This window comes from Phragmites australis, chromosome 12 (assembly GCF_958298935.1).
Source record: "Phragmites australis chromosome 12, lpPhrAust1.1, whole genome shotgun sequence".
Classification (NCBI taxonomy): Eukaryota; Viridiplantae; Streptophyta; class Magnoliopsida; order Poales; family Poaceae; genus Phragmites; species Phragmites australis.
The window spans coordinates 264,276-334,094 of NC_084932.1; the positions used below are offsets into that span (position 1 = coordinate 264,276).

General features: G+C 42.3%; 6 protein-coding genes and 1 pseudogene across 13 annotated transcripts; 3 read left to right on the top strand and 4 right to left on the bottom strand.

The window, feature by feature from the left end:
* Positions 1–370: 370 nt before the first annotated feature.
* LOC133887079 (kinesin-like protein KIN-5A) lies at positions 371–6,498 on the bottom strand. Of its 2 annotated transcripts, XM_062326993.1 has the most exons (9): positions 6,235–6,498; positions 2,693–2,840; positions 2,486–2,592; positions 2,235–2,393; positions 2,053–2,136; positions 1,613–1,818; positions 1,443–1,544; positions 1,237–1,346; positions 371–1,142 (listed from the first exon to the last, which is right to left on the bottom strand). In XM_062326993.1, exons 4-9 carry the CDS (start codon positions 2,277–2,279, stop codon positions 769–771), a joined length of 921 nt encoding a protein of 306 aa, XP_062182977.1. In that variant the 5' UTR covers positions 2,280–2,393; positions 2,486–2,592; positions 2,693–2,840; positions 6,235–6,498; the 3' UTR covers positions 371–768. The 2 variants fall into 2 exon arrangements, with proteins under 2 accessions (XP_062182977.1, XP_062182978.1); XM_062326994.1 differs by lacking the exon at positions 2,693–2,840.
* LOC133887077 (phototropin-1A) lies at positions 5,391–16,483 on the top strand. 6 transcript variants are annotated; one of them, XM_062326990.1, is made up of 25 exons: positions 5,391–5,461; positions 5,572–5,680; positions 5,805–6,081; positions 8,963–9,443; positions 9,709–9,891; positions 10,031–10,122; positions 10,227–10,500; positions 10,623–10,836; positions 10,942–11,012; positions 11,305–11,411; positions 11,618–11,667; positions 11,760–11,843; positions 12,290–12,349; positions 12,431–12,520; positions 12,770–12,846; positions 12,993–13,077; positions 13,166–13,246; positions 13,773–13,876; positions 14,152–14,201; positions 14,609–14,715; positions 15,095–15,217; positions 15,311–15,362; positions 15,499–15,611; positions 15,729–15,869; positions 16,016–16,483. In XM_062326990.1, the coding sequence occupies exons 3-25, from the start codon at positions 6,069–6,071 to the stop codon at positions 16,136–16,138; spliced, it is 2,775 nt and encodes a 924-aa protein (XP_062182974.1). In that variant the 5' UTR covers positions 5,391–5,461; positions 5,572–5,680; positions 5,805–6,068; the 3' UTR covers positions 16,139–16,483. The 6 variants fall into 6 exon arrangements, with proteins under 6 accessions (XP_062182974.1, XP_062182975.1, XP_062182972.1 ...); XM_062326991.1 differs by having other exon boundaries at positions 5,393–5,461; positions 5,572–5,616; XM_062326988.1 differs by having other exon boundaries at positions 5,401–5,680.
* A 9,430-nt stretch (positions 16,484–25,913) lies between these two features.
* LOC133886722 (protein TONNEAU 1a-like) lies at positions 25,914–29,275 on the top strand. The gene is made up of 8 exons (XM_062326516.1): positions 25,914–26,165; positions 26,960–27,092; positions 27,539–27,627; positions 27,716–27,838; positions 28,488–28,618; positions 28,718–28,743; positions 28,830–28,986; positions 29,072–29,275. The coding sequence occupies exons 1-8, from the start codon at positions 26,079–26,081 to the stop codon at positions 29,094–29,096; spliced, it is 771 nt and encodes a 256-aa protein (XP_062182500.1). The 5' UTR covers positions 25,914–26,078; the 3' UTR covers positions 29,097–29,275.
* A 270-nt stretch (positions 29,276–29,545) lies between these two features.
* On the bottom strand, positions 29,546–37,023 carry LOC133887217 (WRKY transcription factor 44-like; annotated as a pseudogene).
* On the bottom strand, positions 35,870–37,836 carry LOC133886723 (NEDD8-specific protease 1-like). Its single transcript, XM_062326517.1, has 2 exons — positions 36,997–37,836; positions 35,870–36,010 (listed from the first exon to the last, which is right to left on the bottom strand). Exon 1 carries the CDS (start codon positions 37,752–37,754, stop codon positions 37,029–37,031), a length of 726 nt encoding a protein of 241 aa, XP_062182501.1. The 5' UTR covers positions 37,755–37,836; the 3' UTR covers positions 35,870–36,010; positions 36,997–37,028.
* Positions 37,837–38,816: 980 nt separating this feature from the next.
* On the top strand, positions 38,817–46,581 carry LOC133886231 (uncharacterized). Of its 2 annotated transcripts, none has more exons than XM_062325967.1 (14): positions 38,817–39,299; positions 39,582–39,681; positions 39,771–39,898; positions 40,111–40,279; positions 40,380–40,492; positions 41,762–41,845; positions 41,921–41,969; positions 42,056–42,147; positions 42,575–42,704; positions 42,859–42,935; positions 43,011–44,644; positions 44,882–45,298; positions 45,378–46,116; positions 46,246–46,581. In XM_062325967.1, exons 2-13 carry the CDS (start codon positions 39,589–39,591, stop codon positions 45,917–45,919), a joined length of 3,528 nt encoding a protein of 1,175 aa, XP_062181951.1. In that variant the 5' UTR covers positions 38,817–39,299; positions 39,582–39,588; the 3' UTR covers positions 45,920–46,116; positions 46,246–46,581. The 2 variants fall into 2 exon arrangements, with proteins under 2 accessions (XP_062181951.1, XP_062181950.1); XM_062325966.1 differs by having other exon boundaries at positions 38,818–39,179.
* A 411-nt stretch (positions 46,582–46,992) lies between these two features.
* Positions 46,993–53,294, bottom strand: LOC133886646 (probable LRR receptor-like serine/threonine-protein kinase At1g67720). The gene is made up of 15 exons (XM_062326383.1): positions 52,902–53,294; positions 52,063–52,597; positions 51,206–51,711; positions 50,949–51,081; positions 50,793–50,864; positions 50,644–50,712; positions 50,496–50,567; positions 50,177–50,245; positions 49,849–50,003; positions 49,533–49,774; positions 48,965–49,091; positions 48,423–48,488; positions 48,140–48,323; positions 47,916–48,051; positions 46,993–47,842 (listed from the first exon to the last, which is right to left on the bottom strand). The coding sequence occupies exons 1-15, from the start codon at positions 52,987–52,989 to the stop codon at positions 47,567–47,569; spliced, it is 2,730 nt and encodes a 909-aa protein (XP_062182367.1). The 5' UTR covers positions 52,990–53,294; the 3' UTR covers positions 46,993–47,566.
* Between the last annotated feature and the right edge of the window lie 16,525 nt (positions 53,295–69,819).

Consider the following 69,819-nt stretch of genomic DNA (forward strand, 5'->3'; position numbering starts at 1 on the left):
ATATATGATATTGTGGAGGGCTTTAGCTTCATCAACGGCAAGGACACCATGACGAGTTCTTCTAATCATTATTATTCATTTATTTGAATCGGTTGTCGACCATACATGCGAGCCTTCTATTTCCTCACACCAGCTGCCACGATACAACAATGATCGATCTTCTATGGAGACGTCCAATCAACATGTAGCTCATATGTAGCACCATCCGTCCGGTCCCAAGATAGTATACTTGATGTTTTGCCACAAATTTTGGGCATTAACTATATAGCTCATATGTAGTCTGATTAAGTGCGTTAGATTTTGATTTCAGAAAAAAATTCATCATGTTTTCGTAATTAACGAGTCTGAGGAATCAAAGAAGCCAGATATATAGCGCCGAAACAGAGACACTAATGGCATTCATTTAGCTCCGAATTCGAAATCAGAAATTACAGAGTCATTACCAGTGTTGTAGTGCCTACTATTGTGTAAAAAAGGTTCATAATGAAAAGGAATAATCAATTATGCTCCGTGAAAATTCCAACAACAAATTATAGGGATAACTAGCTGCGCAATTGCGTGGGCACTCGGCTAGTTATATTAATTCATCTTCTCTCATTCTAGCTAACAATGCAGTCTCGATCGTAGCAAAAAGATGAAGTAACTAAAAGATTTAGTGCGGTATTCATCTTCCAACAATGCACTCCCGATCGATTTTATCCCCCAGACCACCACTTGAACATCCACTAAACATATGTATCCTCTATACAGTAATAATATTTCTTCTAGTTAATTAATTGTAGCCAGAGGAGCTCTCTGGGACTGGGTTTCCAGAGTCGAAGCTGCTCGGTGCTGCTTCCCATTTCCATTTCCAACAAGTTTCGTCGGTGTCGTGCTGTCCCAGAATGACTTCACAACATCTTCAACACGAGTTACCAAATCCCCCATTGATTGCCTGCTCGGAATGTTAATCTCACGCCTTCTCGGTGTTGAACAGGTCGCTTCATCCACCTTATAATAATCTCCCAGAGACCTGTCGGCATTCCCTGAGATTTCTGTCGTCTTTTCATGGTGCCCATGTTGTAAGTGTTGGAGTTCCGCTCTCGATGCGATGATCATAGATTTCACATTCTCGCAATTGCCATGGTCTAACTTCAATGAATCTGCCAAACAAAGCAGTTTTGGAAATTTCAGACTACCAAAAATGCATACATAATAATATGCAGAAAAGGAGGCAACACTAGGCAGAACTAGTACCTTCCATAGAACAAAGAAGAGATTTGCATGAAACATCATTATCTTCAAATCCAGCGGTGGCAGCAGATGAAAATCTTGTATGAAGTTGGTTGTTTGCCTTGTTTCCGTCACTTCATTCAGGGAACAGGAATATTTTGCACATAGAACAAGTTGCTTCTCCTCTTCAAACTATTTATCCAACAAAACTATCTTAAAATTATCATTACCTTATGACTGAAGCCATGGCTTCTGCATTGCTTCTTCCAAGCGCCAGTACTGAATTCTGAGCAGCAATCCATTGTTCTGAGCACGAGTCTGCCCTTGTCTTGCTGTAGAATAAATCATGTGTGTTAGTTACTGTGTTTCAACAAATAACTGTGGAAACAGACGCACTTACCATTGCTGAAGATTCTCCGCCAAGAAGCATCTCTTCTGTTCAATAGATGATACGTTTTGGCGGAATGCCTCTTCACTTCTCTCCATGCAGGATTCCCATTGCTCTCTCATAGAAGATGTAAAATCATGAAGCTTGCTGGTTTCAGCTTGTAAATTGTTGGAACGCTCAAAAGCAGTCTCGTCAAGGCTGCATATATCATCTCGAACCTAGTGAAATGACCACATATGGAACTCAGATCAGTAGTGGTTTTCAGCTATTCACAGGTAGAATTGCTTCTCTTTGAAGAGAAATTGACTAGTATAATACAATAATAATATGCATTGGATTACAACCACAAGTATATCATTTGGTTTGGCATCGTCCAGATATTGAAGTGAATGAGAAGGAATTGAACTCATGAAGAAAAAGCACAGCAGTACTATGGACTAGAATATGCATACCATATTTTTCTTTCTAGCATTTGATTCTGCCAGTAACCCTGCTACCTTCTCCATCAAGTACTTCTCTTCATCAGCTGCAAAGACCTGAATCCATTTTGTGTCATCAGATTCTGAATCGTCCAAACAGATTTTTCCAGACCAATGCGGAATTTACAAAATATGTGACTGCAACAGAAGATTACCTCAAACTTCTTCTGAAGCTGGAAGAGTAGCTTTTGATGTGCCATCTGTGATTCTTCCAAGATCTTTGTCAGCTCCAATGCATGAGCATCTATAGTTAGGAAGAAGTTCACTGTAGTTGCAGAAACGGACTTTGTTCTCTCTAAATTTCTAGAGAGTCCCTGTATGAATGCAAGTTTTTATTAAACTACCATGATCAACAATATGAGAATAATCAATAAGTAAAAATTTAGCATTGTGATAAAAAAAGAACCTCATGCTGCTGCTCAATAAATGTACAAAGTTCACTTCTTGCTGAGAAAGCCCATTTTGTAATTCAATGAGTAATTGGTCAGCATCAACCAACAAGCCCTTCAAGCACTGCGCCGACCAAAGAAAATTCAATATGTGTTTAAGGGAATAATTGATCAAGATGGTCAGCATATTATAAGAGAATGATAGGATAATTAGGTACACTTACATCCTCAAGACCAGATGTGTGTGTGATAACTTGCGAATTAAGCTTTTCAAAGCTCGGTGTACTGTTTTCTTGAACCACAGCTAATAATATCGTTATGAATTTATTTTGTACTAGTATATATCATGATCTTGAAATTTAGTACCTCCGTCTGCATGTAAAAAAAAGTAATGTTAATGTCCAACTTTGAAATATGAGGTCTGAATGAAGGAGCTGGATGTGCAGCTGTATAGATGCAGAGGATGATAACATTTATTTGCGTTCATACAAGTTCTTAGTGCACATTAATTGCATCAAAATATACATCCATTGTAGTGTAGCTGGTTATTAAAACTAGGCTCTCACCCAGAGCTCTTTTACGATACCCTTAACCGAATGTGAGCCCTTGGTTCTTATATTGATCTATCTAATAGCCTAGATCAGCTAAGATTTCCATCCTAGAATGACCGGCCGGGAGTATCACTCCACCCGCTTAAGGGTAATATATAGTGTAATAATTTTGCATACTTGTTAGGACGGATACTTGTGGACATTTCTAATAGTCTCTTCTTTTTATTTACGAGTCTTACGTAAAATTTTAGTTCCTTAGTGAGTGTCTATGTGTATTTTAATAATGTAGAGATCGAAGATAAATCCTTGTACGGTTATAATAGCTTTAAAAAAAGGCCAATCGATCCATCCAACTGCATGCTCTGGTGACGTTGCTCGGCTGCAGCATCAACCGATCGATCGATTGGAGAAGATGGGCGAATTCATCAATCGTTGGTATGTCTGTTGAGAATATATTTAACGTGGTGTAGTGTTGATCTACTTGCTTGTACCATCCTTGGCTATCACATCGAAACTCCTCGTTCTTGCTTTCCTCTCCTCTGTTTGTTCTCCGATGAGCGTGCGGTGGTCGGCCATACGCCGGCCGGACATGTGGACACGTGATTTGACGAATGATGTGCTAAATTAGGTTTAGGCATAAAATGTCCATGGCGCCCCTAAGCAAAATTATTAAAACAGACTTAAAAGTCTGCATTACCCCTTTAAACAAACGGTTAGACATACATCCACCCTTTGTTGACAGTAGAAGGTACAGTAAAAAAATTCCTCGTCCAAAAGATCGTTCTCTCCTGGAGCGCTTATTTTGCTGCAGCACTTAATGTTGATGACTACATGTGTTGTTAACTTAAGTGCTTCTGGAGTATTTGTGCAACAGCTCTTGCAGATGTAAAGCGTGGATCGATACATGTGATGAATGCATGTGTTGTTAACTTGTTATTTCCGAGGGCACAACTAGCCATTTCCCGAGGCTAGCTCGAATTGTAGATTTTTGTGATGCTTATAAAATAAGTCACAGAACGGCCGTTTAAGCTAAGAACTTACTATGATAATAATATTATGGCAGTCGATTGTGTGCTACAACCGGCTATAATGATCTAGACCCAACTATTATAACTTTTGATTGTCACATTCACTTGTTTAGCAGACACAGCGTCGCACAGGATTACTTAAAAATCATCACTGATAAGTCCTGTACAGATGATTGACGTGAAAAAATGTTTATGATATTCTCAATGGTGAATACACAGACGGTTTTACTAAAATATTATCTGTGTGTTGACAGCTCTCAGATACCAACGATTTTATTGAAAAATCATATGTGTATTGTTGAACGACGCATACACCGTATGAAAAATCATATATGTCTAATAGCCGTCTACACACATACGATATTTTAATAAAACCGTTTGTGTATTTTCGCTTTATACACATACGATATTTTTTATAAATATTCGTCTATGTCTAAATGATCAACACTGACATATTTTATAAATATCTATTTGTAGTATATATTTAAAAATTCATAAATATTCATACGAAGTCAGATGAAGAAACTTTTATATGAAAATTATAGGTTTTGATAAAATCTACAACTTTGTAGTTTATAAACTTTTTTATTTAAAGTTATTTAGATACTAAATAATTATTTAAACTTTTGGATAACAAAGGTCAATTGGATAAAATATCGTAATACTATTAGCAATGATGTATAGGTGAGATGGTACGAAAGCTGCGTGCGAGACTTAAGTTCACGAGTTCAATGCCTACAAACTAGACACGTACGTATTTTATACGAAAAATTGTATGACTTGCGACGCACCACCCTACCCTTACGGGTGGCTCAGGTGTAAAATTATATTTTTTATTTTTTCTATATTGAAAATATTTTTTTCTATTATTACATACCGTTCTTTTTAAGATTTGTCGGTGCTATATTATATTACAAACGGACGATTAACCGTCTATAATAAATACAATATCACATATACTTTCATACAGATGACTTTATTTTCTGTGATATACGTTAAAAATCCTGTGCGATAACGTGATTTGTGGTAGAGATAGTGGTTCCGAACCGACTGTTGGACTGATTGTAGTATTGAGCTAATGAATTACATTCAAGAAAGATAGACAGCTTAAGTAGCAGTGCGGTTACATGGACATGGACATGGACATGGACACTGACACTAGTGAGAGCAGACAGCGCGTCATGGGCGACTTGGATGGATGGCGATCGATGCATCCATCCATACTCCACTAGTCCACTTGCTTGGCTTTGCTCTTGCATGGCTGGACAACGACGCAAGTAGCTAGCTAGCCCATACAAGTACTACTACTGTAGTACTAGTATACAGTGTCAGTAGAGCACAAGAGCTCCCAATGCAATGCAATGCAATGCAATTCCTGATGGACACTATCGACAGACTGCATGTACTCCTATAGGTCGCTGCTTTGTCTTCATCGATCTGTCTGTATGTTCTCTCACTCCATCTCTGATCTCTCTCTTTCTCGTGTGCTGTGGCCTGTGGGCGTGCCTTGCTTGCATCCATCAGTTTCAGGTGATCAGTAGCCTCCCTCCATCTCCATGCCGCCATACGGTACGGTTCCCTCTCTCCAGCACTCACTAGTCATCACCTAGCGATAGATATGGATCTACTATACGTACGTACGCGCCTTGTCCTCATGTATATTTGTACATGTACTAATTGTTATATATCATATACCTATATATATTTAATTCCTTTCCGTCTTAATTAATTTCCTTAGCTAGCTTGTTGGATTTCAGATGCATGAATGCGCTATATATCATGTGATATATACGATGGCCAAATCCCAATACCAATCTCAATAAAGAAGAAGAAGAAGAAGAAAGGCAAGCTAGCCACCGGAGTACAGCCACCGGAGAAGAGAGGAGGAAGAAGAACGACACACCACATCGAGGAGCGAGGTGCTTGGATTGCGCTGTTGCATCATCCTCCAGCTGCTAGCTGCTCATACCCATAGCTGGCTCGCTCAGAATTATATATATTTCTGATCGAGTCAGATCGAAATGGCTTCCAAAGGTACGGTATGCATGCACGTATCTGAAATAGTTTGAATTCTTGATCGATTTTGCATATATAATCCGGACACACACAACACACTGCACATATACATAATTAAGCGCGCGTGCAGTGCATGCAGCATGGATCGATGAATTACTAGCTAATACTTACTGCTTGATTGTTAGGCCACCAGTTTGCATCTCATCTCTTCCTCTTCTGAGCTAGCTCTAGCTAGCTGGTTTCAATTGGATCAGCCTGCAGCTAGCCATGCAGTTAGTTAATCTTTTTTTTAGATAATGGCAGTTAGTAAATCTGATACGAGCAGACTAGCCTATACGTTAACTCCATATATGCCTTCACAATTCTATCCCATTTGGAATTTAGTTTTCAGTTGCTGTCGCCTTACATATATAATATAATTGATCTATCCCTGAAAAATTGCTGAAATTGGTGATTTGATCTCCCCCTGCCTGCCTGCCTGCGCGCCTAGCTAGATTTTTAGTTCTCTGCACTGCGTCACGATCGATCGGAAGGAGATTCAGATGCCCTCCCCTCAGGTCGAGCTGAGGAAGACGTCGATAGATAGGGATAGCTGCAAAGCTGCTTGCAAATTGATCTAGCTACGACCTTATCCGATCGATAGCCCAAGCCGCCAGTCGTCAATCATTCATTGGCTAGCTCCATTTTGATTTAGATATATAGATAGATAGATTCCTGTATTTCTGCAGTGGATATATACATCTCTTTCAACTCCTTCAATTTGCTTGCTACTCAGCTGATAGCGATCGAGACATGACTTATTTTTCTTTGTATGTGTAGAGCTAGCTGCTAGTAGTTTTACTGCTGCATTTGCACTGCGAGTTGCAGCTGGACGAAGCCGACATGAATATTACCAGTGTTACTACTAGTAGCAGGTCTTTCTTCATTGTGATTGTAGTAGTAACCTGCAACGCAACACAGAGTATATATATCTCTATCTGTTATACTATATATAATAGTAGATCCCATGCATATGCATGGCCTGCCCGTGAACGAAGTGAAAAATGACTAGTATCTTTAAAGATCGATAAAAGTAGCTAGGCACAAATTAAAGTGAATCACATTCCATGCATGTCTTTTGTTCTGTCTCACAAGCATATATCCATATCTCCTTTCTTTTTAAAATCTTTTAAAAAGAAAAGAATAAAGAGAGAAGAATTTCTTTTACCTTCTTCAACAAACTTTTTGAGTTAAGAATCCATATATAGCCACCAGTTCTTTTTCCCCATCATTTTTTTTTTCAAAAAGACAGCATCAGATATAACGATGTTATTATAAAAGAAGAGAGTTGATCTAGTTTATAAGAAAAAATTAGACTTAAAAATCTTAACAACTACATAATTGATTTAGGGTCCGAAAACCTTAACAAATGACTATTTTCTTTTCCCCTATCGTTTTCACTCAACAATATTAATGGATTGCAACCAGCTAGCTACTATGACCGTACTAAAACTTTGAAATCTTGTATCATAATTCGTACGCAAGTCCTCCAACTTCTTTACATGTGTGAAACTTTTCCGAGCCTCATTTCCCAGCAACTCTCAACAAGTTCCTAGTTTTGATTTTTAGATCTAAGTTCCATGCAAAATTCAAAAAGCTCGATTTTCATATTTAAGTAAGTTCCTTGCAAGTATCACCTATACTTGAAGCAAAATAACACAAGTTTTGATATAAAAAAACTCAGGAAAATAGCAAGTTTGATAAAAAAAAATCAGCATGCTCAGGAATAAAGAGAAAGAGAGAGTATTGCAAATAAAGCTGTCCAACCTGCCCGTGCACCAGCCATAAATAGACCATATTTGGTAGACCTTTGTCTTTCATCCTCACGTCAGATTTTAAGATTATAGATTAAAATAAGATAGTTTAAATATTAGTTTATAGTTTAAAATAAAAATAAGATGTATCATCTAAATATTTTTAATATACCTACAGCTCTAACTCCATAAATTTCAGTAGCTAGTAATATCCGGTTTCAAGAATTTTTAAAACTAGAGCTCTACCAAATAAAATCATAGTATCATTAAAACTCGCTTGACAACCACACTAGACATGAGCTCTCGTTGATACAGTAAGGGTATGTTTGGTTCCTCGCGTCTCCCCATCTTGATCAAATGGATGCGTAGAATCTCGAAAAAAACATTCATTTAGTTGCCTGTAGCCACTTTTGCAGCCTAGCCCAATGAATACAAATTTACAGGTTTATCCTAGCCCAGGAGTGAAGCTCGATTCGAGCTTTACTCCGCAGCCTGACTCGACAGATATAGGTTTTGCATCCACTTATATAGTTAGAATCACTTATAGTCGGATTCACTTATTAGTGTCACAAAATTTTCTTCATGCAATTAAGTAATCACAATCTATATTAGTGTCAAAAAATCTTATTCATGCAATTAAGCAATCATAATCTTATATTCACTCATACGACTTTAGATTAACCAATCGAATAAAAATTTAGATCAAACTACCTAAACAGATACAACTAACTAAATACTTTTATTTTTAATAAATATAGATTCACATAACCTACAACATATCTCTACAAAACATCCTCCGGAGAACCAAACGGACATCATGGCTATGGATGTAACTCGAGCTCGGTGCTAGAGAAAAGTGGGAGAGATGGAGTTGGAAACTTTACACAGGAAAAGGAAAGGACAGGCAAGCGTGGAGAGGGGAGACGCGCAAAAGCATTAGATATAATTTGAAGGGCGTTGAGATCTCTTCATGCGCGTAAATTTTACAAACAATTTGTAGAAAGTAATTCAATTTCATAGAACGGGTTGTGAATTTTTTTGGTATAATCAATCCATTGGTGAGTGACAGAGTAGAATGATGGATGAATGTGGTGATTACGATGCAGGTCTTCCGCGCGACTCCCGGGGTTCCCTCGAAGTCTTCAACCCCAACTCCGGCGCTTCTTCTTCCTCCTTCCTCCGCCCACCAGCAAAGCCGTCCACTTCCCCATTCTCCAGTCTTGCCGGGGATGTGCAGCAGCAGGAGGAGGATAAGGAGGACGTGGTGGGCAGGGCCGCGCAGAGGGCCGCCGAGTGGGGCCTCGTGCTCCACACCGACGAGCACACCGGCCGCCCCCAGGGCGTCGCCGCCCGCCCCTCCGGTTCCTCCCGCAGCAGCGGCAGCATCGACGAGAGGACCAGCGGCGGGGACGGCGGCGGCAGAGCGCTCCCCCGGGTGTCGGAGGAGCTCCGCGCCGCGCTGTCGGCGTTCCAGCAGACGTTCGTGGTGTCGGACGCCACCCGCCCCGACCACCCCATCCTCTACGCCAGCGCAGGCTTCTTCAACATGACCGGCTACTCCTCCAAGGAGGTCGTCGGAAGGAACTGGTTCGTACGCTTACTTCTACACTGCCACTGCCAGTACCACTACCACTACACTACGGTTGTCGTTTGGACATACTCATATTTCAGTACCACGTACTCCATCATTTTGTTTCACTGTCAACTTTCAGAGTTTCAGTTCATCAACCCTCAAATTACACCTCTACATGAATGAATGAATGAATGATAAACAATATATTGCCTCCACATTACCATCGTTTTAATTACAGTATGTCTACTGACACTAACAGACACACTCTTGGTCTTGCAGCCGCTTCCTTCAAGGCTCCGGGACCGACCCAGCAGAAATTGCAAAGATCAGACAAGCTCTTGCAGCTGGATCCAACTACTGCGGTCGCGTTCTTAATTACAAGAAGGATGGTACGCCATTCTGGAACCTCTTAACCATTGCCCCCATCAAGGATGAGGATGGCAGGGTCCTCAAGTTCATCGGGTGAGCTTTCTCATCGCATTAGCAGATTCTTATCTTTCACTTCATCTCACAAACCGCCTTCTGTTTTAACCCGTTGTGCATGTATTAGGGAGATGGTCGTGTCACAATTCTAATTTCGCCGTTTCTGTTGCTGTCCCAGGATGCAAGTGGAAGTGAGTAAATACACTGAAGGGAACAAGGACATGGTTGTTCGTCCAAATGGATTGCCAGAATCACTCATCAAATATGATGGTACTACTACTAATTTAGCCTATGCTTCGCAAAGGTTTTAAACACAAAGTCTTTGGATTTTTAGAAAGTAGGTTTCAAACTGAAAATAATACTATGCACTGCAGCAAGACAGAAGGATCAGGCCCGTAGCTCGGTGTCTGAGCTTTTGCTGGCTCTCAAGAATCCACGGTCACTGTCAGAATCAAGAAATAGCACCTTCAAAAGAAAATCTCAGGAATCAGAAGGTGTGTTTCCGAGTGATGGTCCTGGCAAAAGAAGCTCTGAAAGTGGGTCTCATCGTAACTCTCGCAGTGGAATTAGAAGCTCTCTGCAGAAAATCAGTGAAATACCCGAAGGAGGGAATAAAACTAGAAAATCTGGTTTGCGTTCATTTATAGGGTACGCTATGGTCATTGTCCATACAAGTCAAATGATAATATCACAGCATCTGCTTTCTTAATTTCCTTGCAGAATCCCTGTCCCGTCATTTTATTTTTGTCACATTTAACTCGTGTGTGCAGTTTTCTTGGTATGGGCCATGGAAATGTAGAGAAGAATATGCTGAAACCAAGAGAAGAAGATCCACTACTTGACAGTGATGATGAAAGACCTGAGAGCTTTGATGATGAGCTTAGGAGAAAAGAAATGAGAAGGGGTATAGACTTGGCTACTACACTTGAACGTATTGAAAAGAATTTTGTCATCACCGATCCAAGATTACCTGATAATCCAATTGTAAGACAAAACTGTGATTTCTCCTGCCTTTGAAAACTCTCTTCTTTTTATTGATAGACATGGACTTTTCATCAAACTATATTTATTATTTGGGCAATATTACAGATATTTGCATCGGATAGCTTTCTGCAATTGACAGAATATAGCCGTGAAGAGATATTGGGAAGAAATTGCAGGTAAATGACGATCTCACTTTACCTTCTTCTTGATTAACACAATTTCACTGCAATCAGTTAAGTTTTAGTAATTTCAGCTGTTAATAAACTAACTATTAGAAGGGAGGATGCCTGCATGCTACCTCCCTCCCCTTGTAATTTTCATGCGCTATTCAATCATAATTAGACAGCGTGGCAAAATCTTCAAACTGCACCTTTATTGTTCTGTATGCTCTAGACTGCTCTAAGTTGGCGTCTCGTGTAAATGGCTAATGTATCACTTTACCAATGTTTCCCTTTCTCTAACTTGCAGGTTTCTTCAAGGCCCTGAAACTGACCGTGGGACAGTTAAGAAAATAAGAGATGCCATAGATAACCAAACAGAGGTCACAGTTCAGCTGATAAATTATACAAAGAGCGGTACGTTACTCTTCACATGCTTGCATCTTCTTGTAAGATCATGATGCAATTTCTGCTCACGATTTGTTCCCCAAACATCTACAAGTACATAGATCCAGTGTCTTACTGCTGATTGATGACAAAAGGAGTCTGATTATGTGTAAATATCTTTTCCCATGGTGATGAATCTAACTAAAACTACTTGCGGGACTTATTCAATTGGGCAGGTAAAAAGTTCTGGAACCTCTTTCACTTGCAACCGATGCGTGATCAGAAGGTACTATAATAAAGGACATGGGAAATGTTTGCTCCGGATTTTGGTTTGCAACTATTTCGCATGTAATTTGAGATGCAAAAAATTTGAACCAGGGTGATGTTCAGTACTTCATTGGGGTTCAATTAGATGGAACTGAGCGTGTTCCTGATGCTGCTGCAAAAGATGGTGCCATGCTGGTTTGTAACTACTTTACTCAATAGTAGCCTATCTGTGCATGCTATCACAAGTACCAAAAAATGGCAGATATATCTGCACTACATACTATATTATCAGTGAAGGCTTCAGTAGTGCTAATGTTTGCAAAGTTTTATAAGCACCGACTAGCGTTTACCAAAAAATTGGATCTCTTAAATCCTGCTGGTCAACATTACTACTAGCAGAACTATGGTATGTATGATATTCTAAAATTTCCAATTCTCCATAGCTAACGGTCTATTTGGTCAGTTCATCAATTCTGTGAATGTTCTGATGACTTCCCTCCTTAAAGGACTTGTTTTTGTTTTGGTCTGCATAAAGCCATAAACTATTTTTGACCACTAAATTTTGGGTACCTTAATCTCTAAATTTCCCTTCTCAGAAATAACAGCTTGTTGAACATTAACCCGAATTATTCATCTACCAGGTTAAGAAAACTGCAGACAATATTGACGAGGCGGCAAAGGAACTTCCAGATGCCAATTTGGTTAGACTAAAGCATTACTCATTTAGTCCATAAAACTAGTATGTGTGGGCACTTCTAACAGAAATCTGTGGTCATATTCAGAGACCAGAGGATCTATGGGCAAATCACTCAAAACTAGTCTTGCCAAAGCCACATATGAAGGATACTGCATCATGGAGAGCCATCCAAAAGGTATTCTAATGCTATACATAGTTTACCAAACAGCTACTTACATGCCATTTCAAGGCTACTGGATGAACATGGTATCATCATGGAGACACTTGAAAGAGTGATTGACAGCATTCTGCTGTAGAATACAGTAGTCTTAGCAGAATACTGATTATATGCCTATTGGGAGATCATTGTGGACAACTGGACAAGTACATATTATACAACATTTTCTGAAACCTCCCATAAGAATCGTGCTATTTTTCTTGGCAGGTTCTTGAGAGTGGTGAAAGCATCGACTTGAAACATTTCAGGCCAGTAAAACCTTTAGGGTCTGGTGACACTGGCAGGTAAGAACTCCTATTTTTAGTTTTAAATGGTAATAATAGCTTAGTTTAAATACAAGCATTGCTAATACATTAGAGTCCTTTTGATTTTTCATTTTGCATTCACAATTTTAAACAGTAAATTATGTGCATTATTGTTGGAATTGCAGTGTGCACTTGGTGGAGTTGCTAGGCACAGGTGAATACTTTGCCATGAAAGCTATGGACAAAAGTGTCATGCTTAACCGAAACAAGGTTTGAGTAGCAAATTTCATCACACAAAATTTCCATTACTTCTACCTTCGATTCTTGCTTTCTGTCCCTGACTTTCTAGTGTATGTAGGTCCATAGAGCTACTGCTGAACGACAAATCCTTGATATGCTGGACCACCCGTTCCTTCCGACATTATATGCATCATTTCAGGTGTGTTATGTTGATAAAGGCTAGTATATTATTAAAATATGATGCTCGGCTCATTAATGTTTAAACTTCTCTATATTAATCTGCTCTTCTGATTTCTAACATCTGAACATGTCAACCGAAGTCCTTTGAGATCCCTCCCAGCTTGCATAACGCCTTTTTGTTATGTGTTAGAATTTTATTGTATTTTCATTAGACCCTGCTCTGATGTTATGCTAAATTTTGTACTTAGGCCAGGTTTTAAGGGTTTGAGATTATGCATAGGCACGAAAGTTTTAAGTTTCTAACTTCTGAATTTAAGCTTATATAAGAAGACACTCCAACGACACATAAGCCTTCAGATTAAACCAGTTTAATGTTTTGTTCAAACCAGCCCTTAGTTGTAATCTGGTAGGCTGTCTACATTATGTTTTGTATTTTCTTTAGGAGGGATGAGTTCTATTGTTTTATGACAAACTGCTGCGTCACAGCTCATGTTTTTTTTTTTAAAAAAAAAGTTTGGCATTATATTTTGTGCTGAATGTTGCAGACAAAGACACATATATGTCTCATTACTGACTACTGCTCTGGTGGGGAGCTCTTTATGCTACTTGATAGGCAACCTTTGAAGGTTCTAAAGGAAGATGCGGTCAGGTGATCAGTGAGCTATTTCTTTTGCTTAGAATGGTGGGATTATGTGCATTACATTTTTTGCACCCAAAAATAAAAAAGTGTCATTTGTGTGTGTGTGTTTTGGGGGGGGGGGGGGGGGTAGGTCACATGTGGAGAAAACTTGAAATCAAAGAAAACCAAACTAGTAAGGGGCCAGTAACGGACCCATTACCGAGTGGCGGGGGTCCATGAATTTCGTAAATCTGGAATTTTTCATCCACTTGAAAGGAACACAACGTGTTTCATGATTTGTGCAGGTTCTATGCTGCAGAAGTGGTCGTTGCACTGGAATACCTGCATTGCCAAGGTAGACACATACACAGATACACCACACCATACTGTTTACTTATTGTATACATGAAACTCTCTCATTTTTAAAAATAAAAAATAAAAAAGACCTCTCCCATCGGTGGTCTATAATGCCATTCCTCTCGGCACTGATTCATATTCAATAACCATACTTGCATAGTTGCATCCGCTTATGTTTTACTCGACCAACAGTAATTATTTATCCACCTTTTGAGTACATGTTTTCAGTAAAGATATAACTATTCAAGAAAGTGGTAGGCTTCCTTACCAGATAAAAAAAAAGTCTGGCACTTACTTTATGATAACCCATCACAATGCTTTTTTTAGATGTCCATCACAATACTTGAAAAGGTTGAGTTCTGAACTGCTTATAAGTGTCTATTGTTTCCTTTTCTTTTGTCATAGGTATAATCTACCGAGACTTAAAACCGGAGAATATTTTACTTCATAGAGATGGGCACATTTCCTTGACAGACTTTGATTTGTCTTGCTTGACATCATGCAAACCACAGGTAATAACTTAATAGATCTCATCAGACAGTTCACAGTTGTTATTTTAATTCCTTAACCTCTTTCTCTTTCAAGCAATTCGTAGATCATTTATGTGGTAATCTTTAAAGTGAGGAAAAGAAGGCTCTTTGATCGAAATGTGTGGTATTCCATTTTACTTCTATGTTTTTGAAAAGACATTTATATTGATACTACTTGGCAATTTACTGGTATTAAGCGTGAAAATTTCTCGTGCTCCGGAATAAGCTTGTTGATGCATTTTATTGGTAATGAACTAATAGCATGATAGGAATCTTCAAGTGACAGTACGTAGCAGCAACATATCACTTCTACTTCTTGCACAGTATGATATGTAGATGAATGACTTGTGTTGTTTGATAGGTGTTTCTTCCGGAAGGTGCCGATAAGAAAAAAAGGAGGAAGAGCAGGAGTTGTCCCATATTTTTTGCTGAACCTATGCGAGCATCCAATTCGTTTGTTGGTACAGAAGAGTACATTGCACCTGTATGTATATGCTCCTTTCATTCTGCGATGTTTTCCCAACATCTCCAATGCTTGTCTGTCTGTGATATATATATAGTTAGCTATCTCTTGCAGGAGATTATTACTGGAGCAGGTCATACAAGTGCTGTTGATTGGTGGGCGCTAGGTAACTCGTCCACTAACGAAACAGTTACCTCTTTGACAAACAGCTAGCTAGGGAAATAGAATAAAATAACAATGAGTTATACATGGTAATAACAATGAGCATGCATGCATGCATGCATGCATGTTTGTTGATGCAGGAATTCTTCTGTATGAAATGCTGTATGGTTATACGCCCTTCAGAGGAAAGACGAGACAAAGGACCTTTGCTAATATTCTGCATAAGGACATCAGATTTCCTGCGAGTATATCGGTAATTAATTAAGCACATATATATGCATTCCAGCTGTTTGGAATGAGTTAATTATATTTACATTGTGGGGGAGGTATAGGTATAGGTATATAATATATCATATATGCATGCATGCAGGTGAGCCTGGCGGGGAGGCAGCTGATGTACCGGCTGTTGCACCGGGACCCTGCAAACAGGCTGGGCTCATACGAGGGAGCTAACGAGATAAAGCAGCACCCCTTCTTCCGCGGCATCAACTGGGCGCTTGTTCGCGCCACGGTAATCTTATCCTAATTTTGTTTAGTCATCAGCTAAGCTAGTTAATGGACGATGGATTCCACTCCAGCTCTTTTTTGGAGTAATATAACTAACTGTTTAATTTGTTTTGCCTGTAATGTATGTATGTATGTATGTACGAATTGAAGGCTCCCCCGAAGCTGGAGGTTCCCCTGTTTTCGTCGGATGGCGGCGGCATGGGAGCTCAGACTGACACTGAGAAGCAGGAGGGGCCAGCAATGATGAGCGACGCTGCTGCTGATGTCTTCTGAACGAAGATGAAGATGCATGCATGATAATATATCAAGCTACTCTAGATGGAGACGATAAGATGCCTTATGCCTCGATCGTGTACCATGGATGATCCTCTGCTCAGTGCAAGGATCGATGCCTTGCCTACAATATAATAATGTCGTCGATCGTAACTGCCGTTTTTAGTCATATCATATACTTATATATGTATGTATGTACATGCAGAAGGTATATATGATATGAGCGAGAATAACAATTAAGGATCATATCGAGCTAGAGTTGTTCAGTCGGTCGCTCCTGTAAAACTATCCCTCCGTTTAAAAATACAGGGAATAAAACAAAATGAAACGGGATGGTTTTGCTTACCCCAGAGACTGCAGGATGTTGCGGCCAGAGTCGGTCGCTCACCTCTGTGAAGCCTTCGTGGGTGGTGAAGTTGTTGGTCCTTTTTTGCTATTTCTACCGGTTGAAACATCTTTTAACTTGTGGAGTAGTGGGTTCTACCAGTTTTCGTCTATGTGAAGGTCTCGTTAACTAATACATTGACATCACGATAAAGTCGTCGTGGTTAGGATGGCACAAGCGGTGGTTTTACTATGAGTGCTTTGTGCCTCAGGCACCCTCGAGTATAGAGGCGTCCGGACGAATCCGAGTTCATGCTGACAATCAGGCCCATCGATCAGCATGTTCGAAATGGACGACGGAACAGGACCCTCACCGGTTTTGGGCCCTCGATTTTCTGGCTAGCTCAGTAGTACTAAGTTAATCTATGCAGTTAGTAGAAGCTAATCAAGTTCACACTCCATTACTTAGTGAGCCAACCGTTAGCACGCTATTCTTGAAAACTGCACAAGTCTCTCTCTCTGCCCTGCCTAGTGCATTCCTGCTTAAACACTTGAATAATAATATTGTTGATGACTGATGAACCATCGATCCGTTGAATTTGTAAGAGAGATGGGGAATATTTTGAGTAGACGAATTAAAGGAGTACACATGAGGTTTTTAGACAGGTTCGAACATCCCTCAGGATAATAGACATACGTCATGTTTGTCTTGTATTGATTTTGAAATTGTTACAAAGGGGAGCGTGACTAGTCTAGATAGATCCAACCTAGTTGACGGATTCTTTGTGTGTACTCGAAGAAAATCAAGCTGTGAAAGGCTTCTAATGTCTTATAGCTTGTGCGACTTGTCCTACGTAGGGTCTCCAGGCTCCGTATATATAGGGAGAGCATCGTATCTCCTGTGAAGTCTTCATTTTTATTTTTGGAGATAAACTTCCCTATTTATGAGATATCGTGGATGCCTACGGATAGTTCATTCATCTAGGGATTCCCTTCCTGGAGATAGAGGTATGCTCCAAAAATATCGGGTAATCTAGGGTATCCGGATATGTCAATTACGTGATAGTCATCGTCAAGTGTCTAATAGAAACTAATTATATATCAAAATATAGTAGCAAACTATATTTTAAATAATGCCAAAAGAATGCAACTAAAGAATTTTAATTAATAGTGTCGAGTAGGGCATTATTAGATATTAGAGCTAAAGAAATATAAAATCGATGCAACTAAAGTTTCTTTTACCAGTTCAATTGGACATGTCAACCTAAATAATAGGATAAAGTAAAGTTTTTTTTTGTCAGTTCAATGTGACAACAAGTGAACATAGCATGGCATAGAAAAAAATTATATGTTTAGGCTGCATTATTGTACCAATATTATTTAATGGTTGTAGTTTAATTGTAATTTATTTCTACCAAATTGAGGGCTGCACGTTATTTCATTTTTAGGAATTTCTCAAATATTCCTCTTACATCTAGAGACAAACATTAATTTCAAATGAAAGTAAACGATATTATGATTGTATCCAACAAAAATAGTTTGCACTTTTTCATATAGAGGGCACAATTCCAGTTTGGCACAAGCCCCCCATACTTAGCGATACGGTCCTGCCGGCAAGAGGCTCTGGAGATGAGCCAACAACTTGAGGCGTCGCCCGTGCAAAGGCAAGCGCACCCTCTGCATTGGTGGTGATTGGGTATTATAGGAGATTGAGGGAACATAGGGTGTAATTTTAGGGGGTAAAAACGATTGACGGATAGGATCAAAATGTTTATGTTAAGGATGGACGAACGAGATCAAATTTTCCTACTAAACTCGTGTTTTTATATATTATTAGTAAATATAAATAGATATAGATATAGATTCTTCATCAACAATATAACCACTCACCTCCAGCACTATAGACAAGGATATATTAGCCACTGTCACATTACTTCTCATCATACATGAGATGAGAGCTACGCGCGCTTATAGAGGGATGAGAGCAAAGGTTGTCAGGATCACCACTTGCTCTTCGATTGATAAAATCGGAATGTAGAATCATGATTCTAGTAGATTTTAAAATTTACATACCTTTCATATGAAAAATGAACTATGTTCTTGAGCGGAGTATCTAATGTTTATTTTGGTATATTTAATTAAATATTGTAAATTTGAGTGCACTTATCCACATCAACTTCAATTAAACTTAATTATAAATTCCTTTTATTTCATTCTTTTGTTCAATCAATCATCTAAATATCTTGTTTTTTGGAGATCATTGCCATGGAATTCTTCTTCAAACATGAGTGGAGATTTAGTAATAGGCTTCTTTTGTGTTGAACCAATGTAATAAGGGATAGATTGTGTGCATCAAAAGATGTAGGGACCGAAACTATTTTTTAATTATCTAAAAAGATTTAAAGGCCTCATACGTGAATTATAATATTATTTAATAGAGAACAACCGGTAAGGATAAACCATGGCAAACTAAATTAATAAAATCTAGAGTAGTGATAGATACTGTTAAATTTTAAATGTTAACTCTATGCTCAATAGAATCGTAATATTTTGATAGCCTTGGATGAGAGGGTGCCAAAAGCGTAAAGTCAAATCTCTGGAAGAGCATAGAAAAACTTCAGAAATAACCGTTTGAATGGAGCATAGAAAAACTTTAGAAATAACCGTTTGAATGGAGCATAAAAAATACAAAAATTAGATAAGATAGATAGATAAAGGATTTCTTTTTACATGAAGTTGGACCTCATCCCTGTGGATAAGCCATTTCATAGGAATTGCATAGGAGTTTGGGAAGCTCGATCCTTGGTTCCAAAGGGTCGATAGGAAATTTTTCAATAGAAATTGAATTATCCAAAGTTCCTATAATTTTCTTCCATTCAAAAGAGACTTCAAAATGCATTTTACTATGCTTCTCAAGATATTCTCTCAATTGGCATACGGAGTATTTCATAGTGGAATACGTATATTTTACAAGGGTCATCTTATTCTAGCAAAGAGAAAAGGCCCACCTGTCATCCGTTCATCGGAAAGCACTGCTGGTATTTATCTTGGAATTTTTTTTATTTTAACCTTTTTAAACTAATATTTTAATAACAATATGTAGGATACTAAATTTCTAGAAACTAGCTATTTTTATCACGTCAAAGAAAATGATGTGACTCGCCAACTTGGTCACGTCAATGTATTTGACGTGACCACTTTGTGTTCGTCCCGACACCTTTACACATGGGGCCGACATAGCACCCCTGAGTCACGCCAGAGAGATTGACGCGACCTCCTGTAATGCCACCCCCTTTAGCGTGACCCAGCTCCATACAGAGGGCAACGCTGGCACTTCTCTCCCACACCTCTTCTTCGACCTCCAGCCGCGCGCGAGCAAAGGCGACGGTCCGCGGCGACACTGACGAATCCCCTCATTTCTCCACCAATCGGACCCGATTCGAAGGGGATTTCGTGGAGATGTGTCCTAGGAAGGTAGTTCCTCCATTCCCTCTAAGTATTTTTGGTGTTTTTAGCTTGCATTCTTAGTTCAAGAGTAGTTAGTGTTTAGGATTTTATTGATGATGATCTATGAAATTTGTACGTTTTGGATTAGATCGGAGGTCAAATATCATGGTATAGATGTATTATTACGCATGTGTAATGTGTAGATTTTGTTGCATGAAATATATTTGGAGTAGGAAATGAAATTATATATGGTTAGTCTAAATGTATATGAGAAATGCATGTTTTTCTATATATATGAGTAATTTTGAATTGTTGTGATGAAATGATGAGGCGTAGGGATTGAAATGGATTATGTATAGGCTTTGCATTTGGTATAGCGATGGATATTTTTGCATATGTGAAATATTTGGATGGTTTGTGTAGATGGACCGGATTGTTTGTGTATTTTGTGGTGGCACGGTTAATGCAATAGGGTATTTGTAGTGTTGAATGTAAAAGTGTTAGGTGCATGTAAATTTCATAATAAATTGGTATTCGTGTAGTTGTATGGTATGACTTTCAATTTGTGGCGTAAGTAAAAGTGGGTACACACATCGCCCAGAAGTATCCCGATGTCAGTTGCAAGGATTCCCCCGTTCCTCCTGCTCTCCCTGTCCCAACTTATTACTATGGTAAGGCTATCGTGCTCCTTTAGTCGCTACATGAAGATACTGCTGCCCGCGCTTACTACATGTGCAAGGATTATCATATAAGTGTATATTTGTTATGTGTTAGGGTAAAAGTATATGGTATTACTTTTGCTGACATGATGTTTTAATAATGTGCAGGAGTGGGAGATGTGCTACTTCTTCTAATGGATTGATGGGTCTGAGATGTACGACCCTAGGGTTCTGAAGATGAAACGGTTTAGTCAGTATCTAAAGCCATATGACAAGTTTATTCGTTGGGTTCCTCTTCCACCAAAATTGACGGGTAAAGAGAAGTGATAAGTGAGCAGAGGACATGTAGCGGATCCTCCGTTGTGCAACTGTGAAAAGGGAAGCGTGCTTTGTGAACCTTCTAGGGGATCTCCTTACTTCTATTGTGAAGAGATGACAAAGGTAAAAACTGAGCATGATTGTTTGCTTACAATTTGAATGTGGTAGAATTAGATGTTATGTAACTTGTATCATGAATTGAATGTAGCGCTATGGTGCTACTTGTACTTTCAGGATTTATTGTATGGTCCCGATGGTGAATAGATAGAGGAGGAAGAGGATCAAGTGAAGTGGAATAGGGTGATAGAATCATGTTGTCCAAGGAAGTGCACTTGTTGTGTGACTTCTCGATACAGGATAGTGCCCTCCGAACTTGGTGTGGGGCACTACTGCGGGCATATGGTTGGCAAGGACATGGCTAGTTTTATGCATATTATCTATATTTTTTGTTTTGATATCCTATGTTGATTGTACCTTATTAATGGGAGTTCATATGAATTTGTTTTTAGGAATAGAGTACGCGGAGATGTTCTTGGGAGGAGTACCTTGATAAAGATAAGGTGGATTATGAGTTGCATGGTGGAGTAAGCGTCATCCGATGGTGCTATCAAACTATCTAGAGCACCGTAAGAAGGCAACTCGTGATTTTTGTCGAGCTATGTATCCCCACCACAAGAGAAGAGTCATAGATAGTCAAGAGGCAGCGGCTAAGGTGGTTTAAATGGAGGCAATGAAGACTCTTGTTGCTAATTTGCCTATGTTTGTCCCGGACGATGATGATGATGATGAGTTGCTCTATAATAGGTCGGATGATTAACATTAGGGGTTAGTTCGATGGGTATATGGTTAGTATCATATATTCGCGTACTATGTTATGTCCTATGTGGTTAGTGTCGATTGTACTATGTGAACCATATGAACTGTTTTATTTGTGTGTTTGGTATGTTTGTGTGAACCATATGAACTATGTGAATGGAGCATAATAGATGGATGCCGAGAACAGTTCATTAGAAAATGATTATAATATGTTATGATGGCGAAACTCGTCTACTGCTACGATAAATATGTGTACCGCCTTTGGTGGGATTATAAACAAAGTACTCTAAAAATAAAACATCATGTCAGCCAATACTATTAAACCAATTTAAATTATATATTGGTGAGAAACAACTTCAAATATTATTTAATAAATTCACAAAGGGGCTTGGCGTGACGCTTTGTGCTGCCACGCCAAAGGAACCCCATTTGCAGGGGCTCACTGGGAGTGAGGGAAGGGCCGACGTGATACCATATTGGGGTACTTGGTATAACTAACATCGCAGCCATGCCAGCCCCTATCTATTTGCAGGGGCTCACTTGGAGCCGGGGATAGAGGGCCGGCGTGACAACATGTTGGGTCACGCCAAGGGTCTTGGTGTGATGAACCGATGATAGGTTTGTCACGCCGGATGATCTAGTGCAAACACAACTGAGGGCCGGAGATCACATCGAACAAAAGTCCAGGAGGATGGGGAATTTGCCGATTTCAGAAGAGATCGCTGGAAGGTATGGTAACAAACTGATAAACACGCTATTTAGAAATTATATGTAGCAGTTACGGACAAGTCATACCTCATTGTTGTCGACCATGAGGTGAGCGCAGTGGTCCCTGTCATAGTACGTTTCAAGGAGCGGGTACTCAGGGTGTGACATCACCCTGAAATATGAAATGTCACATAGTCGTTAGATAATGATAAAAAAACAACATTGTCGTAATACATTTAAATTTTCGACATGGAACAAAATAAAATATTTAATAGTTCACCTCTACCAAATTGCCATTTACTGCCCCCTTCTAGAATTCTCCTATTTCTATGAATTGCATGATTCTCCTTGTGTTGTTCCATCTTGTGGCCAAACCGGTAGCATATGGAGCAACATATTTTAATAGACGCCTCATCAAAGTAACCAGCTCCGTACATGTCATCACTGTAACTATTATTGGAATCATCCATCTCGTTCCAGAGTTGTTTTCTCTTCTTTCTCCCTGGTTTTTGTTTCAGTAGATCACAGTCTAGGACATATTCATCACCACTGTACTCTGGCCATTGCGAAGGATCAAGTGTAGGCTCGAAGGTGGACTCCTAAGTCTTCAAAGTCATTCTTTTATAATACACTAGGGACAAGTAGTCGCGTGATTTGTGGTCTACTTTTCTCATTTGGTATGCTGTGATGACATGAGAGCACAGGATTTCTGCACGTGCACTCAACTGTAGTTAAGTTGACTCTACAGATCCTGCCGCCAGAGCTCTCACCCCCTACACTAGTCCGAAATGTTGATGTAATGCTATAGACATAACTCCTTGGATCAAAGTCCGAAATGTTGATGTAATGCTATAGACATAACTCCTTGGATCAAAGAGCTATGCATCTTGGGTAGCAGATATTTTTCCCTGCTTCGTTGAGGCGCTTAGTGATAGCTTTTCCCCACACCTCACCAGCATCAAGTCCACTGCATGCTTTCTTCCACCGATCGACAAAATAAAAGTTGTATTTGTGGAAGGTGTACTCCATAATGGCAGACACAGGTATTGAACGGATGCCTTTAAGGACGTTTTTGAATACCTCCGAGATATTTGTGGTTATTGTTCCATACCTATAGCCACCCTCATCATACACTAGCGCTCATTTGCACTTATTAGCCATTTTGCCCTTCAACCACTCTGTCGTAGGCTCGTTCAAAACCTTCTTCAATTCAGCAAGCCTTTTGTTGCACTGTTTCTCCTCTTTAACTTTGCAAAGTATCTTCAGTTCCTTAATTACCTTCTTGCTTTTCTGTCTTCTCCAAATGTTTGCAGAAAAATGACACATGCACCACCGGTACACAAGAGGAGGGTAACCCTCCATTTGTTCTCTACCTGCATTAAGGAGACCCTGGTGTCGATCTGATATCATACAGACTTTGCATGTTGCTCCAATTATGTGATGGCGAACCAAGTACAAGAATCAAGACTAACCGTTGTTCCTCTCACCCATTGTCAACGTAAATGCTAGAGGGGGGGGGGCAACTGATCCTCCGCATCAATGCCAATAACAATCATCAGTGCACTCTTGACGTAAATGCTAAAGGGGGGGGGGGCAACTGATCCTCCGCATCAATGCCAATAAAAATTATCAGTGCACTCTTGTACTTTTTCAACAAAAAAGTTGCGTCGACGCTAATCATGGACCTACAATGTTTGAAGGCCTCCACGCATTGAGTGAAGCACCAAAACACACACTGCATGATGGGCTTCATGACATCACTATCGCTGCCCATCATACAACCAATGAAATGAACCATTTAGTCCCGGGGTTGAAATGTGAAATTGCATCTAAGATCCTACAGACCCTCGTGCATGCCTCCTTCCAATCTCCCTATAGTAATCATCGCATGTTGCTTCGCCCTCCATGCCTTGCTATACAACACTCTGTAATTGATAAACCCAATTATGGACTCAATTAGAGAGGCTACAGTCGTGTCCGAGTCTGCCCAAATGATGGGGACAATGCGCCGACCAAGATACCTAGCCGTGCACTGGGAATGCACTTGTTCTGGCACATGTTCTACTTCTTTTACCTCATCACCTTCATCTTCGGCCTCATTGTCCGACGAAAAGATTAGAATTTCCTCAACGTTTGCTTGTGCCTCCTCATCCTAAAAAATCATCGTCGAAGTCGTTCCTTACTACAGCCAAATCAAAGTTATTGGAATCATCGGCAGCTATCTCCTGCACAGAGGCATGAGGTTCTTCCGGAACCATAACATCGGCAAGTTCGAATACACCAGACACCTCTGTGACAATGGCGGTAACTTCCTGAGTCAAATGCTTAGCAAGCTCTATTTTCTAACTAATACAACCCAACACATCTTGAACCGATGGCATCGAGCTTCCCCCCATAGCCACATCAACTACAACCTCCGTGCAACAAACTTGAGAACCATTCACACAATCCTTGTACAACTTCAAATCATTCTCCAACGCCAACTCCATGACAACATAATGAGCTCTCCACCCCGATCGGCATTAAATCTTTCAAGTACGGTTACATCACATGCATCCACATCAACATTCATAATTGACGTAACCCGAACAATAATTTCATCAAAGCAAGGCGGGTTCCCAAATTTCAACACTTACTCCCTCATCTTATCAAACTCCCAATTTGCATTAACTGTGCCACCACAAAACATTTCACATATACTTTCCAAATTATTCATATACGTAAAAAAATTTCACCCCTTATAGCCCTAAACATATAACATTTCAATCCCTACACCTATCTATTTTGTCACAACAATCCATACACCATGTCAAAACGTAGTGTTATACAACAACATGCTTCCATCATACACATTTAGAATAACCATATATAATTTCATTTCCTACTCCAAATATATTGCATGCAATAAAATCTACATGTTACACATGCGTAATAATATATCTATAGCACGATATTTGACCTTCGATATACTCCGAAACGTACTAATTTCATAGATCATTAACTCCAAATTTCTAAACCCTAACCACTATTTAACTACAAATGTAAATCAAAATAAACGAAGAAAGTTGGAGAGAATAGAGGAATTACCTTTCTAGGGCAGTTCCCCATGAAATCCTCTTCGATTTGAACCCAAAAACGATAAATTTGGTGAAGGAATGAGGTGGGGGAGAGAGGCGGCGGGCTATTGCTCAGGCTCGAGGAAGAAGAAAGGGAAAAGAAGAGGAGGACGGGTGGCACGGCGTTCTATATGCTCCTAAGTCGCACCAAAGAAGTTGGCGCGATAGGCATCCACGTCAAACTCTCTAACGCGACTCAAATGTGCCATGTCGGCCTCACATGTAAATGTGTTGGTACGGATACTAGCGTAATCATCTTAGCCACACCAAATTTATTAGCATGAGTCACGTTATTTGCTTTGACGTGACAAAAAATTAGTTCTAAAAAATGTAATGTCTCACCTATTGTTATTAAAATATTAGTTAAAAAAAGTTAAAATTAAAACAAATTCACTTGTCTTCGTCTTCGATCTCTCTCTCCACCGGAACGAAGCCGCCTGCACTCGGAGTCTCGGACCACAGCGCAGCTTTTCAGAAGCTTCGAGAAGGGCGATTCTTTCAGGGGAGCAAGTGCAAGGGGATTGCTTTCAGGGAACAAAGGGCAGTGCAGAGATGGACGACTACGCGCGGGAGATGATGGAGCTCAAGACGCTCGTCACCCGCACCCTAGAGAAGAAGGGTGTCCTCGCCAAGATTAGGGTTCGTCCAGTCCTTCCCCGCCTCACTTCTCTTGATCCACTCACTAGGATAGGGTTTCCTTCCCAACAGTTGCCCCGCCCTGCGGATCTAGCTTCCCCTCCCGTCTGCTTTTGGGGATCTGGACGTCCGGCTACGCGATTTCCTTCACAAACTTGCAAATTAGTATTTTTTTTGCAACCTAAACGTGTGAACAATCCCCCCCCCCCCCCCCAAAAGCCAGATTCGGTCCTGAGGCAGGGGCCTATTCCGTTAGATTCACTCCATTTCAAATTGTAATGAGCGCATTTTGAGCGTCTTGGTGTTGTTGATTCTTATTTAGGATATGAGAATGCTCACTCCTTGCTGAAGAAAAATTTCACCTTGCATAATTTTGTTGGTCTAGTTGCAATTGCAGTATGAATTGGTGTGCGCATTGTTGGCACACTTGCTAGGAATAAATATGTCATGTTGCTAGGAAAAGTTTTTGTTTTGTGTGGCGATTAGTGCGTCTACATTACTTGATGGTGGTTTTCATCCCAATGGTATGATCTGAGCGAATCTTTGTTTGGACTGTAAGCAAAAAATTGTTTCTCTAGTTTCTTTGAAAGAATGCTCCTTTGGCTATCTTGCGAATACCTCAGTGACTTGGTGTTTATTCAGTTAAATCTATGTCAAACTTAGAGAAATTTAATTATTGATGAAAGAAGTGGGTTTATATCTTTTAGTTCTTCCTTATCTGTTGAAGCCAGGTTATGCTCAATCAAATCTACATAATATCATTAGTTTTCTCATGATGTGTCTCACTGCATGACTAGGCTGAGCTGAGAGCAAGTGTGTTTGAGGCCATAGAGGAGGAGGATCGTGTGGTAGAGAATGACGATGGTGGAAATCCAGCTTTGCTTGGTAGCTGCAATGACAGAGCTAAGCAATTGCATGCTTCACCTTCAGGTTTGCACTTTTAATGTGGTAGTCAATTAATCATTTCAAATATCTCTGTTAATCAGAACTTGTTTCGGGTGATGCTACATATATGCGTCTTTCTGTCTGATATATAAACCTATGTAGAAACTTTTTATGCTACTTTTCTTGAAATATTCCTGAAGTATTGAAGGTTGCTCATCTGTTGCATGATAATTTTTACGCTGCTAGAAATTTTGGCATATTCTAATTTTTTAGCTTGCAATACTATTCCTGAAAGATATTTCTTTGTTCCACCTAGTCGATGACTAGTGTGAATCTTTGTCTTCGTATGCTTCTGCACTGATGTTAGTTAAAAAAACAATTATACAGATATCTTGTATGCTTTAATGTGTCCATGCTAATTTTAGCCATGTGTTTTGCAAGCTGCACGTAACATCAAATGGTTTACAGTCTAGAATTTCTGTTGCTTGCAGGTAGGTTATTAACAGCACTTGTATGTGAATACTTGGAGTGGGCCCAGCTAAGTCATACAATGAAAGTTTACTTGCCAGAATGTAATCTGGTAACCATTCCTTATATTTGGTGTATCTTATTTGTGCATTTGTAAAATCAACATCCACTAATTTGTGTCTGTTGCATTTGCAAATCAGCCCAAGGATTTTTGGAAGAATGAACTGAAGGATTTTTCTAACAAAAGTGGAGCTGAAGGGAGCAGGAGTGCTGAAAGTGGTCCCATGCTTTTAGATGTTCTCGAAGGATATCTGAAATATGAGGTTTATCTCTTGTGAACTCAGAAAGATAATCTTTAATATAGATGAATATGGAGTTGATGAACGGCCACTTCTTTATTTTTGTTGTTATCTGGAGTAGTGAAGCTGACAGAAAGTGCATGAATTGTGACCATTATGATACTCAGCAAGCCATAAAAGAAATTGGGTGTGGTTATTCTGTATCTTCAGCATAAGAAGATAAATATCACCAAAATCAAGAACATCTTCTCTATTTAATCAGTCAGTTGTCTTACAGTGCAATGGCTGCAATGGCATTCATATCAGTTATTTACAGTGCACTATCGCTACTCATCTCTGTTCACATGTGATTTGTCAAACCTCAACATATTTATATAAAGATCTGTAGTCAAGGTCTACTTTTGATGGGCATGTCGTGCTTGGGGTGTGAGCCATGTGCAATGTTGCTTTCTGCGTATGAACATCAATTCATTGCAGCTAACCAATTTAATATTTTCACGCTGGCTTTTACTGTTCTTGAGCACATATGGTAGCTTTGCACTCTTTTGTTAATAAGGTTTCTGTAATTAGCCTCCAAATATAGTCAACAAACTATTGTCTCCTTACATTGAGCTTAAAAAAATGTATGTTTCCATTGCGTAGTTTGGTTCTCTAAATTTGTTCTGTTGATCAGAATTTGTCTCAAACAAGGATGGGTGGTAGGAGAATGATCTCTTCTGAGTCTGATCCAGCACTAAATGCTGAACATCGGAACATGAGGAGGCCACCATCATCTTCAGTTGGGAGTCTGCCTCCTATGGGAAGGTAACCGTGATGCCAGATTGTTCTGCCACTGTAATTATGCGCCAGTTATTTGATTTTGCTATCAAATGTGAGGGTAACATTTTACTTTGAATTTGCCAGGCCAATCTCATCATCTCAGACATCAGGTGCCTGCTGTGACATGTAATCCTTTCGGTTTGTCATATGTAGTTGTGTTGTTCTAAATTCTGAATCAAGGTCTTCCTACGTTCAGACCGAAGAGGGGGATCGTCAGCTTCAAATATGAGGAAAGATGAGTACAACTGGAGATATGATGCCGATGATATATCTGAAGAGGTACTCCGGGCATCAACTGCTCTAGAAAACATCCAACTAGATCGGAAATCTCGCAATCTGCCAACGTCCTGGAGGTGGGATTGATTGGTCCTTATAATGTCTGTGATATCGCTTTTGGTCCTGAACGCTGTGTAAATTGTGTATGGTGTACTTTTGCAGGCATTCAGGAGATGGTGCCGAGTAACAACGAGGTGACGGTGCGGCTGAGTTGGTTGTAGGCTTGGTTCATTGACCTTGTATTCTTTGTACCATTTGCAGTGCTACGATGTCACGCGAGTGGTATTAGAGATGCTAGATTATGCATGGTTTGTAACAAACAAATATTGCTGTTTAAGGCCAGGGTATTCGATTTCATAAGATTGACATGACAACCTCTTCATTTTCTTGAGTATAAAATAGCTTCTTGTTGTAGAGAAGATTCCCGACGAACAATTCTACATCACAAACGTATAGGAACACCATTCTTCCACTCTTGACGACTCTAATCAGTTTCTTCCCTCTGATGAAACACAACCCCTATACATACATACCAGAACTCGGAGGAATGCTGTGATTGTGCCTTTCCTCGGGTTTGGTCATTGATGATGATGACCTCCCCAACGACAACGAATCTCGGTGCACTGCATCTCTAGTATCTCCTGCACACCACACCACCCACAGGTCAGGTATCTATTAGTTAGCATGCATCTACTTCTTCAGTTAAAAAAAGAGCACGCACTTGTCCAAAACACAAATCCAGCTAACCACCAATTCAATTAATAAGGTTAAGCTTTGCTCTACGCTTCAGAATTATTAATTCGCATTGAGCTGATATTATAACACCGACTCATGTCTAAATTTATACATTAATTGTTTCAGCCCTACCAAGTGCCATCTGGGTGATGTGTGCAGTTCCAACTGCTCAATTGAAAAACTCGAGCCAAAAAGGATCTACAATGCTACCTAAATATTTTCTTCTCCCGGGAAACCGAAAAGGGATATGACACCTCCGGATAATAGGGGTTAGCAATTAATGTACTGCATAAAGTTGTGGAGATGGTTGAATCCAAAAGTAGCAATTAGGCTCAGGGTTTCAGACGCACAAACTTTTCCCTGACCATTATGGCACACTAGCAAGTCTGCAGAGAAATATTTTACTACCTTGGAAACGAATTTCCCTTCACAACCTTCTGACCATACTTGCGCCAACGGAATGCATGCCCGGATAACTCGCAGTCTGTTGAAGCAAGAGTAGGCTCATACTCAATATAAGCTGTCAGGCTTAGGCCTGGCAACGGGTCGGGTCGGGTCGGGGCCCCGCGGGTTTTAGACCCGGCGGGTGCGGGGGCGGGTGCGAAAGTGTACCCGCGGGGGTCGCGGGTCGGGTCCCCGCAGCGGGTCGGGTCGGGTTCGGGGAGACAAGTTCACCCGTGGGGTATTCACGGGGGCCCGCACCCCGCAGCCGCCAGGCAGCCCGCACTCCCGCAGCGCTCAGCTCAGTAGCCCACGAAGGCACCACTCGTAACCCTAGCCGGCCCGTTCGCCCGTGACCCCATCCGGCCATCCGTTCCGTCCGCATTGCAGTTGCAGCACAGCAGCAAGCCAGCAATTCCCCAATCCGCAATCCCCAGCCGCCACTGCTAGAGTCCAGACCGCCGCCCGCCGGCGCCGCAGCCCCCAGGCGCCCGCACCTCCATGCCGTCCTGACTCCTGCCCGGCTGCGCCTGCCCCTGCCCGTAGCCCGTCCCGCCGAGCCGTCCGCCCGTCCCGCCGAGCCGTCCGCCCGTCCGCGCTAGCTGCCGCCAGCCACCAGGATCCCGCCGGCCGCCGGAGCTCGACCAGTCGACCTGCAGCGGGCCAGCGGTGGTGGTGTGCTGCCTGCCTCGGGCTGGTTCGGATCCAATAGCTGGGAGACGGCGGCCGCCCGTGCAGCGTCCTTTTCCTCTCCCTCCCGCGTGACCGCGTCCTGGCCTCTTCGTCCGTTCGTCGCCTCCTCTGCCCTCACCGCCCGAGTGCCTGCGGCCTGCTTGCCTCTGCATTCTCTCAAGTTCCCGAGTGCCTTCGCCTGACTGAGGTAGTGAGGTTCGACTTCTCTCAAGTTTGCCATACCAGTTCCAGTTGCCTTTTTATCTTCTTGCAGTGCCAGTGAGAGAGAGGACTAAGGCTACAAAAGTACAAAGCGAGAATTTCAAATAGAAACCGACGGTCTGATCTGAGAAAGATATTATTTTGTATATGGTTACATGTTGTGTAGCGATATTATTTTGTATATGGTTACATGTTGTGTAGCGATGTAGATGACTAGATGTTATAGATGACTATACAACATTTGATATCCTGAAATTTCTTGCACATAAAGTCATAAATTGTATAATCCAGTGATCTGTTACCTCCTTGTGCATTGATAGAAGTTGTACAAATTGTCATAGTGCTGTTATGCTGTAATTTATTGTTCAGGTATTTGCAAAATTGGGGATGAATGGATGTCATCTTAGTTCTGTAGCATGTACCAGTACATTCTGATATCTTATCTCTAGGTTACACTTGTGCTTGAAAGATAATATTTGATTGATGATAGAAAGAGTAAATATGATAATTCATTACTATTCATATTGCGTACGTTGGTTCTCAGTGACCTGTTAGTTGTCATGGTCTTTGATCAGCTTATATATTTTTTCCAGGTATGCAGAACATGTCAAATCCTAGTACTAGTGGATCTTGTGCTGGTGGGGCAACTGGTGGTCATGCTGTTGCACAACCATCTAGCTCAGCAGCACAATTGGAATCTCAAGGTACTCGTACTGATGATGTGTTTGAGGTAGAGGATGATGTTACTGTTGGTAGTAAGAGGAAACTAAAATCTTTTGTCTGGCAAGAGTTTGATAGAATTAAAATAAATAATGCATGGAAAGCTAAATGCACATGGTGTAAGAAACTTCTAGGAGGAGAGACAAGAAATGGTACCAAACACTTGCATGGGCACCTTGAGATTTGTCCAGATCGAGCAGTTAGAAAGGGCTTAAAACAGTCTAGTCTTAAGTTAACAACAAACCCACAAGACGGGACAATTACCTTAGAGAAACATGTGTTTGATCAAGATGTGGCTAGGAAAGAACTTGCACTTATGATATGTATCCATGAGTACCCTCTATCTATTGTGGACCATGTTGGCTTTAGAAAGTTTTGTGGTGCATTGCAACCTGCATTCAAAGTGGTGTCTAGAAACACAATTAGGAAGGACATACTGGATATGTATGAAGTGCAAAAGCATTCTATGGTCAAGTACTTTCATCAATGTCAATCTCGTGTTGCCATCACCACGGACATGTGGACAGCAAATCATCAAAGGAAAGGCTACATGGCAGTGACAGCACATCACCTTGATGATGAGTGGAGGTTGAAAAGTTTCATTGTGAGGTAATATTGATTTTGTTCTTTCTTCTCTATATTGGTTCAATTTTATGTTACAGCCCCTCATTCACTACTAAAGTTTCCTATGTTGTAATGTGTAGGTTCATTTATGTTCCAGCCCCTCATACTGCCGAAGTAATAACTGATGTTCTTCATGAAGTTATTATGGATTGGAACATTGAGAGGAAACTGTCTACTATAACCCTTGATAATTGCAGCACCAACGATAATCTCATAGAGAGAATGACAGATAAGTTGCCACTTTCCACTTGTATGTTGCAGGGTAAATTGATACATATGCGTTGTGCTGCACACATATTAAATCTAATTGTGAAAGATGGAATGTCTGTCTTGGAGAAGGGGATTGAAAGGGTTCGAGATAGTGTTGGATTTTGGACAGCCACACCTAAAAGGCATGAGAGGTTTCAAAAAATGACTTCCCAAATGAACATTTCATATGAAAAAAGAATTGCTCTTGATTGTAAAACTAGATGGAATTCAACTTATCTAATGCTTAGCACTGCAATATGGTACCAAGAGGTCTTTGAACGCCTTGCTCAACGTGATAAATTGTTTACTCCTTGTTCTCCAACTAAAGATGATTGGAATTTTGCTAAAGAACTTTGTGATAGATTGAAGATGTTCTATGATGTTACTGAGTTATTGTCAGGCACCAGATATGTAACGGCAAATCTTTTCTTTCCCAAAATATGCAATATTTATTTGGCTATTAGGAAATGGCAAGCTAGCAGCAACTCTAAGGTAGAAGAAATGGCAAAGTTGATGAAAGAGAAATTTAATAAATATTGGTCAGATGTTCATGGTTTGATGGTTGTTGCTGCTGTCCTAGATCCTAGGTACAAACTGCAATTGTTGAATGCTCTTTTTCTCAAAATTAATGGGACAGAAAGTGCAGCTAGGGAACACGTTGAAAAGGTTAGAGACTTGTTATACAGCTTGGTGTTGCAATACCAAGATACCATGGAGGGTATTGCAACAACAGATGGTTCCGATACTAGAGCTAGTGTTGTTGCTCAGACCAAAGATGATGATGACTGGATTGACACATTCGATGAATACATAGCAAAGCAACCAGCTGCGACGTCTTCTTATGTGCGTACAGAGCTGGATTTGTACTTGGAGGAGCCACTGCTACCTAGAACACAAGATTTGGATATCATACACTGGTGGCAATATGCAGGGCTCAAATATCCTACTTTGCGAAAGATTGCTCGAGATGTTATGGCAATTCCCGTGACAACAGTAGCATCTGAGTCACTATTTAGTACCGGTGGGAGGATAATTAGTCCATCTCGAAGTAGTCTTGCTCCACAAATGGTAGAAGCACTTATGTGTATGCAAGCTTGGTCTCGAGCTGATATGTTAGGTAACAATACTTATGCATTTCTATATTTCAATACTTATGTGTAACTAACATGTGTATGCACTAACTTGTGAACATTGTGTTATTAGGGTATCAATCCACTTTTTCAGGCGCATTGAGGACTTGTCTTGAGGATGAAGAGGAAGAAATGGTAATATCATTCTATCATTTTTTTTTTAAATTGTTATCCTTATCTATCATTTAACATATGATTGTGCTAATGATGCTCTCTATATTTAGGAGGAACTTGATTCAGCTATTATTGATTGAACGAAGAATTAGAGGAAGAATTGAAGCTCTACAATTTGTTGTGGCTCCATACTTATCTTCATCTATTATTGTTAACTTTTATTTGATCACTGAGCAAGACGTGTTGTAATAACTAGTAATGTACTATTTATTTTGTTGTTGGCTTGTGTAGCTTGTTGCTTTGGCTACTTGCTTACTGTCAAGTGTCAAGTGTGAAAGTGGTATTTATGAATTGTCTTCAATAGTTCAATGTGTGGATATGTGAGGATAAAACCATGAGATGGTTTGCTATTATGTAAGGATGCTGATAAAACTATGTTTTGCACTTCTGTATGTTTGTTGTTTAGTTGTTTCTAAGTTCTATACTTTTGTACATGTTTGAATGCATGGTTCATGGTTGATTTCATTATTTGGTGCATCTGCTACTATTGCATGTTCGGGTCCCCGCGGGTGCCCACGGGTCCCCGTCGGGGTTCGGGTCCCCGTCGGGTTTCGGGTCCCCGCGGGGTTCGGGGTCGGGTTCAATTTTGCACCCGCAAAGTGGTTCGGGTTCGGGTCGGGTTTTTTAATTCGGGTTTCGGGTCGGGTTCGTTCTGGTTGCACCCGGCCCCGACCCGACCCGTTGCCAGGCCTAGTCAGGCTGCTTGCATTACTTGACTGCTTGTCCCTTGTGCTGAAACAGCAAGTATTGATGAGCTGTGAGACGTATATATGCATAAGTTATTTGGCATATGAAATATTCAATATCCACATCTGTGCAGATCTTCATTTTCCAACAGGATAGATAGCTTCTCTGTTAGTTTGCAGTTGTGGCACTACTGCCTCAACCTTGCAAATTATTATTGGATGAGGCTCTATGCTATGGGACAGCTAACCTCAAGTTGCAGAATTTTCTTCACGGGCTAGTTGGAAGACCAAAACCAAAGTTCAGGTTGCTGCGTATTAACATGGCCATGCTGTCTTGCACTCATGCTAATTAGTTCACACTTTCCAATAGATGATAATATGAGACATCAAACCCAGCAACATTAACATCACAGTATTACCACATCTGTCAAATCGGACCATTCTGTTTTAGCAATTAAAAAACAGCCTTTTCTGAATACTTTAGCCACCAAGTTCAAACTGCTAATTAGTAGTGTCGTGTCACAATTCTCTTAACTCAATAGATTTATCACGGTACTTTGCTGAAGAAAAAGAGAGAGAAAGGAAATGCCATGAATGGAAAGTTAAACACACTATACCTTTACTTTGTCAGCTCAGTGGCTTCTGAGAAGACTGTAATGAAACTGCGGTTAGCTCAGTGCATCATGCAAGGGTAATGCAAAGGAGCATTTATTCCATTTTTACCTCTTTCCTTCCCTAAATATTGATGATTATTTCGCCTAAAAAATATTAACAACAATTATGTGATAATAAATTGGCAACAACCACGTGGTCCTTACTCATTGCAGACTATCATATTAACAACACTGTAGTCTGCTATTTGCCATTCTATGCCACCACTTGCACATGCTCTGTAAAGCCCTAATAGTATGTTCTCAATAGCAGAATGTTAGCAACAAAAACGTACCTTTTCCTGTTCTCATTGAGCTCAATAATTTTTCCAAATTCGTCAAAGCAATTAGAACTGCCTCCAGATGCTGTAACAGCAGTACCATGAGCCCGGTTGTGTCCTCCTATCTGGCTTTCTACTCCTGCATCGTTAGTACCATGCACGTCCGCGACCACAACCTCTGTACTTGTCGATGGCAATGGCTTCCTGGGAGGATGAGGCTTGGGGTGGTTGTGCTCACCACTGTATACAATTTCAGCAATCTGTCCATCTACTGTTGTCTCCACCTTCCTCTTGACAGGGCAGCTTGGGTGAGTGCACTTGTAGTAGCTCCGTGGGAACTCGCTCCCTTTCACTTGCTTCTGCCCATACTTCCTCCAGTTGTAGCCATCATATTACAAACGGTTCTTCACGCTGCCCATGACTTCCTGACAGTGTGGCATGCTGTCAGATGGTCACAGGAGACGACCTATTCTACATCTACTTCCATCTCTTCAAGTGTGGTACCTGAACTAGCATCCTGCAACTTAAGTTTAGCACATTGTTGAAACATGATCATATGATGATATCCTGAATAAGTTCAAAATAATCTATCGGGTGACAGACAGATGCTTGAATTTGAAGTATCGCTTACAGAAAATTGTCAATTTTTTTTTGTCATTATCAGAAAACATGAAGTTCCTTTCTGAAGTCAGAAAAATATGAACTGAATTCCAATTCACATAGCACATTTGATACTAAACCAAACCAACAGAAATGCATAAACTACAGTTAAAGAACATAATGGATCCCAATTCAAAAAGATTTGAATTTATCTCGCCCACAGCCTGCATTTCCTGGTGAAACGACAGACTGCATTTTGTGGCGAAACGGTCAATGTGGACGGATGATAGACTAGACATGTCTTGCAACACGATATGCATACTCACTGAGTCACTGGAACACTTTAGTAAGAGACATGCAGCACATGTGATGTAGCTCAGAAATTCTGAAACTGCTGGGAAGAGAAGTTTCAGGAAACAACACCTGAATTGCTGTACCAACAAAACAGACTCTCTTGTCAACTCTCAAGTGGCATTCAAACAATAAACACACGCGCACACATGCATCTACAATCATCCAAAAACATACTAGAAGATAAATTCATCTTAGATAGTACTAGTGAATTAGTCAGTCATAAAGCATAAGCCCATGAACAGATGAACTCCAACACCAATCCATCCATACCCAACTAAGTAGCAAACATAAGCACCGTAGCAATGCATTGCAGCATTGATCATACACAAGAATTTAACAATTCACCGCACAGTTTGCTCAAAACTCTGCTTACTTAAGTGTGTTTTGCCAAAACTTCACTTACCCAAGTGTGTATGTTCTACATGTTCTTCTTCTTCCCAAACCAATCGTTCAAAAAGCAAAGCAAAGCAGAGCAGAGCAAGAAACCCCGTGATTAAGCTCAACAAGAGCTACAAAACTTGAGAAATCACTAACCAGCTAAGCTACTACCTCGCATCGATTGGATCTCACAGCCATCATCCTCAGTCAGTCAGTGTTTGTCTTGACTTGGCCTTGTTCTTGTCTTGGATGAGGCGAGTGATTAGTTGCAGCAGGTCGGTCCTCATGGCCTTGACGCTCTCAGCGTTCACCTCCCTCCTCACCGCCTCAAACCAATCGCAATCGCCGCTTCCTCCCCCTCCACGCCCGTTGGTCCACCAGGCGCAGATGGCCCTGGCGACCGCCATGACGTAGACGCCGCAGTCGTAGCCGTTGGGTTGCCTCGGGGTGGGCCCCTCGACGAGCGGGACCGTCCTCGAACTCGAAAGGAGCAGGGGGCGGAGCGCGTCGGCGAGGCGGCGCGCGACGGGGAGGTTGGGTGCGCCGCGGAGGCTGTCGTGGTGGACGAAGCGGGGACCGCAGGGGTTGGTGTTGTCGAGGACGAGGAGGGTCCAGTGGGAGCCGCCCTCGGGCAGGGAGACGTCGGGGTTGTCGTTGACGGGGAGCAGCACGAGGCGGCGGGAGGCCAGGCGAAGCGGGTCGGCGACGGAGGCGGGGTCAGGGAGGTTGGCGAGGAGGTAGGGGATGGAGGGCGGGAGCAGCAGGAGGTCGTCGACGGATGAGAGGTGGGCGAAGTAGAAGGCGATGATGCGGTCGTTGATGAATCGGGGCCCGCGGAGGATGGCGAGGTCGGAGCGTATGAGTACCACGTCACCGTGGCTCAGAACTCTCTCCTCCGATTCGCCGTACTCGTCGCCGGTGGAGGCCATCGCCGCCGGGGATTGCTTCGCTGCAGGGGCGGGTGTCTTTGCAAATTGAACCCTCTAGAAAACGTACAAATCTCGTGGAGGGGTGCGTTTGGTGGGGTCCACTAGTCGGTGGCATAGCACCCGGTGAATCGGTGGATGTCGCTTGGCGTGTTTGTGGGGTCCACTAGTCGGTCACACACTTTCTCTTGTGGTACACCAAAGCAACTTTGGACTACCGTGCATTTTCAGCAATCTTCATGTGGCCTGCTAAAAAATTCTGGTCCAAGCTATGGCGGCCAATCCCCCCATTGACAATAACAAGGTTACTACCTGGCCGAGTCTTAAAAAAACACATTTTAACATCCAGAGATCTAAAAGTTAGTGGTGTTAAATTTCTTTCTATGTTAATTATTTTTATGTACATAGATCTTTTTAAACAATAATATGATTAAGTCATGACTCCATTTTAGATATATTCGCTTCTTAAAAATTCACATGCTCATGATGTATATGAGTTTATGACTCACATATGCACATGTCACATTGCCGAATAAAAAGTTTAGATTATATATCAAATAGGACAATTAAAAATGTAGCAAAGAATTCTAAAAAAAATATTCATTTCAAGAATGTATTTTAAGTGGAAATATCAAATTTGGATTTATGGAGAACAAACGTAAATATCAAGTTACGTCTCCTGACTGTATCACATTATATACTAAGGTTGCAACAAATGAACATTAGTTCACCGTTGGATCGAAAACATTATGGATTGTTCTTAATCTCCAACCGAACACCTATAGTTCTACATGATCTCTTTCGTGCTTATCATATCATCTCCGCCTCCTCTATCTACAGGTTTCGTAACAACTGCCATTGTTATCAGCTCTGCTGGTAGAATTAAGCTCCGCCTCTCTTATCTACAGGCTTCATAACAACTGTCTCTGCTTGTAGAATCAAGCGATTCTAATCTAACAGATCTCACTTCAAAATAAGAATCGGTGCAAATCACCATATCATTAGTGTCGGGCTATGATCACTTTGTCTAACTTCTCGACTCGAAGAAGAAGAAGAAGCAGCGATATGCCATTATCTATCACTAGAAAGAGAAAAATGGAGAGAGGGGTGGAATGGAAAAGGGCCACAGACAAGACAAGCCTGATCCGGCTGCGGCGGCGCTTCTCTCTCCTCTTCTTCCTTCTTCCTTCTTCCCCAGCGGAACCGAACCGCAGATACAGATACTCTCTCCTGGGCTGTTGCGTCGCCTCCGCCGCGCCTGCCCTACCAAAGCCAGGAAAGGGACCAAGTCCACCCATCCATCCCTCCTCCTTCGATTGACTCCACCCACCCCCGCGCCTCAATAATCGCCGGCTCCTCCCTCTCCGTCTAGGGTTTCCCTCCGGCTCCCCGAATCCCGCAATCGGAGACCGCCTGTCCGCCTCCAATGTGAGTTCCTCCGATCCCTCCATCTACACGCGTTTCCCTTTCTTTTTTGCTCTTCTATTGCCTTCCTTCCCTGGCGATTTGGTAGAATCCGATCGGAATTTCGGATTTTTCTTTCCCCTGGTGCGTCTGCCCGCAGCAATCCGCTTTTCTTTATATGTTTCTACCGATTGATTGATATAGGATGGCTGACTTGGTTGAATCCATATTCTCTGTTTCTGTGTCACTTCAGTCTTTGATGTATTTCTTCCTGTGCTCAAATATACCTGGGATCTCAAGTTCCTGATAGCTTAGGGAATTATTACAGTATGTCTTATATGTTCCGGTCGGGGGCATGTTCGTCTTCCTCATATTTGGATTGCTAACAACTCTTGTCTCTCTTCATTCTGACTTCTCATCCATCAGGACGACCATGAGCGACGACGGAGACCGCACCTGCCCGCTCTGTGCTGAGGAGATGGACATCACTGACCAGCAGCTCAAGCCATGCAAATGCGGCTACGATGTAATCATCCTATCATATCCATCACAGTGGCCCCCTTGCCGCTATGCCCTTCACAGGCTGCTATTTACTCAGTCCTTTTTTGTATGCAGATTTGTGTCTGGTGCTGGCACCACATCATAGATATGGCTGAGAAGGAGGAAACAGAGGGCCGCTGCCCTGCATGCCGCACACCCTACGACAAGGACAGGATTGGAAAGATGGCTACCACTTGTGAGAGGTCTGTCTCAAACTTTCAGCGATCATGCTTTCTTTCACCCTCCAAATGCTTCCATGCATTTGGGATTATCCTTTTAGCTTAGAAAACATGCATAGACCTTTTCAGCTTTTATCACAATTCAGTTAACTTGACCCATGCGTGAAAGTTGACTGATATGTGAAAGCTGTATCGCGATAACAAGTTCAAACTTATGTTTATTTTGATGGAAACAGGACGGTGGCAGAGAAAAATGCAGAGAAGAAGCAGAAGACCCAAAAGGTCAAACCAAAGGCACCAGCAACAGCAACTGTGGAAGCTAAGAAGCATCTGGCTAGTGTCAGGGTTATCCAGAGAAACCTGGTCTACATAATTGGGCTACCTGCGAATTTATGCAATGAGAGTGTAAGCACCATATCATTGTTTACAACTAGATCCATCCAAGTTGAGTGATATGTTTTAATTTTAGTTCTCATATCAACACTACTGTTACCTTTTGTTTTAGGTACTTGAGCGCAGGGAATACTTTGGTCAGTATGGGAAGGTTCTGAAGGTTTCAGTTTCCCGTCCAACTGGGCCTCCTTCCCAGCAGGCATCAGCAAACAACAATATCAGTGTGTATGCCTCTTTGAACCTCATGCCACACATGCATGATCTGGTCATATGCATAGACATTATTAACTTATTAAGTTTTAATAATTATTTTTGTCCTTTTTGCAATTGCATGTTCCAAAGTTTTATGCTTTCTTGTACTGCTTATTCTTCCTAATACTAGAGCATTGATACTTAGGTGTTGTAGGAAATTAAAGTGAGATTTCAATTATGTCCATGCTCCTGCAAGTAGCACAGTCACTTTCAGGTTAATCTGACCTAGTTAACTGTGTGGGCCACTTGATTTACATAGCCATGCATGATACCCAACATAGCCAACATAGCAGATGTAGCTTTTTATTGCTGTAAAATTCTGGGATTTCAGATAGATTCAAGGTGTCTATTTTAGCATGGCATGATTTCTGCATCATCGGTGATATACATCTGATTCTTATGGATGGGACATTCCCATATTTCTGGACTGACTTCAGAACCTGTAATCCTGCATGTGTAGCTATTGCCTATTGGATTTTGCTTAGAATTCATCTCTTTATGAATTGCCACATTTTTCTTGGTTTCAGTGCTTTGTAGTTCTCCAAGGAAATATAATACTTGTTTTCTTATTTCTGGGTTATTTCTCTTTGGGAATCCCAAGACACTGGCTGGATATATTTGGAAACTGTGTTATGCCAGAAATATGAAAGCATGGATTGTAGAATAACTTGGGAGATACAAATTGAGGCTCTAGTTTGAGTGCTTTGTAGTTCTCCTGGATATATTTGTTGAGGATCTAGAGAATCATGGTTCTCTGTTTTACATGATCAAGGATTGCAACCTTTCATTAGCCCATCAATGACTTACATATGTGTTAAATGCTTTTGTCTTTTAATTTTGGTCTGCTAAACTGTTTAAGAACCTTTGGGTATTGATTTTCTTAGGATTTGTTGCAACAAATTATTCCCTCCAGTCACAAATATAAGTGATGGTTTGGGTTGCGTGCATTCAAAGAATCTAAACTTTGACCATCAATACCTCTTTACATATTGAGATTGAATATTTGAAAATGATATGAGCAGGTTTATCTTAAATAGTACTATTGTAATATTATAATTTTTCTGTACTATGTGAATATATTGCGATAGAAACTAGCAGTCAAAGGTACATATTGGTGACCGTGTCTATGTCCAAAACATCACTTATTTGTGACTGCAGGGAGTATTCTGTTTGCATAGGACTTAGATACAGAAGTTCAGCTCTTAATTTAAACAATGGCTGATTACTGTCAAATTTGTACAGGTATATTACTTATGCCAAAGAAGAAGAGGCCATCCAGTGTATTCAAGCTGTACACAATTTTGTCTTGGAAGGAAAAGTTTTAAGGTGAGCTACTATACTTTGTTCTCTTCCAGACGTTTTACGCAACATAGTTAGTCTAATGGTTGTTGACCTTTGCAGAGCATGCTTTGGTACTACGAAGTATTGCCATGCATGGCTGCGGAACGTGGTAAAATTGCTGCTTCATTGTGATAGCTTCATCTACTAGTACTCTACCCGGTGCTCTCATTCTGAGTGTTTCTTGATTTTTCTCAGACATGTGGAAATCCAGATTGTCTCTATTTGCATGACGTAGGCAGTCAGGAAGATAGTTTCACTAAAGATGAGATCATCTCAGCATATACGAGGTAGTACTGAGCTATTTTTGACAGGCATTGTGGAATATTTGTTTCCTTTTCTGCTTGCTTCGTCTCTTTTAGCTCTAAGCCACCGTGCCAGTCCTGGCTATAGCTATCCTTTTCTGCCTAGGCTACTTGTACTCATACTGTGGCTCCGTTTGGCATTGCGGTTGCTTTTGAAAATCACCTTTTATTGTTCTACTTTTGGATATTCTAGTTAGTTGAAAGCATATTCCTTGGAGCCATACCAGCAAAATCTTACTCTGTATAAGCTGTTAGTGTTCCATGTTTGTTGATTTTGAAAATGGTATGGCTGCTTTAATGCGGATGTTAATATCTTAGTACTGCTTTGGTGAACTCTTGTCCCTGTGTGCTAAAACAACACTTTTATAGTTTCAGTTGATACTTTCTATTCACTCTTTTATATTCCTATCAGGACTAGGGTGCCTCAGATGGCATCCAGTGTTTCACGAAGACGTGCAGGGACTTTATTGCCTCCTCCAGCAGATGATTCCTCTTACAGTGGGGGGGTTTCAACCAGGCATGCAGTCAAGAATGGAGCACTCGTATGTTCTTTATACTGAAGTGAAAATGCATTGGAAGCCATGTCTTTTTTTTTTTAATTTCATGTTGCTTTCTGGTCTAGGTTAAATTGTTGATATTCTCCATATTTGTTGGTTTACATGATGTTCCTGCATTTACTGGCCTTCTTCTGTACAGAATACCACCAACCAGCCCAGACTTTCACCTCCGAACAGTAGTTCTGAGAGGTCCATCCTTCCACCAGCTGCTCCGTGGTATGCTACCTCTAGGAGTCTTTTGTTATATATAGAAAATGTGAACTACGTTGCTGATTTTTTTTGTATTTGCAGGGGGCATCGTGACTTGAATGCCAGAACAACAGCTACCGGGGTGACATCGTCACAGTCTCTTACAAAATCAAAATCGGAGCCAGAAAGTTCTTCAACAATTTCAAATACAAGAATACCTTCTTCATGGAATGACGATACAAGTACAGTACCAAACATGTCTGAAGGATGGCAAGTGTCGGAACAAGACAGTGCATCTAAAACCGTGGAGCCATATAAGCCTGGTATTGCGAAGGAAATACAAGCTCTATCATCACTGGAGTCATCGCTGGACATAGACTTCTCCACAATACCTTCAGCTTGGAATGATGATGACATTGTAGTATCAGATGTGATGTCAAAAGGAAACGAGGAAAATGAAGCTGTGAATGGAAATGGAAAGCTAACCCATCTAGCGTCTAAGTCACCAATGTTACCTAAGAAAGACACAACAGTAAACAGTACCAGCAAAAGTCCTTCAGATTTTGTTTCAAGTCTAGCAGTATCTAAATCAGACGTAAAGACTGGTGATGGTGACCACCCAGTTACCAATATTGCTCCTAAAAGCCCTACTTCAAAAGATGTAAACTGCCAATCTAATCATGCTGCCAGTGAGAAAATATTGAAAGATATTGGACCTAGGGACACTGATATTGAGAAGCTATCTGTTCGGATATCTTCAGTAATATTAGATAGCAAAGATGAGGTTCAGAGTATGGCAGGAAATCAACAACCAGATGCAGTGCTACACACTTCTATTGCGGTGCCCGTGGGTCAGAATTTTGACAAGAACCAATCTCATTTGAAGCTTGCTGAGCTCCTGCCTTCAGAAAATAAGGACACTGTTCTTTCTTGTCAATATAGTTCTGATAAGCATCTTGATTGGAGTTCAGAGCTGCAAAGTTGTAGTGTGGCTCCTTTGAATGATACGGTAAATTCTTCAATGAACACTGACAAACATCATATTACGCTGCTGGATGGTTCAGACCTACCATCATATCCATCATTTGACCGTTTTTCTAACACATCACATACTTCATTGCGGAATGATAAAGAAAGTAACCCTACATTGACGATTGGCAGTAGAACTTCCTCAATGATGCAGACCTTGTTGTTGTCTTCAACTGACAACACTTATGCCTTGTTAAATGGAGGTCAAGATGGGCTAGGAACTGTATATACACTTGGTAATGTTTCTGGGCATCCTGGAATGGAAAATTATCAGCCTGGAGCAATGGGTTCAGTAAGAACTGATAGCGTAGGAAGTTTTGACAAGACTGTAAGTGTAAATAAGGATGAGAGCAGAATAATTTCTGATATCTTGTCATCAGAGTTTAATCCATGGGATAAGTCGTACTCGACTGCTAACAATTTTGTTAGGATGCTTAGAGAATCTGAAAATAATGATGTGCCTTTCACCGTGCCTTCATGGAAATCAGGAACCAGCAGCAAAGAGTCTAGATTTTCATTTGCTAGACAGGATAACCAAGGAAACTTCTTAGATTTATCTTTCAGAAACTGTGGTAGTGAGCAGAATTTCAGTTTGCTATCCCAGAATTCTCGTGGAAATGTTTGTCAGAATGGCCTTGCATTCCATTCCCTAGAGAATGATTTTTCAAATAGCAACCCTCTTGCTCTGTCGGATATGACTACTACTGGTGAGTACTATGATACCTGTGACTTCTGTGCCTGACTGAGCAGAATGATGTGTTTTAATATTGTTATTGAATGCTTTCGATAGGATTCATTATTTCTCTTTTATCTTATTCTGTGTGCCACACTTTTTTTCATTGAGCATTGGTAAATATTCTAACTCATGCAAATGGATTGCTGATCTATTGGTTATAATTCTGTGATTTAATGTATTGTAACTTATGAAGAATTTGATTTCTCAGGCACATCAAGGTCTAAAATATCTGCACCTCCTGGATTTTCAGTGCCAGCAAGAGTCCCCCCTCCTGGATTTTCTTCTGGATTTCCATCCCAGGATGGTTTGAATCCCCCTCCTGGGTTTTCTTCTGGAATTTCATCTCAGTATGGGTCTATTCCCCCTCCTAGATTCCCTACTGCACTTTCTTCTGGAATTTCATCTCAGGAAGGGGCTAATCCCCCACCCAGATTCCCTTCTGAATATTCTTCTGGAATTTCATCTCAGGAAGGGTCTAATCCCCCACCTAGATTCCCTTATGCATTTTCTTCTGGATTTTCATCTCAGGATGGGCCTAATCCCCCTTCTAGATTCCCTCCTGCATTTTCTTCTGGATTTTCATCACAGGATGGGTCTAATCAGGTGTATGGCTCAACATACTTAGGTTTGTTTACTGTCTCAATATTTTTTGCTTCTTCTCCTAAAGCAAGTTGAATTTCTCACACTTTCGCGGCACTTGGCAGAAACTCGTTTCCGTGATAATCTTTTGGGTGGCAACACCAATCATTATGAACCTCAGTTAGCCAGACACACAAGTGACATAGAATTTATTGATCCTGCTATATTAGCTGTGGGCAAAGGGCGGATCCCTGGAACTGGCGATTCCGGGCTGGAGATGAAAAATACCCCTGGTTTTACAGCACAGTTGCAAACATCAAATAATGATCCGATGGTTCAGTTACTCATGCAACAGAATGCGCAGTCTTATGAAACCACGAGATTCACAGAGCATAGTCAAGGTGCATTCAACCTTATGAATGATAATTATATGGCATCCCGACTTTTACCACAGAACCATGGTTCTCTATCCCCTTATGCACAGATGCCACCCCAACAATCTAGAAACCCACAGCTTACAAATGGTCACTGGGATGGCTGGAGTGATTTGAGACAAGGGAACAATGCTCCCATGTCAGACATGTCGAGGATGCTGTATCCAACTGAAGCGAACAACTTGCACATGCTGGGTTCAAATATTGTTTATAACAGAGCATTTGGAATGTGATTGTCCGGGAGATGGGACTTTGATCTGACATCTTCTAACTTGGGCGTTTCTCTGGTTCTGAAAATAACTGGTTGCACAGAGCATAGTATACCTCAGCTGGATAATGGTGCTGTGCACATGAGTGTTTTATTTGGAGGGAGTGGATTCAAATTAACCAACATGAACCTGAGTTTTTGTCCAGTCCTTCCAAATACCAGGTATGCATGTCGCTATACTATTGAGTTGGTGGAATTTGGACGTCATTCTTTGTTAATATGTAATATTTGCAGGTTACTTGCTACAGCCCTTTCAATTTAGTAACCTTTGCTTTATTGCTTGTTCATCAGGTTCTCTTTCATGCGAAGTTGTAGGAAAGATGCGTCCAGAACAGCAGGTGGCCGATGAAGTACATATATACATGTGGTTTGTGGTTGCAGGTATTATGTGAGGGAAGGAAAGCTCAATAAGCTGGCTTGAGAAGATTGAATCAACTGTGTATGAAACATCTGGGTTTCTTGTGTCGTCCATAACCTATTGGTGATGTTGTCGTGGGTTGAGAAACCAAAAGTAAGAGTCCCCTGTTTGTACATGATTTGTTTCTGTAACTTGCTCCTTTTGTTGGTGCACAAGACAGGGGCTGAGCTTTTGTTGACAAAAAAATACATGCGGATTGGTGTGTCTAAGCCATGCCTTTTTTTTTTTTTGCACGGAGCATGATAAAAGAAGATAAAAAATTGAGTTTATTAATTTTGGACATCTCAATATTTATTTATAAATTTATCAATATTTAATATATTCATTTAATTATATGAAAAACAATACTATTTTTATGCATGTATATAATTTTAATATGTAAATGGCAGTAATATGAATCTAACAGAATTTGTTTCATATTTTTAAGATATTTTTCTTTGCATTTTAGATTATCTCAGATGATTTATCAATATAACTAATATTCATTATGACATTTTTCTGGAATTTTCTGAAAATGAAAATTATATTATATGCGTATATATATATATATACATGTACAGTGACCGTATATATGCACACATATGTAGGACCTATTGCTACAGTACCTTGATCCCTGGGCGAAAATGAAAATTATACTATACATGTAAATATACGTATATATAGTAACTGTGTTATGCACACATATGCAGGACCCATTGCATTGTTACACTAGCTACAGTCCTCGACTCTGATTGGCTTCTGATTCTTGGACCTTAAATATGTAATAGATACATGCGTATTGTTGGGTGCTACTGTATTAAAGGAGGTTTACAAGTCATCTGCTGTTAACCACTAGGTATCTGCTGTTAACCACTAAGTATCGTACCAAACCTGGCCATTAGACAACATCTAGTGTAGTCGCCCATCCTATCACATTTGGGATTTCCCATTGATGCCTGCCTGCCTTTGATGAATGATATCGTTGTCTACAAAGAAAGCACGTCTTGATCATCTCTTGCCTTTTGTTTTCATTTCGGTAACAAATGATCAATCACCGAGGATTTGTTTCAAACTTGCACACATGATTTGCCAAAACTTCCCGTTTGCTTGCTAGCTAAACGACCTTCCATAACTCAAGGAAGACAAGAGAATAAGTAAGCAGATGAAACTGCAATCCTCGTCTGGGACTGAGACAAGCCATACATGCAGATGCAGCTATCTGAGACCCGGCCGCATGTCCAAGGATGATGCATTCTGCTCACATGACTTGGACATGAGCTGCTGTTGCATCTGGGGTCCCCGCTCGATGCTGATTGCGTCCTGGATCTCCTTGAGCACCTCCGAGATGCCTGGCCTCTGCGCGCCTTTGGGCTTCACGCACATTATGGCTACCTCAGCCATCTTCCACACCGACTGCAGGTCGTAGCCACCATCTTCCAACGATTCGTCAACCATGGCGTGGATGTTCCCACTCTCGATGTGCGCTCGAGCCTGCCAATTTCACGAACAAAATGTCGGAGAAAGGAAACAATGTTAGGGCAGAAAGTCTCTTCTCTTCTCTTACCCACGCAACAATGTTCCGGCAGTTGAGCCCAAAGCTGTCATTCGAGATTGGCTCCTGCCCTGAGATGAGCTCAAGTAAAATCACGCCAAAGCTGTACATGTCGCTCTTCTCTGTCAGCTGCTGCGACACATAGTACCTATCCACAACAAAAAGATCAAAGTTTTCAGTCGGAACCAGATGTTACAATCATATCATATGAAACACCTCGGATTGCTTCGCCTTACTCTGGGTCCAGATACCCAACTGTCCCTCGAACTATACTTGACACATGAGACCCGTCCACTGCAGGTTTCGATAGCCCAAAGTCTGCAACTTTTGCTCTCATGTTCTTGTCAAGGAGAATGTTACTGCTCTTGAGGTCTCTATGAATGATTGTTGGGGAGCATCCTGTATGGAGATACTCTATGCCTGATTTTTACAATTTTACATTCAGAATAGTGCAAGCCAGGTTAATTGTTCATATTTAATCTGCAAGTAGGAAAAATGCAAAGTAGAAAGACTGCAGACCTTTTGCAGCATCTTCTGCAATCTCAAGACGCTTAAGCCAGCTGGTTATTTTTTCATCAGCAGCTCCTGTGAACACCAGCAAAAAGTTTACACTCATTTGTATATGTTTTTCTACGGGGTGCAGTCATCTAACAGTTCATGTTGCTGCTGAGGTTGATCATTGAATAATCAATCTCAAACTGGAGATATTCCTTTTGGGAGGTAAACTAGAGATATCTGATGCATGGACAACCACATCTCAATCTGTGGGCAGTACTAAAATTTCTTAATGTTCTATATTTAGATTCAATTTAAGGTAACAAATTGGTCAAAGTCAACATAGAACAAAAAGCTTATATATCATTAAGGAGAATTTGATCCAGTCACAGGTTTGAGCTCCAATCAATTAAGCAAGCTCTAACGCACTTCATATGCAATCATAAAGATCCTAAAATGCAACAATACAAGGAACATTTTGCTTGTAAGAGAATCACTAACTACCTATGGACAGTTTGCTGTTGATTCTACAAACTAGATTTACCACCAGCGGGAAGGGAACTTACCACGAAGGTGTTCTTTTAGTGTTCCATTATGCATGAACTCATACACAAGTATGTTTTTTCCATCTTGCTGACTGTAACCAAGGAAGGTCACCAGGTTTCTATGATGTATTCTGGAAAGCAATGTTACCTGAAACAAGAACTCATCCCAGTAACTTATTAATTCATCACAATAACCATGCAGAAGAAAAATCATGCATGAAAAATGGTGCATGCAATTCTTTCGTGATACAGCTGTTCAGTAGACCTAGACACACAGGACAATAATGGGCACGAATAGTGATACAAATGCAAGAACACTTGAAATGACATCCTTCAGGGAGCTGCTCATTATGAATCGCAGGAAGATAAACAGAAGGGTCGCATCTGACTATTTTTTAAAATATACTGTGGCTATAAAGATATGCAAGTTTTTTCACCTTCAGCAGGAGAAACAATCCCCTGGCATACCAGGCTCTAGTTTCACCTCAGGGTTTCGTTCTTCCAAGTTCCAAGCAGTACTAAATGAGAGCTATCTTTATTTTTTCAACACTTGTAGGAGAAACTAAATAAGGCTAGAACAGCAACAGACCTCATTCAAGAATTCTCGGATGCCCTGATAGGAGTCATTTGTGAGAAGCTTGACTGCAATCTCTCTCCCATCTGTCAGCTTTCCATAGTATACTATGCCAAACCCTCCAGAGCCAATTATTCTTTTGAATTTTTCAGTAGCATCTTCAATTTCAGATAAAGAAAATCTGTGCGCTGATTCTGTAGCTACTTCACTGAAATATGAGCCTAGTTTTTTTGCTGGTGCTGTAATAACAACAGTGTCTGCAGATGGCAAAAGAATCACTGCATGCCCTTACATAATACAAGACATATCAGTTGAGCTAAAGAGTGCATACCATCTGAAGGTTTCTTCTTTCTCCTACATGTAAACAAATAACATCCAATAGCAGCACCCAATAACACAATGGCTCCAATCACCACACATATAATAATTATTACAGCCTGGCTAAGGCCATTGTTTACGATGTGAAGGCCACTGTTGCCTGAGAAGCTACAGGCAGGTAACAAATTAGAACAGATGGGACCATCCTAAGAACAACATAGCTATTTGATAGACATATGGAAGCATTTTAGTGCCGCAGAAGAATGAAGCTGGTCAAGCCACTGTAGTGTTCAAAAGCACATCTGAAATTAATAATATGCTTGAGGGAAATTGATACTAACTTGAAAATGATGCTTCTCTTGAAAAGTGCTCTTGGAACCTGTCCGGACAGCTTGTTGTTCTGAACATACCTGCAAAGGTTTTAGCTCATAAGAGCAGTCCGTTTGTTTCCATAACGACCCTTGAACAGTTGTACTTGTATGAAAAAAGACTAAACCACTAGCATCAATGGTCATTCGAGTTTCTTGAGCAGAAAAAACAACAGAAGTGAATACAAACAGAGAAAAGTCAGAAAGGAAAAAAGAAGAAATACTATACTTCCTCTAAACTGTGGAATGAATTAACGGAATGACAAAGTGCACACAGAGATGTCGAACTTACAACTCTTTCAAGTTAGGTAGATCTCCCAGAGAAGGTGGCAATTCACCAGTTAATTGATTGTTCTCAAGGTGACTGGAATGGCAAAAAACACCCTGTGTTAGTAGAATAAATTCGGAATAACATATTATCAAAATATCTGGAAACTCACATATACTGCAAATTGTGGCATTCGCTGAAATCAGGAACTTGGCCAGAAAATGAATTACCATCGAGCCTTCTGCATTAACAGAAACAAGTAGATCAGACAACAGAAGCTAAATAATTACAGAAGGCAAATATAAACTATTCAGTCCTTACAGCTCAACCAGCCCTGATAACTTTGTCAGTTCCACCGGGATACTTCCTGTAATGTTCTTCCCAGACAATGTGCTGCAAGAAACAATTCTTCGGTGTCAAATACTATTACATTAAGCAAGACAAAAAATTGAAGGCAGAACAATATGACTATCATACATTGAGAATACCCTTGGAGCAGCTTCTGAACTGCATTGCACCCAGGACCATGATGCTGGTAAGCACGGATCACCACCCTCTTGTGCCCAACCTTCTTGTGAATATCGTGATACCAAACTAGCCATGGTATTTGCTGTGAATGTTACATACACCAATTTAGTACCAAAGTGGATTTCTTGTTTATTGTACAATGCTGAAACATAAGATTGTTCTAGCCAGGAAAAGAAACAGTAGCAAAAATGTGCACAATTCCTTACCATCTTGAGATCCCATAGTAATTTGGACATATTTGTAAATCTCCATGGCATTCAAAATTGGCCCCTTTGAAGAATCATCCGTCTTCTTGAACCCAAAGGAGAAAACAAAAGGAAGTGACATATTCGTGTAGCCAGGTTCATACAGACGATATTTCCCCTGAGCATTCTCCTCCACATCAACGGTTGGTTTACTGAATGCTGGCATGCCTGGGATCACTAACTTAAATTTTCTAGTTTCATTTGGTGCCAAATCTTCGATTTCTGCAAAATATGAGACTCCCCATGCATTTCCTGGGAAGCCCTCCAAATCAAGGCGGTAGTTCAAGGACCCATCCTGGCCAACTACTGCTGTTTGCATGACCGTTTCAGGTGGTTCTTCGTTGGTACCAACGAATATGGGTTTTGCAGTTGATATTCTTTTAGTCCCTGGAGCAACGTCAACAAGGTAATTTGCTCTCCTCACAGAATCCGATTCCCATATTCTATCAAATGGATCATCAGGGTATCTGTGCAACAAGAAACAGTACCCTTCAGTCTTCTTTTGCATGAAACGAAACATAATTCTGGTTATAATTTTGAAGTCATGACAGTAAAGTGAAGTATGATTAGAACTTTGTTATGTGGCAGCACAGCACACAATCACACAGTACAGTAGACCTTTGACCTCATCAGGAAAGAGAATCATAACAAAATTACACCCATCCGTAGTTTTACTCACACGATATTCTGTAAACTGTTAATGTTAAGTTTATAAGTAGAGTAAATCTAAATTTGGACACAGAATTCTAGCTTTGAATTCTGATTGGAAGCTATCGACAATGTAAAGGCATGAGTATGGTGTTGTGCAGTAGTAGTACCTGACTGACTCGTTACTTTCTGCGCCAAAATTTATCCTTGCAGACAGTGTAAGAAAGAAGCGAGCCTCATCAGTGGTGTAGTAGAGTGAACCGTTAAATTGGCGAAGCTCAAGGGTAGAAATGAAGGGCTGCCCTGTACTAGCATTAGAGAGGCAGACACTGAGTGTCGGAGCAGCGGCCAAGATGACTGCTTCCTCGACTACTGGGGTGGTTGCATCATCGATTACAATGGTGGACCAGGAAGTTGCTCCGAGGGAGAGGTCGAACTTTGGGTAGACATTGCTGTTGTCAAAGTTACCATAGAGGAAACTGGCTCTGACGAGGTAGCGTGTCCTGTTCCTGACGTTCATGGTGTAGCAGTACTTCCGGTTGTCTGCGGGGAAATAGCGCACCGTTGAGAACTGCTTCTGCAGGTCGTTCTGGACCAACAATTGTGCTGTCTGGCCACCGGAGACGAAGTTAGCATCAGAAGTCCACTGGATCCCGATGCCATCTGTGTGATCATCAGCTCCCCCACAGTCCAAGCTAATGAAACCTGCAGGATCGAAAGGGCAAGATGGATGGTTATGTGAGGTTACAACAGTGTCGTCTGGGAAGCCTGATTGCTTAGTTAACCTAGTTAGCTTAGATGTATGTAATGCAAGCTCAAGCTGTGGGGGAAATCAAACAATTGCAGCTGTGGTCATGCACATGCTGCCTGCAATTTGGGAAATCTCCTTGAAAAGTTGGAATATTTGCCCATCTATGGCTATGAGTATGAAATGTGTAAGCAGAAAAAGGACGGCGCCGCCCTAGACAAAATCTAATCTTTGGAGACGAGAATGGATGGAAGGGCTCACCAGGCTGGGCAGCGGACGGTGAAAGGAGGAGGAGCAACTGCAACTGGAAGTGGAGGAGGAGAGCGGCGGCGGCGAAGGTGGAAGCCATGGAACTTGCTCCTCCTTTTTCGCAGTGTCGCAGTGAAGGGAGGTTCGGACTAATTTTCCTCCCCAAAGCAAAAGCCAAAGCTCCTCCTCGTTGATAGCAACTGCGGGAATCTTGTTTTCTTTTCCCCTTAGTCGGACATCGCACACATGATTCGACTCCTCCAGATCATTATCCTCTCAACTGACCAAGAGCAACAGGATGGAGACGAAGAAGATTCTACTATATTTTCTACCAGCAGGAGCAGGGGAAGGAGGTTTTTATTTTTTGATGGCAGGAGCAGGAGCTGGAGTACTTCATGGATTCATGGTGCGCTAGCTCTCCTTTAACAAATAACAGAAGTGAGTGCTCGGCTGATTGGGACATAAATCCAGACAGACACACATGTAAAAAAGAAAAAGAAAAAAAGTCTAGTTTGCACACCCCTTAATTTGTCGCAGAATCCGATTTACCTCTTGAAAACTCGAAAACCAGAAATTATACACGCATCAACTCCTGATCACTCTTTTCACTATGGTTTTGTGCCACGTCACCTAATATTTGTGCCACATCACCTAGACTGGGTCCACCCATCAGCATCTTCGTCCGCAGCTCGCCACCGTGAAGCCCATCAAAATCCGTCACCATCTTCGTTGAGCCCCTCCTCATCTTCTACCTCTCGCTCTGCAGTGACTAAAATGGTGGCCCCCATAATTCCATGTCCTCATCTTGAGCCAAGGGAGCAGCTGATGCTACACAACAGTTGTGCAGATGTTGGCACCGGCCACATTTGCCAGCGTCGCGGGGGTGAGGAGGTGGGGATGACAACAATTGGGACAGAGAGAGGGATAGAGAGGAGAGGAGGAATAAGACATGGAGGTTGATAGGTGGGCTCGGTTTGGGGACATGGCACGAAAACCAGGTGACGTGGCGCAAAACTAGGGTAAAAAGAGTGGAGGGTGGTAGTTTGCCCAATATTGAGAGTTGAGGGGTGTATAATTATTTGTTTTTGAGTTCGAGGGGGGATCAGATTCTGTAACAAGTTCAGAGGGACGAATTGGACTTTTTCAAAGGAACAGAGAGAGATAATGTGTGGGAGGCCGGGTGGAGTAGAAACCAGTCCGGAGGAAAATGGGCAACCAGACTATGGAGGAAGAGAAAAAAAAAACTTGTAGGGTGGGATTTCATGCGAAACGAGTTCGAATTGCTTGGTTGATTGTGTCCTCGTAACATATAGCAAATCAATCTGTAGGCAACATCAACTTTAGGAGGAAAGCTAAAATTTTCATGACAACATTCGTTGTTTAGAATGTGGCCATATTTTGGCCGAGCCAATTCAAATATGAGAAATTTAGCCACCCTTAGATTCCATCGACATTGTTGATGTAGGATTCGATTTTTGATAAAATTAATGAAAGGCCGGGTTTGTCGGAGCAGAGGCTGCTAGCAAATTTAATAGTTTGAGGTTGTAATTTGGACAACTTCAGAGTTTCAGTTTGTCTTGGCATGGACTGAGATCATATGCTAATCTCGCAGTGGTCGCACGATTACAATCCGACAGCCAACGGACCCAATTGCAACACTGAACAAAATCTTGGTCGCTCGTTGCTAATTGCACGGCAAAATACTTGGATTAAGATCTTGGCATGGGGGGAGTGGATTTTAGAGAGGCGATCCTGGCATCGCGAGAGAAAGTGTTGACGGAAGGGAGTCCCGACGATTCTACCAAAGATCCAATGGAGGAGTGGTCGACAGTGGGGCGTGCGATGATTGATGCCTTCCCTGCTACCTCGACTGCACGTTTTTGGCCGATTTCGGCACAACGCGCGCTAGGGTTTGAAAGTCAGAGTAATTCATCATCGAATTTGCAGCTGATTTCTTGAATTTGGATGGAGTGTCTAGGTGAGAATAGAGTTGTGCAGGATGTCAATCGGTGCGCGTTGGCTAGTTCTCCAAAATCCATGGCGATCACTTTTGGAAGTTTACCGCCGATGCCGATGGATTTGAGGGAGAGATTGAGTTTTGAGCTAAGAAATGTTCGAGTTGATTCTGTACATGAGGAATCTTTGGTTGTGACGAAGGAGAAAGATGCCATTGATGTATCTTCGAGTTCACACCAAGACGGGGGCCCATTGGTTAGCCCAGATACTTCTGGTTTTCTGGCCCAGCCCATGGCCTTTGGTACTTGTGTGGACGACATATATGGGCATTCCTGGTCGAACTCACGAGGGTTCTGGGTGTGGGTTCTGAGTGGGAAAGCGCTCGAGGCGGTGGTTCTAGGTTCCCAAGCAAAGCCGAAGGAGATCTGGCGATTTGGGGCGATGGCATGGTGAATCGTTCGAGCAGTGCAATGTAGAGTTGATTCTCGATCCTTCACGGTGGTGGTTAGAAGCGAGCTGAATTGCAACTCAGGGAAGGAGAAGTCGTTGGTTGGTCCCTCCTTTCGATCTGGTGTGAGAGTTGATCCAAATCGAAGGGATGGGCCTCTGATGGGTAGAGATGGTGAAGATCGGCGACGATTTGGCAAAGATCAACAACTTCGCCGAGAGGGTAACCCCAACTATGGTAGAGATGGTTCTGATTTTTTGGGTAGAGATGGCCCTTCCAACTTCAATAGAGATGGCTCTTCTAGTTTTGGTGGAGATGGTCAGAGAAATTTCAATCGAGAGAGGCAATAGAAATTTGATAGGGATCCAGATTTACAGAAGGTTGGAGAGGATCGATCTATGCGCTCAGACCTAGGTGGTGGGGGGGGGGACTTCCGCTAGACTAACAAAAGGCAACCTGATGAGCGAGATGGAAATTCTTTAGAGTTGGAGCATGAGCTTCGCAACAAGCTCAAAAGAGATCAAGAGGAGAAGCGCAAGGGTGAGGTAGATTTCTCAAAATCTCTAAGAGATGTGGGGCATGAGGGTAAGGGAAAGAACTTTGGTGACAATGCTTTTAATATGTATTGTTATAATTGCAATGAGACTGGACATCACAGAGCTGTCTGCACCAAACCTACCCTCTGCTATAGTTGCAAGAAGACTGGACACAAAGCCACATCATGTCCAGAGAAAAGAGGTCTCAGGGTTTGTGGTTTTGGTATTACAGGGATGTGTTTCTACAGCCTACATATTCCCTATGGGAAAAAGGTTGGTAACAACAAAGAAGTGTTGGGTGTGATCACGGTTCATAAATGCGTCGGTAACCGTTCAAAAATCGCGGTTACCGACCTTCTCGGTCCGGTTCGGTTTCAGAAACCGAACGGTAACCGAAATTTAAATTCAAAAAATTCGAAAAAAATAAAAAAAATCAAAAAAATCTTTAAAAAAACTAGACACAATTCTAAGACCTTATGTGAAAAAAAAAATTCAAAAATAATGTCGTTTGCATCATATTCTATAGGGAGGAAGTTTGAAAAAAATGAAAAAAATTGAAATGTGTGGCTCAGTTATTAACTCATATTAAGGAAAAGTGTAACATGCAAACACATATTTTTCTTGTGTAAAACGTATTTTAAGAGAATCTTTAAAATTGATTTCACTTTATTTAGAGTTTTATTAAATTCTCAGTGGAGCATGTTGGCAAGCATAATCCTCCTCCTCCACATGATAATCCCCCTTCTAAATTTGACAGACACAATGACAAAGATGATGATGAGGGAAAGGACTCTAGAGGGGAATCTGGAGGAAGTCATGATTCTGGTTTTGTAAGATTGATGCAGACACAAGGTGGGGATGATGGGATCAACAAGGGAGGAAACAACAATACTAGCAGTAAAAACATTATGTTGGGGGTGAGAAAACTGATGATCTACAAAAAGAGACATTAAATGTGAAGGATAAAGATAATGGCACCAATGGGATAACAATAGACATAACACAGACTTAGGATTTGGGGAAAGGTGAAGACAAGCTAGAGGTGACATAGGAAGAGATTAATGATCACTTGGAGTTAAATGAATCTCAAGAATTTACTCAGCTGACTGTAGAGGAGGAAGTATAAGAGGAACAAGTGGACTATGAAGTGGACCCACTTGGGAGAGGGAGAAGGAAAATATGCTAAAAGTGGAGGCTAAAGTGGAAGAAAGAGCTAAAGCTTTAGCTCCACTGATGAAGCTAAACCCAGAAAAAGATGCTCAGCTGACTCAACTTGAGAAAGCTGCAGAGATGGATTGCTCTGTGAAAGATAAGTCTGTTCTTACATCTGCTCAAGAGAATACAGATGGTCTTAAGGAAGGATTTACACATGTGACATATAAAAGAAGAGTGGGTCCTGTGGTTGCTCAGAGAATAAGCTCTAGAGTTGCTGATGATGGTGCTCTTGTTCACCTAAAAGCAGAGGCACTCAAAAAACAGAAGAATGACATTTCAGTTACTTCTAAACATAATTATTTTTCTATTTTCAATTCTTTTGATCCTTTATATTTAGCTAGAGTTGCTCTTTCCTGTAAGATCAATATGGGTAATGATGAAAAAATAATCTATAAAAATATCTCTACTATTCAAGCTAAAGAGATAGCTAGGGCAGCCCTTGCTGAAGCTAGAGAGAAATTAGACGATTCAAATAAGGGGAAATTTGCTATAGGACACAGTTTAATTGTGAAATTTTCTAGAGGACACCGTTCTTTTATGGTTTTGCTGCTGGACACCATTCCTTTGTGGTAATTTGCTGGTGGACACTGCATTGAATATTTTAATCATTTTTTTGGGGTGGGGGGGGGGTGGGACATGCTCCAAAGGCAGAATTGCCCTTGGTTCCTTTCATCTTACAGCTGGGCCCCACTTCGATTCCTCTCCCCTTCTTCCACTTCTCTGCAGCCGCCACCACCATTGCCGTAGTCGCCGAGCTTTTCCCTGCCGCCCACCGCTCAACCATCGACGAGCCGCTGCAGGAAGGTCGCTCACGATCTCCAGGTTCCATTTCTGTCGCCGGTTTGTCATCTCTCTGTTGCATTCCCACGGGCGCTGACCTTTTTACTTGGTCTCAGCCACGAGATCACCTCCACACTGACACCAAATCCACCATGGTCAGTGAACCATTGGCCGATTCTCTTTGTGAACATGTTCTACGCTCCCATGCACACCTCCCTAACCCCCTCTTGACCTGGGTCTGTATCTTACCGTGCAGGACTTGAAGATCTCGTTGCCGCCGAGCTCTGCTAACTTCCGCCAAGGATCTCACCGTCGACACACTGCTCCAGCCCTTCTCCACATCGAGATCTATTTTGGTGATCTTCGCCTCGGTGTGTAGATGCTCGTGCGAGTATGGGTTTGGCTCTGGCCTGTCGCCGTCACGGGTTTCACCGTGAAGGCCAAGCGCCACCGTGCGGCCTCCCCGCCGTCGGCTGTGCTCCGGTCGAGAACCCCCTGGTTAGACTTGCCGTTGAGCGCTGGTGCTATGGGTGCCGCCGGCGAGGTCCTTCCACCGCGAACCCGCTGAGCTCCACGTTATCTTCTTGTTTGGCTCGGTAGTGGGAACAAGGAGATGGAGGCGGGGAGCAGCCGACCGCTCCCGTGTGCCGCCACACCCTTCGCTACCCGCGTGCAGAAATGACCACGCCGTCGCCGTGCTTGCACGTGCTCCCACCATGTTCTGCGCCGCCCAACCGGCCTGTAGCTCTTTTCTTCCCTGTGAGCTGCTAAACCGTGCACGGGTGCGGGCAACCCTGCTACCCCGCACGTCCTCCTGCAATCCTGTTGCCCCGCACATCCTCCTACATAGCCGCCTACATGCGTCATCCCGACTGTCGCCGCTTGGCTGCCCGCCACGCTGCGCCGTGCCGCTCATCTTCACTGGCGTATCCTTCCTCCCTGGCCGGCTTCCATATCCCCGACGCCCCTCTCCCAGCTAGTTTCAAGGAGGATACAAGGGCATTTCTGTCTACACACCTACTTTCTCTCTCCCTCTAGCACAAAGCGAGTGTCTGACAAATTACAACAAAGGAATGGTCTCCAGTAGCCAAACTATAAAAGAACGGTGTCCTCTAGCAAACTTCACAATTAAAGGAGGATACAATGGCAGTTATTGATCTCTGAATCAGAGGTTGAAATTGAGGAGATTGATGAGATGAGCAATGGTAAATCTCAAGAGATGGAGGTGGACTGCAACAAATAAACTGTGTTGAATCTGGAGAGGGATTTAGAGTGGATTCACTCTCTAGGTTTAGAGCCAGTAAGGAAGAATAAAACAAGAAAGGTTGTGCATAGAAAGAAGATGGGGCTGAGGAAAAAGAATAAATCATCATAATTCTCTTTTGGAATATTAGAGGTTTGGGAGCTAAAGGGAGAAGAAGACAACTAAAAGGCCTTATGACTTTGCATAGAGTGGACATCCTTTGCCTTCCGGAAACTATTAAAGCTGATTACACCATTAGGGAACTGAGAGAGCTGGTTAATGGCCATTTGTTTCTCTTGGAACTGGACTGCTGCTCAAGGTCATTATGGTGGGACTTTGACTGGTGTTAGAGAGGAAGCGTTAGATGCTATTGAGATGGATAGTGGTGATTTCTTTTCTAGTGTCACAATCAAGAGTATAAGAGATAATTTGGTCTAGGAGGTGATAAATGCTTATAGACCAGTTCAGTTGGAAACAATCGTTTATTGATTAGAGGGGATTTTAGTTTCATCAGATACGCACATGAGAAATCTTCTGATAATATAGTTTTCTCTTGGATGAATATGTTCAATGTTTTTATTGATGATGTTGCTTTAAGAGAGATGCATAAAGGTGGTAGTAGATTCACTTGGACAAATAAGCAAGAGGTCACTGTTAGATTTTACCACCCAAGGATGGGATCAGTTTTACCCTCTCGCTTCTTGTAACTCTTTGTTGAGAATTGGTTTTGATCATAATCATATTATAGTTGACACAAGCGAAGATAAGAAGCTTAAAACACATATTTTTAGGTTTGAATCAGCATGGCTTACTCAAGAAGGTTTCGAGGATTTTTTGCTAAGCAAACTATCTGAAAGAGGGGACCTCCAAGTGCAGGACTACTGGAAGTAGATGAAAAGTTCTCTTAGGAGAGCTTGCAAAGGGTGGGGAGCAAACCTTGGAAGCCAGATGAAGAGGCAAAAATAAGAGTTGATACAGAAAATACAGACTCTTGAACAAAAAGCGGATATAGTTGCACTTAGTCCTCATGAATGGAGGGTCAGATATCAATTAGAGGGTGAACTAGAGAATATTTATCATTATGAGGAAATTCTTTGGCACGAGAGATGTGGTGAAGAATGGATTTTTTAAAGGATCAAATGTCCCAAGAGGGGGGGGGGGTGAATTGAGCTATTAAAAAAATTACTCCTACCGAATTTTAGAATAAGTAGCAATTTTAGCCTAAATGAATTGAAATACGACTACACAATCAAACTAGATGGAAGCATGAAAAACAAGCAAGCTAGAACACAAAATAAATACGGAAAGTAAAACTTAAAATACAAATACGGGAAAGTAAGGAGATGGAAAAGAGAACACCGATTTTTCTCTCGAGGTATCGAGGAGTTGGCACTCCCCTTAGTCCTCGTTGGAGCATCCACAAAGGATATCGCTCCCCCTTGAGTCACGAAGTCTCAAGTGCTCACTCATGATTGTCACTTCTCCATCTCTAGATTGGCAGGCATCAAACCAAGCACATAGCTCTTCACGAGGCTCTTACAAGAACTCCAAGAGCTCACCAAGACACCTCTAATCACCAAAGACCGGCTAGGTATTGCCAACCACCAAGAGTAACAAAATAACAGCTTTACTTGATCAAGATCAAGCCTAGACTACAGCTAGTTGCACACTTACTACTCTCCAAGCACTAAATATGCCCTTAACCTTCAATTAAGAACTTTAGAATTCACTCAAGTGCACTCTCTTGCTTCTTGATGACACACACAGTTTATGAGCTCTTATGGGGTCGCAAGAGACTCATATTGGACCAAGTGAGGGGGTATATATAGGCTAAAGATCCAAATCTAGCCGTTAACCAACCACCCAAACTTTCTGTTAGCATCGGATAATCTGGTGAACATCTGTCACGTCCCAAATCCTTAATCACGCAATCAAGCATAATCATGTTTTTTAAGCATTATGTTTAATTTTGCGTAATTATAATTCAAAATACTAATGCACTTCGTTAAAAGTTAATTGGATGAGAGAAAAGAAATTTGGGAGGGAAAAGAATGAAATTCGCAGTCAAAACGGACCCATTTTCTCTAAAACGTGGGCCCCACATGTGGGCCAACCACCCCACCTCTCTATGGGCAGCAGCCCACTCCCTCCCTCTCTCTCTCCCACCTGCTCCCGAGCTCCCTCTCCCAAGCTCCAACTGGCCAAGGCAAGAGGAGCACCCCCTCTCTCTCAAACTTTCTCTTCCTCCCTCAAATATGAGCTCAATAGAAGGATTTGAGGTATGCATGTGGTACCATTGCATTCTCTAGCTCATGAGCTGCTCATATATCCGATTCATTTTCATTTTCGTGGGAGAATCGAGTAGTTCTTGAAGTTCTTGGCGTTCTTGAGCTTTTTGGAGCAAAAATGGAATTTTGGACAAATTTGAGCTCTAGAGTCGTGTTGCTAGTTGATGAGTAAGTTCTAGTACCCTTAGACTACCCCTAACATGTTCCCTTTAGGCTTGAAGAAGATCGCAACTCGAATCAACCAAAAATCCACTCGAGAGCAGCTTTTCTGGGCTGACTCGGATATTCCAGCCTCACCCGGATACTCCGGGTTCAGCAGAAATCTTCTGTCGAATTGTATTCAAAATTGGTTTAGAATCCTTTGGATAGGGCATATACACGTTTGTGTAGCACAGATTTGTAAAGTGAGTTGAATCACTGAGGGAAAAAGTTGTGAAAGAACCCAAGTCTATATCACCCGGATAATCCGGGTAAGCCTGGAGATTCCGGGTAGCTGCGTTAACGAATAACCGAGAGCCTCTCCCGTAGCCTCACCCGGAGTGTCCGGAACATCTTGGATAGTCCAGACCAGCCTGGAGGTTCCGAGTTAAGTTAGAATAGTGGCTAACCGAGTGCCTTAACCGGAGGATGGCCCGGAGGCTCCGGAACCCGAATATTCCGGATTCACCCAGATACTCTGGGTCAGACAATTAAAAGGCAGTAACAGAGCACCTCTTCCAGAGGTTCACCTTGAGGGTCCGAATCCGGACACTCCAAACCAACTCGGATACTCTGGATGACTGTTATTTTCCAGATTTCGTTAGATTGTTTAGTATTGCATTGATTCGCACGTCTTATACTTCTAGCATGTTATTAAGCATTGTGGCATACCTTATTGCATTCATTCATTCTCATCATTGCACGCGTTCTTGTTTAGCGAACAAGGAGACGGAGTGGGAGATGACTGTGGTCGAAGACGACTCCAATCTTCCTGATTTCTGCGAGTGTTACATGGGTAACTATAGGCAACCACCTGAGCAGCTAAGCAAGCATCTATCATATTGCAGCTTTGTCGAATTGAATGAAATCTAAATATTGATAAACTATGCTTATGTATAGGTTTGCATGTATAGGGAGTCGATGCCGGGTTTTTATGGGTAGAACCTATGTTGATTGCATAATCCCTACCTCGAATTGTTCATCTATATCCTTGTAACCTTGGTAACGTGGTAAATGTCTAAGAGTCGATTGAAATGCTTGGCAATGCATAGGTCCTCGGTAAAAGACGAGCAATGGTTCGATCGTTGTTCGTGAGCTTAGAGCTTACTACTTGTTCATGTATATGGTTATGTGGATGTTGGTTGGATGAGTGGTGAGTATGAGACGAGATGTGGACGGTGTTAGGGGTGACGTTTGCCTTGAAGGAAAGTCCTGGGGACAGTTCAGGAGAGGAACCTGGGCACCGTAGACCGCTTGCATCGTTTAAGGCCGATCGTTGGGGTAATTAGCTTGAGCACTTACCTTACTCACCACATACCGATCTAATGGTAAGACGAGTTGAATACCTTCGCAGCTGTAGCTTTGTGGGCCTAAACATCGACGGTGAGAGTGGGCAGACTTGTAAGTGGTACTAGTTTGCTCCGGGAGTAGTTCTAGTACTGCCGCGCCGAGCGATGCATGATCCACACGGTTGAGGCTGGTTGGGAAAGGTTGTCACAAGTACCCCCTTGTGTGCACTTTAGCGGGTGGCACAAGCCGTATGGTCCTCGTGTCGTGTGGGTTCAGGAGTATCCACCTACAGTGTGTATAAACAGTTTGAACTGCCGTGCTCTCGGTCATGAGCATGCTATTGTTTCATTTGCACCCGGTCGTAGAGTTCTCGTATGTGGTTGATGGTTCGGATATGTGGTTGATGGTTCGGTTATTATAGTGATGGATAAGTTGGTTCAGTTTTCCTATATGTTCAAATACTTATTTTACATTTATGTTACAGTTTTATTCATGTTCGGTTGGTTATTGCAGGGTAGAATGGCATGTTTAGTTAAGTATAGGTGCTCACACATATAAGTCTACGTTGCTTACCTCATATGTTTTACTTACCCTTATGGCCTGTCCTTGCTAACAGCTCAATGCATAATCTTTGGACTCGGAATATTATATACCCATATTATGTAAGTCTTGCGAGTACTTTCGTACTCAGGATGCTGCCATTAAGTTGATGCAGCTATTGTTGCTACCGATTAAGAGGCTATCTTTGGCTACTTCGTGCCTGCCTATCAGGGTGGCGGGCAAGAGTAGTTCATCCTACTCTAGGAGCTCATGCTTTTGGAACTGTGCCTAAGGGCATGTGGCACCGCTCTCTCTTTTATTGTATAGGTTTCTTCCGCTACGTAGTTGTTGTTACCTTTTGCTGTAAATTGTTGGAAACCGTTGCATGTTTAAAGAACTTGTAATATAATGTTAATTATTTGCTCTTTTTTAAGCTATGTTGTGATATATCATGTTGGAAGGAATGTGTTCCGATCTTGGGCACAAAACACGTGCCGGGACTACCGGAGCGGTATTCAGGTTAATCGTTGAAGTCATGATTAAGTAAATGATCGACTTAATAATTCCTTGAAATACTGTTTAGACGGTTCCTCACAGCGTCATCACACTCACCAGACAATTCAATGAGTACAATCTTTAGAGCCCATTGTGCTAGCTGTCATTAGTTGTTACTGGTGATAAATGATCAGATGGATTTATCCGGTGTGCCTTAGTTCATCACCGGACCATCCGATCAGTAGAACCAAGCCAAACTACTCGTTGAAATCCTCTTTGCAAAAATCAGTCCAGTGATTCCTCCTTGCCTTCACCGGACCATCCGGTGGGTGTAGCTTCTTCTAGAACAAAAAATTCTTCTATGCAAGAAATGCTCTTGTGCTCCCATCTTTCCATCACTGGATAATCCGGTGAGTTCAACTTCAATTACACCTGGAAAAAAATTGCTTCTGCTGAAAAATCTTCGGTGCTCTCACAGGGGTAACACCGGACCATCCGGTGAAACACTTCAAAAATTTCAGGACACGTGTCACTAAGAAAATGTTCTGATGATGCCTGCATGTTAATCACCAGACCATCCGGTCAACACGTGTGATTTCTGTCTAAACCAAGAAAAATGCTCCAGTGAGAACACGAGTCACATCATCGGACTATCCGGTGAGGCTAACTTCACTGAGCTCGTCCAATTCAATCTTTTTCTTGAGCTCTAACTTCATGACATCTCAACAATGGGCTTTTATGGGCTACCTAGTGCTAGAATTTCGCAAGTGTGCATCAAACTAAATCTAGATTTAACTAGGTCAAACTACTACTCTGAGCCCCTCTTTATAGTACGGTCAAAAGACTAAGAAAGAAAACCTACACTACTCTAAGTGTCATTCCTCTCCCTTGTGACACATAGAACTAGAAGATCCTAAATCTTGATGCACATCTCCTTTGATCGTCCATATAATCGCTTTAGAGATCAAGAATACATAATCATCATTGTGAACTAAAATTTTTTATACCCTTCAAAACACACTTGTTAGTCATAATGATACAATTTTTATTAATCACCGAAACACTTACCGCTTACCTATAGGACTAGATGCTACAATCTCCTCCCTTTTGGTGATTGATGACAACACAAAAGAGAATATAGAGAAATAAATTAAAGTACACCGTATCATACTAGGCAATTGACAGCATATATCAATAAAGCAGGAGAAAGTCTAGCAATATAACAGCCTATCATGCTAGAAGAATAAGAAATAAACATGCATGAAATTAAATACAATGTGATGACAAACGAAACACATCAATAGAGAGAACCAAATAGCCTATCATTACATCAAAATCTATAAGATCCAACAAGTCAAACATAACTACCCAAACTTCTAAGCTCCCCTGAAACAAAAGCTCTCTAGACACTCATGCTAAGACTCTCTCTGAGAATAAGTGGGTACATTGCCTATAAAGTATTTAGAGATTCCTGTGAGTGATAATCATCTGAGAATAAGAGATTTGATGTTTTTAGGGCAGAAGGTTGAAAAGAGAATGGGTACCTGGTAGTGTATGTATCTTTCATCTGGTGGAAAAACTATTTTGATTGAGTCTTGTTTGAGCTCTATCCCTAACCTCATTATGGGGGTTTATCTTTTACCTGATGCTATTCATAAAAATATGAACTCCTTGAGATCAAATTTCTTTTGGCATGGTCTGTGTCAGAAGAAGAAGTACCATATGATCAAGTGGGAGGTGTTAGCCAATCCAAAAGAGTTTGGTGGGCTGGGCCTAACTGACACTAGAGTGATGAATATTTGCCTACTTTCTAAATGGATTGTGAAATTAGAAAGAGGGGATGATGATCCAGTTTATGATCTCTTGAGGAAGAAATATTTAGGAGATGGTGGGTTTTATAGTAGCAGCAAGCTTGGAGGTTCACAATTTTGGAAAGGTTTGCATTCTATTAAGAACTTTACAACTTTGGGGTTGATATACATCTTGAGGAATGGGAAGAAAATTAGATTCTAGTTAGATGTTTGGTTGGATTCATGTCCTCTAAAGATCAAATATGAGAAGCTATTTAAGATCTGTTTTCAACAAGAGGCCATAGTGCATCAGGTGCTTGCAAATGGCTTTCCTAATCTCACTTTTAGAAGATCTTTTGGTCCTCAAGAGGTGAAAAAGTGGGTGTCGGTGGATGAACATCGCGAGCAAAGATCCTGAGGGAACCCCTTCGAGATTCAGCCAGGGAGCTGGTCTTGGAACTACCTCATGCGTGGGGTTAATGCGTGTGGGACTTAGGCAGGATGGATCTTCGTTTGCTAGTGGAAATAAATGCATCAAGGATTTAGACATGTTCAGGCCGCACAGAGGCGTAATACCCTACTCCTGTGTGTCTAGTATGTTATCAATGCTCTTTGGATGTCTGTATTTCTCTAGATCTCTTTCGATCTCCGGATTCTAGATCTATTTTTCTATCTCGAGCAGATCCCATTACAAGGTGTTCTAGATCTATTTTTCTATCTCGAGCAGATCCCATTACAAGGTGCTCCCTCCCCCCCTTTTATCTACCCGAGAGGGGGGGGGGGGGAGGCCCTTCAGGAAGTGCCCAGAACGAGGGAACAAGTTCCCGTAAACAATAAATAGAAAGTGACCATCATTGGTCTATAGTTGATGTTACAGAGGTTTGAAAAAATATCCCTCGGAAACAATAAATAGGGTACTTGTGAACTGGGTGCCATTGTCGGTGATGATCCTGTTCGGGACGCCGAAGCGACTTGTGATGCCGCGGATGAATTGGACCACCGTGTTCTTGGTGAACTTGATTACTGGGACCACCTCCAGCCACTTGGTGAACTTGTCGATGGCGAAGTACAGGTACTCATAGCCCCCGATTGCTCGGGGGAATGGACCCAAGATGTCCAGCCCCCAGACCGTGAAGGGCCAAGATAGGGGGATGGTATGAAGAGCCTGAGCTAGCTGGTGAATCTGCTTTGCATGGAACTGGCATGCCCTACAGCGCCGAATCAGCTCGGAAGCCTCCAGGAGGGCTGTTGGCCAGTAGAAACCTTGCCGAAAGGCCTTTCCGACCAGCGTGCGGAATGATGGATGGCCACCACGCTCGCCCTCATGGATCTCAGTGAGGAGCTCACCGCCTTCTTCCCTGGTGATGCATTTCAGGAGGACACCATCCGTGCCGCGCCGGTAGAGATCCCCATCTACTAAGGCATAGCGTTTGGACTGTCGTGCAATCCTCTCTGCAGATGCGTCATCCTCGGGAATGATGTTTTCTTTCAGGTACCCTCGGATCTCGTTGATCCATGAGGGTTCCTGAGGACTACCAGCAAGTGCAGTGCACTCGCCGGGCGGCGGCACCTTGACGGGACCTCCCACTGAAGGTTTAGCCTGGGTCCCCTCAATTGAGTTCGAGGGTTCCCCTTCATCCTGGTCGGCAGACAGGATGGATGTCCGTGTGAGCCTTTCTTCAAAGGTTCCGACTGGGACGAGCGCCCGGGCGGAAGCCAGGCGGGAGAGGTCATCGGCCACGGTGTTGTCGCGGCGGGGTATGTGCCGCAGTTCCAGGCCATCGAAGTGCCGCTCTAGCCTCCTGACTTCTACCACGTACGCTGCCATCTGTGGGTCCGAGCACTGGTATTCTTTTGATACTTGGTTGACCACCAGTTGGGAGTCACCTTTGACAAGCAGCCACCGGATCCCGAGACCCACCGCTACTCGGAGTCCAACGATGGGGCCTTCGTATTCAGCCATATTGTTTGTTGCTCAGAAATGCAGCTGCACGATATACTGGAGTACTTCACCTGTCGGGGAGGTGAGCACCACTCCAGCCCCCGCGCCCTTCAGCATGAGGGAGCCATCAAAGTGCATGACCCAGTACTCGGGTCCGTCTTGCCCGGGGTACGCGGACAATTCTTCGTTGTCGATCTCGGGGATCGGCGTCCACTCCGCCACGAAGTCAGACAACGCCTAGCTTTTGATCACGTGGCGACTGATGAAGTGAAGATCGAATTCCGTGAGCTCGACCGCCCACTTGACGATATGCCCGGTACCTTCTCGGTTCTGCAAGATCAGTCCTAGTGGGTATGTGGTCACCAATGAGACTTTGTGCGCCTAGAAGTAGTGTCGCAGCTTCCTGGAAGCGATAAGCACTGCATAGAGCATCTTCTGTGCTTGAGGGTATCTCGTCTTGGCATCCCAGAGGACTTCACTGACGAAGTACACCGGTCACTGTACCCAGCGGCCCCCGACCGCGGCCTCTCCCGAGGCCTTGCCACAGCCCCCGAGCTCAAGGCAGAGTTCGGAGCCTGCCGAGGTCTCGAGCTCGACTCCCTGGTTGGGACCGGTCCCGCGCTCTGGAGGCTGCTCGGGGGCGGTCGGGAGCTCGGACCCAGCACCATGCTCACGACCTGAGGAGTGGCCGATATGTAGAGCAATAGAGGTTCACCCTCGCGGGGGCCACCAGTTCGGACGGCGAGGTGAGGTACTTCTTCAAGACTTGGAAGGCCTGCTCGGCCTCCAATGGCCAGTCAAAACGACCGGTCTTCTTCAGCAATTTGAAGAGTGGGAGCCCCCACTCCCCGAGCTTGGAGATGAAGCGCCCCAAGGCTGCCATGCATCCTGCGAGACGCTGTACTTCTTTGAGCAGAGCTGGGGGATGCATCTGCTCGATGGTCTGGATCTTCTCAGGATTGGCCTCAATTCTGCGACTGGAGACCAAGAAGCCGAGGAGTTTGCCCGCGGGTACCCCGAATACGCACTTCTCGGGGTTGAGCTTCAAGCGGGTGCTGCGGAGACTGTTGAACGTCTCAGCCAAGTCTTCTAGCAGGGTGGTCCGTTCTCGGGACTTGACCACGATATCGTCGACATAAGTTTCGACATTGCAGCCAACTTGCGTGTTAAGGGTAATACGGACGACCCGCTGGAACGAAGATCCAGTGTTGCGCAAGCCAAAAGGCACATACACATAGCAATAAGTTCCCACCGGGGAAATAAAAGATGTTTTTCTTCATCCTGCATAGCCATGCGAATTTGGTGATAGCCCGAATTTGCATCAAGAAAGCTCAAAAGATCACACCCCACAGTGAAGTCGACAATCTAGTCTTTGCGAGGTAGAGGAAAAGGATCTTTTGGGCATGCCTTATTAAGGTCGGTGTAGTCGATGCACATCCTTAGCCTGCCATTGGCCTTGGGGACGACGACGGGGTTTGCCAGCCACTCCGGGTGGAGGACTTCTCGGACGAAGCCGGAGTTAAGGAGCTTGTTGACTTGCTCCCGATTGAACTCCTGGCGCCCAGGTGCCTGTCGGCGAACCTTTTGCCTCACGGGTCATGCGTCTGGGCGCACGGTAAGGTGGTGCTCGATCACCTCCCTAGGGATCCTGGGCATATCCGACGGCTGCCATGCAAACACGTCGGTGTTAGCCCGGAGGAAGGCGACGAGCGCACTTTCCTATTTGGCGTCCAGGTCACCACCGATTCTGGTGACTTTAGACGGGTCTTCGCCAAGCGCGACCTCCTTCGTGGGGACAGAGGCGCCGTCGGTGAGTCGGATTTTTGGACGAATAGGGTCCCGGACCCCCTGGGTGTCCTTCAACCTCGGCGCGGGCGGAGGCCAAGGCCGAGTACAGCTGCTCGACGCAGGAGACGGTGCTGCCGGTTTCAGCGGGCAAGGAGATGGGGCCGGCCGGGCCCGGCATCTTCACGATGAGGTAGGCGTAGTGTGTCACCACCATAAACCTGGTGAGCACTGGACGCCCGAGGATTGCATTGTAGGGGAGAGGGACATTCGCAATGTCGAAGACCACGTTCTCTGTCCGGAAGTTGTCCCGGCTCCCGAAGGTGACGGGCAACTCGACCTGCCCGAGGGGGAGAGTGTGCCCCGGCGTCACCCCACAGAAAGGGAGGGACGGCTTCAAACACTTCGGAGGCACCTGTAGCTT

Excerpts from the sequence above, each read along its gene's own strand:
- LOC133886231 (XM_062325966.1), top strand. Across the intron at positions 41,970-42,055 it reads ATGCATGGCTGCGGAACGTG|ACATGTGGAAATCCAGATTG; the intron begins GTAAAATTGCTG and ends GATTTTTCTCAG. Across the intron at positions 45,299-45,377 it reads GTATGGCTCAACATACTTAG|AAACTCGTTTCCGTGATAAT; the intron begins GTTTGTTTACTG and ends GGCACTTGGCAG.
- LOC133886723 (XM_062326517.1), bottom strand. The coding sequence starts at position 37,754 with ATGGCCTCCACCGGCGACGAGTACGGCGAATCGGAGGAGAGAGTTCTG.
- LOC133887079 (XM_062326994.1), bottom strand. The coding sequence starts at position 2,279 with ATGGCACATCAAAAGCTACTCTTCCAGCTTCAGAAGAAGTTTGAG. Across the intron at positions 1,545-1,612 it reads GCGGAGAATCTTCAGCAATG|CAAGACAAGGGCAGACTCGT; the intron begins GTAAGTGCGTCT and ends TTTATTCTACAG. Across the intron at positions 1,347-1,442 it reads GCCATGGCTTCAGTCATAAG|TGACGGAAACAAGGCAAACA; the intron begins GTAATGATAATT and ends CCCTGAATGAAG.
- LOC133886646 (XM_062326383.1), bottom strand. The coding sequence starts at position 52,989 with ATGGCTTCCACCTTCGCCGCCGCCGCTCTCCTCCTCCACTTCCAGTTG. Across the intron at positions 50,865-50,948 it reads GCTCCAAGGGTATTCTCAAT|CACATTGTCTGGGAAGAACA; the intron begins GTATGATAGTCA and ends TGTTTCTTGCAG. Across the intron at positions 50,004-50,176 it reads AAGAGAAGCATCATTTTCAA|CTTCTCAGGCAACAGTGGCC; the intron begins GTTAGTATCAAT and ends ACCTGCCTGTAG.
- LOC133886722 (XM_062326516.1), top strand. The coding sequence starts at position 26,079 with ATGGACGACTACGCGCGGGAGATGATGGAGCTCAAGACGCTCGTCACC. Across the intron at positions 27,093-27,538 it reads ATTGCATGCTTCACCTTCAG|GTAGGTTATTAACAGCACTT; the intron begins GTTTGCACTTTT and ends TGTTGCTTGCAG. Across the intron at positions 28,987-29,071 it reads AATCTGCCAACGTCCTGGAG|GCATTCAGGAGATGGTGCCG; the intron begins GTGGGATTGATT and ends GTACTTTTGCAG.
- LOC133887077 (XM_062326987.1), top strand. The coding sequence starts at position 8,932 with ATGATGGATGAATGTGGTGATTACGATGCAGGTCTTCCGCGCGACTCC. Across the intron at positions 9,892-10,030 it reads AGGGTCCTCAAGTTCATCGG|GATGCAAGTGGAAGTGAGTA; the intron begins GTGAGCTTTCTC and ends TTGCTGTCCCAG. Across the intron at positions 13,078-13,165 it reads TCATGCTTAACCGAAACAAG|GTCCATAGAGCTACTGCTGA; the intron begins GTTTGAGTAGCA and ends TAGTGTATGTAG.